We start from the raw sequence: 72,089 nt of genomic DNA, 5'->3' as shown, positions 1-72,089 counted from the left end.
GACACGCAGGCTCAGCGGCCATGGCTCACAGGCCTAGCCGCTCCGCGGCATGTGGGATCTTCCTGGACCGGGGCACGAACCCGTGTCCCCTGCATCGACAGGCAGACTCTTAACCACTGCGCCACCAGGGAAGCCCTATCAGATGTTTTGATGTAATGAACTGGATTGTTTATTCAACTGGTCCTCTTGATTTTGGTTGTAGAAGCCCAGCTTGGAAACAGTCAAAGGAAAGTGAAATAACTGAGGGTGTCCATGGTCTGAGTATTTACACGTTTAATTTTTATGACTACAGTCCTTCACTTGAAAATCAGCATGAATCCATTCTCTTATCTGAAGTTGTGCTTATAAAATTTTCACTTCATAGCATTTATTCTCGTTTAGTGAAACTTCTTTCTGAAAGTCACCAGTATTTCCGTTTTCATCAGAAAATTACACTCACAAAATGACACAGGATAGATTCTGCTCACAGAATTATAGAAATACCCTTACATTTTATTGATTTTTTATATATCCACTCAATGCCAAGACATATGCCCTAGTCAATCAGAAATGCACGTCTAATTGCTCAATTAGCACTGTTCATCTTATAATATTGTGTAAGGGGTTAATGAAACAAGGAAATTATCTTTAGTTTCTCCTTAATACTTTGAGAAGATCTGGAAATGAGAGTTAGATTCTACTTCTAATTTGGAGGCAGAGTGGGAAAACTTAAGTAAATGGAAAAATTCAGATTAAAACTACCACTTAATTTCTTTAAAAACTATTCACTTCACCCTAAAAATAGAATTGTTTTAATGTTAAAATAAAAATACAATCTTTATAACACCCTTTTATAAGACAATTTATTTATGACTAAATTATTAGACAATTATTTTTTCAAGTGACTTCCATAAGTGAAATTACTTGAAGCTTTATTATTATTTATGACCTCTCAAACAGACTAGAAAACCTAAAGAATGTCATAATAGTTTTCTATTCAATCCCTAACCACAGTTTGATGGAAACTTTAAAATGGAAAATAGAGCACTTAGAATCTATTTATTTTAGAATTATAATTCAGGCTAAGAAAAAGAGTGGGTTCAATGTCAGTCATTAAATGTAAGAGAGCAATATGAATGCTTCTCTCTTAAATTAGAAGTATGTTTTATTCTGATCCAATAGAAAAATACTACATATAAAATACTTTCAGGGCAAACCTCCAATATCCACATACATCCCAACAAATAACATATATTCCAACAAATAACATCATTTCTTTCCATGTAACTAAGACTATAGTGGCAAGACCAAAAGATGTATATATGAGAATAAAACAAATACTAAAACCAGAAGTAGGAAAATTTATTTTTATAAGATAGAAAAATAGCATTATGTATCGAAAAAACAGAGCTCCTGAAACACTTCCACCAATGATTCTAAAAGCTAGCTAGACAAAATAACATAGAATATATTTTTTGAATGCAAATTTCTCCACATACATTTTGAATTTGGTTTTGTGAGGAAAATACTACAGATAATTAAGTTATTTCTGTTACATTTAATATATACTAGAGCTATCATTTAGCCATCTAAGTTAACCATTAATAAAGGCCAAATTATCAATTAATTACCAACACAGCATTATAATTATACATATGTATTATAATTATACAAATGCATAATACACATTTTTCACTAAAGCTTTGCTTCTTAATCTAGAAGTTAAATACCTATGGCCTTGAATGGTTAAATATAGTGACAAATTCAAGGACACTTTTATGTTTATTTAACAAGACAAAAATGTGTGAATATACATGGAACTGCATAAATTTTTAGTCACTGATGTATTTTACTGATACATGTAGAAGGTAACTCACTAACTTAAGAACATCAGCTGTTATGATACCTATTAAGTTTTTACTATGAAGGAAAAAAGGTCATGTATTATCACCTTGAAATAACATGAATCAAAACTTTTTCATAAATCAAAACATATATCAAAACTTTAAAACTATAATCTCTAATTTTTAATTAAAAAAAGATTTTGCATTTATATTTCCAAACCTTCAGGCAAAACTAAATCTGGTCTCACCCTTTCTTTCAATTCTTTTTTTTGCGGGGGGGTGGGCCAGAGCACAAGGTAGTGTGGGCACTTTTGCTGGGCATTTTCTTTTTTGTTTTTTTGTTTGACGGCACCATGCAGCTTGTGGGGTCTTAGTTCCCCAGCCAAGGATTGAACCCAGGCCCCCAGCAGTGGAAACGTGGAGTCTTAACCACTGGACTGCCAGGGAATTCCCCTTTCTTTCAATTCTTTCTCGCTACCTAGTTACTCCTTCCATGTATCTGTAAGAAAACTAGAGTCCTTATGTTCCACAAACCCATCACACTAGTGCTCATTCCATTCTGCTGCCTCAAAAATCTGTTGTTCCCTTCACTGCCTAGAGAAATTCCCCTCTATCATTCAACACTTACCTCCGATAACTTCTCTTCTATAAAGTTTTCTTTAGTTCCCCTATATTATGGGTTGGCTCTCCTGCGCTGCCAGAAATTTTTAATTTGTGCTTCTTTCCTAAGTTACATTGAATGTTCCTTAAGATGAGGATCTTTCTTAATCCGTTCTGAGCATAGCACAGAACCTGAGGTAGGCCCTTAACAAATATCTTTGAAAAGGGGGGAGGAGGAAAGAAGAAGATATAAAGAAAAAAGAAAGTAGTTAATAACTAATAATAACTCTACCTTTTTTGGGAAAACTATTGGAAGCACAAATTCTAACTGTGTGGTTAGAACTCTATAAACTATCATCAACATAAATCAGATATTAGAATACTTTCAAATATAGTATTTAAATATCTGATACCTGAGAAGGTACATAGGCGTTGCATAAAAATCTGCCTTTATTACTGCTAATCTTTAGGAAAATAAAAGTTCAGTTATTATTAAATGATAATATCAGTGAGATTTAGTTTGGTTTTAAGAAAACTTGTATCATTAGAGTGAATAGCTTCCTAATGAAAGAATAAACAAAGCTTATAGGGAAGGAAAGAAAATCATATGGTTATCAAGGAAGGATTTTAAAGCAAAATCCAACATTTATTTGGGCAACTGTTTCCCAGTAATAAACTGCTACTCACTAATGGGGTCAAAGATACTAGATGGCTCTCCAGAGGCCCTTTTCTATTCAAAGGGCTTTCAAAATAAAGTGGGGGCGGAATAAGAGGCTAGGGAACTGTTCCTTCATGCACCAAATGCATTCTCAGAGTACTAACATCTGTTTCAGTTTACATACTTTAAGTATGACTTTACACATGGAAATTAAACTTAGGCAACATGCCTAAGAAGCCTGTCTGCAAAAGAACTACACATACCATTAACAGCTGGAATTTGATTAGGTCCACATTCTACATAACATAATAATCTGTGAGCCACCAATGACCCCCATCTCAAAACCCAAATGTCAAAGAACAGTTTCTAATGCTCATGAAATTTTTAGAGTATAGAGGGATAAGACAGTGAAGGAAGAGGAATCTAATTCCAAAACAATATATAGGAGTTCTAGAACTTAAAGACATCTTTTGTGAAAACAGACAAGTAAAGATGCAAAGATCCGAAAACAATATATAGGAGTTCTAGAACTTAAAGACATCTTTTATAAAAACAGACAAAATGCAAAGATTCCACAACAATATATAGGAGTTCTAGAACTTAAAGACATCTTTTGTAAAAACAGACAAGTAAAGATGCAAAGATTCCACAACAATATATAGGAGTTCTAGAACTTAAAGACATCTTTTGTGAAAACAGACAAGTAAAGATGCAAAGATCCGAAAACAGTATATAGGAGTTCTAGAACTTAAAGACATCTTTTATAAAAACAGACAAGATGCAAAGATTCCACAACAATATATAGGAGTTCTAGAACTTAAAGACATCTTTTGTAAAAACAGACAAGTAAAGATGCAAAGATTCCACAACAATATATAGGAGTTCTAGAACTTAAAGACATCTTTTGTAAAAACAGACAAGTAAAGATGCAAAGATCTTTTTGAATGTTTCTATACTAAGAAATGCTCATTCCATAACACTCTAAGTTTAATTATTAGTTAGATATTAAAAAATATTTTTCAATGTGCTAATAATGATAATTATAATTTCTAGTAGACTGAAGTACACTATAACACAAAACCTTCAAAAATAATGATGCACCTTTGGTGCCACCATGTGGTATATCTGTATTTTTGCAGTCGTAGTTTTTTTTAAATAATAGTTTTCATACCTAGTTCTGAAGTCGTCATCATCAGCTCAGATCTCTGGCATGCAAATACTATTAAATACTTTAGGAATATAGGGTCTGTTCCCAGATAATTTACATACTAATAAATTATCAACCAGGAAATGGTAATTAGGAACCCACAATGCAGGAAACATTGCATTATGATACCTTGAAGACCAATATACCATCTTGCCCTCAAAGAGCATACGTCTGTAAACACGAAAACACAGACAAATCAAGTATTAACAGGAGACAACTCAAGATATTAGACAATTAAATCGCAATAAGTGGTAAAGAAAAGTTTAAGTGCTCTGACTGGAAACTAGGAAGATAAATGAGAATGTTCATGGACGAGAACTGAGAAGGTTTGAAGCTCTTGGAAAGGATTTAGATATTCAGAATGAAAAGAAGAGGGCATTTCAGGTAGAAGCAACGTTAAATAAAGGTAAAGATCTAGAATCGTCATGGAATGCTTGGAGGACCACACCCACAGTGAGGTTCACAGAGGTGAGACAAATAAGCTAGATTAGAAAAAGTTAGGACAATTTGTGTCAGTCCTTCATGGCCAGATCCAGATTTTAGCCTATAGGTCATAGGGAATCATGCTTTTATTTCCCACTGTAGATATAATCCCTCTGCCACGTGAATGTCTATGAGTTTATACAAAAATAATTTACTGCCCAAATTGAGAATAATCTAACAGCTCAGATCCTTTAATCCCTCACTCTGAGTAGGTAATTTGAGGTTACAGAGCCCTTAAATCAAAGTCAACCAGTAAATCACCCCAGAGGGAAAAAATTAATAAATAAATATTTAAAAGGAGGATGACTGGGCCCAAGGAGATGTGAAACCTTCTTCCTAATATTTTACTGAGATCTGTTCTGAGAGGATGGGTGTGCATTGCAGGGGAGGAAAAGAATTTTAACAAAGAAGAAAGGAGAAGAAATTTAGGCTCCTAGGCCCCTTTCAAAGCAGAGTGTAATGTAGTGTGTATTGGGGAGGACCAGAGGCAGGTAAAGGGATGAAGGACTAGCACAATTGCTAGGTGACACTTAGATGTCCAGGTAAAAATACAAACTCCAGCACTGGGTCACTTTGATTCAAATTGTTGATGTAAAAATCAAAAGAAAAAATAGAAAATGTATTGTGGGTCATATATTATTGGATACTACACTGATTTGTTCTTTAAAACACAATTACAGAGCAACATGAAGAGTAAAAGATCTCCAGGCAGGGAGATTCAAATAATGGTTCCTGAATCTTCACATGTGAGAAATCACGGGGAAAACTTGGGGTCTTTGTTTATGCTGGCCATTCTGCCTGGAATGTCCTTTTCAGAATCTCTTTACATGGCTTACTTCTATTCATCCTTTAAGAATTAGGTGAATCATCACCTCCTTCAAAAATGCAGGCCAGGGCTTCCCTGGTGGCGCAGTGGTTGAGAGTCCGCCTGCCGATGCAGGGGACACAGGTTCGTGCCCCGGTCTGGGAGGATCCCACATGCCGTGGAGCGGCTGTGCCCGTGAGCCATGGCCACTGAGCCTGCGCGTCCGGAGCCTGTGCTCCGCAACGGGAGAGGCCACAACAGTGAGAGGCCCGTGTACCGCAAAAAAAAAAAAAAAAAAAAAAAAAAAAAAAATGCAGGCCAGGTTAGGGGGCCTTCTGTAAACCCACATCACCATGTATACACCTAACATTTGCACTTGATTACACCATAACATAATCATCACTTTTGTGTCCATATTCCTCAATATAAGATCCTCTCTTATGTACCATGTACCATGTCTTAACACATCTTTATATCCCCAGGAACCAGGACATTGTCTTATAGTAACTATTCAATGTTTGTTGAATTAGGAAGCAAAATGTGTTATTAAAAAGATAAAATTACACACCTATCAGAATGGCCAAAATCCAGAACACTGACAACAAAAAATTCTGGCAAGGATGTGAAGTAACAGGAATTCTCATACATTGCTGGCAGGGTTGCAAATTAGTACAGCCCCTTTCAAAACAATTTGGAGGTTTCTTACAAAACTAAACATACTCTTACCATACAATCCAGTAATAGCACTCCCTGGTATTTACCCAAAGCAGTTGAAAACTTAACATCTACACAGAAGCCTATACATGGATGTAATAGCACCTTTATTCATAACTGCCAAAACTTCAATGCAAACAAGATGTCACATCCTCATCAAGTGAATGAATAAATAAACTGTGGTATATCCAGATAATGGAATATTATTATTCAGCACTAAAAAGAAATGAGCTATCATGCTATGAAAAGACATGAAGGAAACTTATACAAATATCACCAAGTGAAAGAAGCCAATCTGAAAAGGCTAGATACTGTATGATTGCAACTATATAACACCCTAGAAAAGACAAAACTAGGGATGGAGACAAAAAGAAAATCAGTGGTTTCCAGGAGTGGGAGTTGAGGAGGAAAGATAAATAGGCAGAGCACAGAGGATTTTTAGGGCAGTGAAAATATTCTGTATGATATTATAATGCTGGATACATGTCATTATATGTTTGTTCAAGCCCATAGAATGTACAACACTAAGAGTGAACCCTTAGGTAAGCTAGGACCTTGCGTGATTATGATGTGGCAGTGTAGGTTCATCCTTGGTATCTTCCCATCTACACTGTGAGAACCTGGCAGGGTTCCTGGAGATAAAACATATGAAAGTGTGGGGACACTCATGCAGCTAGGCCCCCTTGGAATTTTTAACTATCAAAGTTGTCCACACTGAGCCTCCAATAATTTGTCAATTATAGCTTAAGTTTTCTTTCCCAAGTACTGCTACAGCAATGGCACTCTGCTCTTGGGCATCTGCTCTGATATGCTGTGATTCTATCTGCCTTCCTCCAATTTGGGGAGGAGGGGCAGTGCTTTTCCTTGTGACCTCAATTATTTGATGGATCTAAGAAGAATTGTTAATTTTCACTTGTTTTTTTTCTTTCTTTTTTCTTGTTGTGAGTGTGAGAGTAATGATTTCCAAGTTCCATACAAGCTAGGCCAGAATTGTGACTACTGTGATAGACCAGAAGGGACCCTATATGACTTTTGACACTAGACCACAAGATACTCTCTGAGGAATGTCAGCCACCATGTAAAAATTCCAATTACCCTGAGACTGCTATGTCAGAGACGCCAGGTTTAGGTGCCCTGGTTGATAACCCCAGGTAAGCTTGCAGCAAACAGTCAGCATTGACTTCCAACCATAAGTGTGCCATTTTGGATGTCCAGTCAAGTCAAGCCTTTAGATGACTGCAGTCCAGCCAACATGAAAAATCCCATACAACCATCTCAACTGACACAGAAAAGTCACTTGACAAAATACAACATCGTTTCATGATTAAAACACTCAGAAAACTAGGAAGGGAATTTCCTCAACATGATAAAGGGGACATATGAAAAATTCACAGTTAACATCATACTTAATAGTGAAAGATTGAACACTCTCCTCCCAAGATCAGGAATAAGACGAGGATGCCTGCTTTTACCAGTGCTATTCACCATTGTACTGGAAGTTCTACCCAGATGAATGAGGCAAAAAAAAAAAAAAAAGGAAAAGAAATAAATAAAAGGCTTCCAAATTGGAAAAGAAGAAGTAGTATCTATTCACAGATGACATGATCTGACATATAAAAAATCCTAAAGAATACAAAACAGAAAACTATTAGAGCTAGTAAATGAATTCAGCAAAGTTGCAGGATACAAGATCAACACACAAAGATCAGTTTTTTATCTATACGCTAATAATTGTGGGGATGGGGGGAGAAGTAAATACTTAATGGTAAACGATTTCCTTTGGGGTGATGAAAATGTCCTGGAACTAGATAGCGTGGTGGTTGCACAACATTGTGAATGTACTAAATGTCACTAATAAAAAAATTTGTTATGTGGTTTTCACCACAATTAAAAAAACAAAAACAAAAAACTGATGCCCAGGTTACACTGCACACCAATTACATCAGAATTTCTGAAGATAGGACCGGACCAGGTTTCATTATTTTCTAAAGCACACCAGGTGGTTCCTATGTGTAGCTAAAGTTAACTACATCTTTATATATATTAAGGAGAATTTAGTAAAAGGTTGGTATGAATAGCTAGAATATCCTTGGGGATATAACTAGCATAAAATATTTATTAAGGCCAGGTACTTAAAAGTATAGTGTTTTGTATGAGTTGATTTTTATGTTGGTAGGACTTGCGAGTCTACTTAATGGCTTATTTTGCACAGTTGTCATTAAATTGTGGAACTCTTTAGCTTTATGAAGCTATTCCTTATTGCCTAGCCTCTCAGATTGAAATCTGAGAGTTCAATAACAATTTTTAATTTTTGAGATATCATTTTAATAATCTGAGAAAAAATTACCACAAAAAACCCCCGTAAGTTCTCTTTTGCAGTGTTACTCCCCAATTATATTACACCCTCAATCTGTACAAAATAAAATAATACTATCCATGTTTCCAGTCTTCACAAACACCCTCCTTCTCCCTTCCTAGCTTACCAGAAGCCTTACCAATAATAAAATAATCAATTAACATATATTTTTACTAAATGTATATCTACATACATTTTATGCATTCCTGACATACCTTTCTCTTAATTTTTTCGATATTTTTAGGCAATTCAGTGCATCTGTGAGATTTTTCAAATTGTCACAAACCTCCAAAAAATTTTCCAACATATTTATTGAAAAACATCTGCATATAAGTGGACCCACAGTTCAAACCTATGTTGTTCAAGAGTCAACTGTATAAAACTCTTCATATAAAACACAGGAGAATATTTTCATAAACTTGGAATACATAAAGTATTTTAGATACAATAACAAAAACACAATCCATAAAAGAAAAAAAGTGATAGCTGTACTTCATCAAAATTTAAAACTTCAGTTCTGTGAAAGACACTATTAGAAGAATGAAAAGACAAGCCAGAATCTGGGAGAAAATATTTATAATTCACATATATGACAAAGGAATTGTGTCCAAAATATATAAAGAAATCTCCAACTCAACAATAAGAAAACAACCAACCAATAAAACAATGGATAAAATATTTGAAGACATTGCACCAAAGAAGATATACAGATAGGAAATGAACACATGAAAAGATGCCCAACACCATTAGTCATTAGTGAAATAAAAATTAAAACAATGAAATCCCACTATAAACTTATTACAGTGGCTAAAATTAAAAATACTGACAACACCAAGTGCTGACAAGGATGTGAAGCAACTAAAACTTTCAAAATTTACTGATTAGAATGCAAAATGGTACAAAACTGGAAAAACAGTCTGGCAGTCTCTTAAAAATTTAAACATATTATTTGACCCAGCAATCCCACTTATTGGTATTTATCCTAGAGAAATGAAAACTTACGTTCACACAAAAACCTACAAATTACTGTTTAAACAGTATTATTCATAAGTTCCAAAACTGGGGAAAAAAACTAAACATCCTTCAACAAATAAACAAATTGCAGAATATCCATATAATAGAATACCACCCAGCAATAAAAACGAGATAACCGCTGATCTATACAACATGAATTTCGAATACATTATGCTAAGTGAAAGAAGCTAGATTCAAAAGGTTACATACTATATAATACCATTTATACAACTTTCTGGAAAAGGCAAACTATAGGGACAGAGAACAGATTAGTAGTTGCCCAGTGTGATAGTTAATTTTATGTGTCAACTTAACTGGGTCACAGGGTGCCCAGATATTTGGCTAACCATTATTTCTAGGTTTGTCTGTAAAGGTATTTTCGGATGAGATTAGCATTGGAATCTGTGGACTCAATAAGGACTCAATAAAGCAAATTGTTCTCCCCAGTGTGGGTGGGCATCATTCGGGGCCCATTAATAGCCTAAGTAGAACAAAAGGAAGAGGAATAGAGAATTCGTTGCTTCTCTACCTGACTGCCCAGCTGGTACGACATTCTTCTCCTGTATTTAGACTGGATTTACACCATCAGCTCCCCTGGTTCTCAGGCCTTCAGACTCAGACTTAATGACACCATCGGCTTTCCAGGATGTCCAACTTGCAAACTGCACATTGTAGGACTTTTCAGCCTCCATAATTGAGTGCACCAATTCCTTTTAATAAACAAACAAATAAATAAATTCTATTGGTTATGTTTTTCTGGAGAACCGTGACTAATACAGATTTTGGTCCCAAGAAAGGGGTGCTGCTGTAACTAACAAATACCTTAAAATATGGAAGCAGCCTTGGAACCGGATAAAGGTAGAGGCTGGAAAAGTTTTAAAGTGTGTGCTAGGAAAAGTCAGTACTTTCACGAAGGGACTTTTAAAGATGATTCTGGTGAGGATGCAGAAAGAAAAGAGGAGAGCTGAAGAGAACCGAAGACCTGTCAAAGATGCTCAACTCAATAAATGAACCAAACTTCCCTTGCTCTCTTCTATGAAATGCCTAGGGAAGTATCTGATACCATGTACAGAGAATATCTAGCCACCTCTATCACCCTCAGTATTCTATTACTTCTTTCCAGTCCTCCAAACACTTTAGAAAATTTTGCTTTTATTTTAGTGTTTGCAGGCCAATCAACAAAGACTGTTGTATGATATATGAAGGCCAGTATATGAAAAGAAATATTAGACTTAAGAAGCAGAATTCATTATACTTAACAATTCTTGAAAAAGTGACTCCACATTACACTCTTAATTTTAAACAGTGAACTCCCCACCCTTGCTATCTTTCAATTGTTGTTCATTGATGCAGTATTTATAGGCAACTTCATTTGCCTTACACCATTTCATCAGTCCTTTTCCCTCCTGATTTCTTCTTAAGAAATCATACTCTCTTATAATACTCCCTCTTCTTATGGATTTTCCCAAAACTTTAAATAGTTCCCTTTTTTTGGCTGCCATTAGTTATTCCTCTTGGTTTTCCCAGTAACACATATCTCTATTCCACAAAACACACCCTCAAAATAAAAAATGCAAATATCCTTTAACCCCACAATACCTATTCTAGGAATCTCTCCTACAGCAATACTGTCACAAATTTATGTGTCCTGTAGCACTATGTGCCACTTTTTAAAAAATGGAAATGACTAATAAATGTCCACCTTTGAGAGTATGACTTAATCAATTATGGCACATATGAAATACTATTCAGTTATCAAAAAGGAGATAAAAATCTGTGTATGCTGCAGTGAAAGCATATAGAGAGGTGAAAAAAGAATACGTGGTGCCTTGCATTGCACTGCAGAATAATGTTAAGGTGTATGTATGCCTAGAAAAATATCAGGAAGCATATACACCAAACTTTTAATGGTGGAGAGATACTCATAGGGTATAGGATCTACCGAGACCATTCTATTTCTGCATTGAATTATTTTATATCAAATTTGTATTAACATTGAATTGTTAAAATATCATCTTTTAACCTACACGACCTTAACAAATATATATTCATCAGGTTAAGCCTAAACCTCCTCAGAGAAAACTATCCTCTCTTATATTACTGTTTTATTTTCTTCGGCACACAATCTGTGATCATCTCGTTTGTTAAACATTTTTGTCTCTCTCCCATAGAAGGTAACAAGGCAGCGGTCACGTCTGTCTTGCATTGTGTCTCACATATAGAAGGCTCTCAATAATTATTTGCCTCCAGAAACACTGAAGGGATGTGGTAATTTTCTACACAATCAAGGCAGATCTCCTGTTCTTGTTAAAGTTAAGCTGTCACTGGCTCTTTACCCTTAGGAGTGTTACAGAGCCAGCACAGAGGGAATTGGTGGAAGGAAGGAAGGAAGGGAGGGAGGAAGATAAGCACCCCCTGATATACAGGGGCCACGAAAATGATACACATAAGTTTATAAAAAGGAATGGAGATGGAGGCATAAACTTTCTCAGAGTTCAGGGCTTCGGTCGACTAATTGCGGAAGCTAAAACCACGGCAACACGCACAAAACAGTAGCAAACCAGGGAGCAGCGGCCCTGGAACTTGGCCAGGGTAGAGTGCAATGCCAGATCGGCCAAGAAGGTCCAATGAACCAGGGAGAGAAATAGGAACCAGAATCCCGGAGTAAGAGCCAGGTGTCCAAAGGAAAAAGCAAACCTCTTGGAGCTGTGAAGATTCTGTAGGAACGTATGCTCTGCTCAGAAGAACAGAACAAAGTTACGGCTAACGAGAGGAGCTAACAGCTGTGCAAAAAAGAGAACGCTACCTTTCCAAACAAGAACTCAACTGCGCGACCAGGAATGCTGTTGGCGCAAAACGCTGGCGTCATCTCGCAGCTGCCGAATCAAAGTTAAGAGAAAGGTGAAGCCTGGCGGGGTATGGGAAAGGACTGGCGGTCATCTGACACACTTCGGGACACCTTTCCCTTCCGGCGTAAGAAACTTTAGAGTCAGATTAACAAGTCCGAAGAGAAATTTATCTTTTCCAAATAAAAGTTTAGAGGGATCTAATATAAATGCATTCTATGTTTCGCTTTTTCCTTTTTTTCACATGTCCTAATTTGACGTTGCCCAAACCAAAGATGGCCGCACAGGCGCTGGGTCTTACCATTGAGAACTACCATAGAGACTGAGGCCTAGAGGAGCCCTGCGAGGATGGGGTCTGTGGGCTGGGGCAAACGCCCTATCAACCGGCTTCCGTAGGGGAAGCTCGGGGCGGGGCCGGCGACAGCGAGTCTTTGCGCTTGCGCGAAGATGGTGGAGGAGGAGAGTCTCCGCGTGGTTCGCTGTGGCGGCAGCGAGTTGAACTTCAGGAGAGCGGTGTTCTCTGCGGATTCTAAGTAAGAGGCCACCACGCGTTGCCGGCCCACCTGAGGGGCATGAGTCCCCGGGGGATGGGGAGAAAGAACTGTCGGGCGCGTCTGGACAAATCAGCAGGCGGTTCTGGGCTCGGGGAAGGGGCGCGCGTGCGGGAGACCCAGGGCCAGCGGGAGGGAGCTGGTGCCCGTGTGCTGTAAGAGGACTCAGAAGCCCTTACTTCCGTAGCACCTCAGGCTGGGGCCCGCTTCCCCCGTCCCCAGACCTGCAGGTAGATTGAGGGGCCCCCGGGCGGACCCACGTGTCTAGAATCGGCTCGGCGTTGGGGCGGCTGGAAAATGGTCCGGGCACGGATTTGTACGCCACTGCTCTTGCAAGACCACGAGGAGTATCCGCTTTTCGGACCGAATCGTGACTTGGAATTGCTGTATGATTAAAGATTCTGATTTCTCCACACTTCTCTTCCCCCTAAAAAGGCATTTTGGCAACCTTTTTGGAGCTCTGCGTAAAAACTGACATTAGATTCTGTGTGGGATAAAAACACGCGTAAGCCCTGGTCCCCTTCCTCAGGAGCTCAGTGTAGCTGGAAAGCTTAACTAAACCCAGTTCATCCATTGTGTGCCCTTCGCAAGGTTCTTAATCTCTGCCTCAGTTGCCTCATCTATGAAAGGGGAATAATATTTAGTAATCCATCTCGTAGGGTTGTTGAGAGGATTAAATGCTTTAATACAACACAAAGCAAGTCAAACAGTGCCTAGCACTTAATGGCTCATTATACGTTAGCTGTCACCATCATTGCTCTATTGTCAACATCATCTAGAAGTGACACAATGTAAAAAAACGTTTTCAAGTCACTCGGGGATAGAGAGACACTTAGTAAAAACCCTTCTACCTTAGAAAAGTAGAGGTAGTATCTTATGAAAGTTTGTATGCCCGCAATGTCTTGCTTATGGGTGTATGGCAGATAGTTATTGAATGCATGCATGACTTGAAGGAGCTTTCGTAAACTGCCTTAGAGGCAAAAAAAAAATCCTTGGTCTTTACAATAAAGAGGGCTTTGTTGATACTTATCTTGTGAATCAGAGGAAGAAACTGAGGCTTCAAGAGATTGCCAAAGTTCTGCCACTTTGGACTTATATCCAGTTTCTTCCTCCAGCGTACTGTTTGTATATCTCATTCATTATACTGGAATCCATCGTATTTCACTTGATTAGTGAAAATTGATTAGTCCTACAATTCATTTTTAAGTATTTATCAGCTATGTATTTATAACAAGCTGCGATGACAAAAACTAAGATAATTCCAGGATTAATCCTACCTTCAAGAGCTTGCAGTGTAGTGAGGAAAAGAAGATAATCAGTAACAGATGTTTCATACAGTGGCACTTTGGGATCCCATAAGAAACAGAGTACTTCAAACTGGAAGGATGGAGAAGGTTGATGAGGAAGTGATGTTTAGGCTAGACGTAGATGGATGGATGGTATTTTGACTAGGGAATATGGATAGAAGGCATTCCAGATAGGGGGCACAGTATAAGCATGAGGACTGTGTACAGTTAGCTTGTAGGAATGGTATATGAAGAGAGCTAGTGGGAAATGAGGTTCTAAAGGGAACATAGAGTCAGTTCTTGGTTGTTTGGTCCAAAGAGAGTGTATTTTTTAATTCTGTACATAAGGTGTTGGTGGGGAGGGGAGGACGGGATAAAACTATACAGTATGTGGTGGAGAGACGAGAGGTGGCTAGGCTAGCATATTCAAGGTGCAGTGATGGCATAGAAGGAGGAGTTACACAGTGAAAGTTTCCCTTCAGCAGTAGGATCTTGCAAAACTAACAGGAGTTTGCCCCTTCCGTGATACTGGGGGGAGGGCAACCAGGCAAAGTGAGCAACTTGAAATTGGGGCGGGGGAGGAGTGTCATGTGCATAAGGTCAGTATACTTGCAGCATAGGCTGAAGGTAGGTGGTGGGAGAAGAGTCTAGAACATTTATAGACCAGGTATTAGAAGACTAATGCAGGCATCCAAGCAAGAAATGATTTTGGCCAGAATTAAGATAATAATGAAGATGAAGAGGAAAGACAGAGTTTTGGAGTGATTTAGCAATTAGGATTAACGAGGAGAAGATGTAGGGTTCACATGTGCCTGTTGAGTTTAAAGTACCTTTAAAACAACCAGGTGGGTGTAGCAGGTGTTTAGGCAGAAATTCAGGATGGGAACTTGGTCGAGATTTAGAGATACTTTTTTTTTCATATATATAGAAGCTAATAATTAAACCAGTTTTCTGGCAAATTAACAGGGTTATAATGAATTCACCAAGGACTTGAATATTATCTAAAAGCTGCCACAAGGGTTGGCTAACTTATACAAAGGGGAATAAAATAATTTTGTATTTTACCTCAAGGAGCTTATCAAAAAAGCTGAAATAGTAAATGAAACAACAGAATCGTGGCATTTTAACAGCTTTCTCTTGGTCACTAGGTCCTCTTAGAACTAGGACAAAACTCTACGCTGCCTACTTGAGTGCGTTATTATGAGAGGCAAGCAGGGAGGTGAGGTGTACGTGAAAGGACCTGGCATCCCCCTATCAAGTATTACTCCCAGTCCGGCACTGTTTGCGTCACACCCTATTGCCTCCCACAGTTAGATGGTGCTATGTATCATAGCAGTAGGTTACTAGGGTATAGAAAACTAAAACAATGGGTCATTCTTGCCTTTTACATTTCTAAATTATCACAGAATCGATGTCCCTGACTCTAGGTATTTTCCCCTGCAGATCGTTCTGGATACTGCTGCTGTTACATTACTGTAACTCTTATTCCTAGTCTTGCTCAGAACCCTGTAACAGGGTTCTGTTGCCTTCCTTAACTATAGCTCTTACGTCTGACTTTCAGGGCCTTCCCTGATCTAGCTCAACTCTGCTTATGGGGCTGTTTCCTGCTAGTGCCCATTATGCACACGTTGCTACTTACATAGGTACATTCCCTGCCTCTCGTAGGTACCATGTTGTTATTTCCCTACTGGTTTTTGTTGCTCTTCTTTTTGTTTCCCAGCCCTTAAATCATGCATCCTTCAGAACCTCATTTAAATCCTGATTCCTGCTTGAAAACATCCCTAATTTCTTACTTCACCACTTGATCAACAAAGATGATTTGAGTCCTGTGTGGCAGGCATTGTGATGGTGCTTTACATGCATCCCTGTCTGCACGGTTTAGGTATTGTTATCCTCATTTTACAGAACCATTTATTGAGTGTTTGTTGTATATGCCAGGCTTGCACTTGCATGCATTGTTTCATTTAATCCTTATAACCCTGCGAGTGGGGAACAGCGAGGTTTAGAAAGGTTAGGTAAATTCTTCAACATCATTCAGCCTTGTACATAGTAAACCTGGCATTCAAACCCATCTGTGTTTGACTTCTTAAAAGTGCCTCCTTTTCTACCACACCCTGTTTCTGTTATTATTTGAAGTAAGTAAACACACAGTTCCTCCCCTCAAGGAGGGGAAGTTCTCTCATAACACCGTGCAGAAAGTGTTGGGATAGAGTTAAGCCCCGCACCCTGCAGAAGCATGTTAGGACCGGTGCTGATCTGGAATAAGATGAGGGAAGGCTTCCAGTGGAAAGACCCCTGAGCTGAATCTTAAAGAAGCAGTCAGAAAGAAAGCGTTCTCAGTAGATAGCAGAATGTGCAGGTGTGGAGAGGTTTGCATTCAGTTAAAGTCTTTATTCCCTGCTGAGGAGCAAGGAGAGAGGAAATTACTTTCCACTGGGGAAGAATATCAGAATCAATTAGGGGGAGTTTTCTTGGCAAACAGCAGCACCCCTCACCCACCAACATCTCCAGGAAACACTGCCTAAAGGACTTGCTGATGCTAATGGGGAGCAGGATGGGAGAGCAAGGGGGTCGTTGGAGTTTTGAACCACTTAACCTACTGTTCAAGTGAAAAAGTATCTCCAGTCAGACTGGAGTCAAACATAGGAATTTGGATCATATCCTGAAGGCAGTGAGAAAACACTGAAGGATTTTAATTTAATTTTATCTTTATTTAAGGAAGTAATATGGTCAAGTTTGTAAACTTAGTCTGGTATGAGTATGAAAGGTTGAATCAAAGGGCCACACCTGGAGGCTGTAGGAAGCCCTTAAGAGTGGTCCAGACAGGAGGTGGTAAGAAGTAGGGTGCTCGTGGGGATGGAGAGGAGGGTCCAGCCAAAGGGGAATCCATATACCTCGGTTGCTTTGATGCTTGTACTTGGTTGCTCTTATAAACAGTTGAACACAACCATGGCCCCTGGTTACAGCACTTATAAGGTGCATCCTGATTTTAGAGAGGTGAACATGTGAAAATCAAGTGTCTTAAAAATGATAAAATAGGGTAGTAGCAACCCCAGCCAGCATCAGATTTACCCTTTGATTATTTTGTAATAATTTTTTTACTGGTTCATTTTATCTAAATAGTTTATAAAACCTTTGAAGATCAGGCATGTTCTGTTTGACAAACTGGATTGGACATTGAAAATCAAAGATAAATAGGGCCTCTGCCCTATAGGAGCATATGGCCGGATAAGGGGGATGGATATTTACATAAATGAGACATTTCAACACAGTTTGAAAGTACCCAGATCAAATCATGCCTTGGGTGCTTTGGGAGCACAGAGAAGAGGTCCAGCCTAAGGATTCTGTGGTTTGTACATTCTATGGTATATGAGAAAGTACATGTTAGACACATACGCTGTCAGATGTAATAGGCACAGAGCAAACATTTTTTATTTGATGCTAGAAGATTTGCAGTTCTGAGCTTTGTTTTATGGTTATATCTATTATGAAAAAAGTTAAACAGATATTACCCCATGTTAACCACAGTTAATAATTTAGTAGCCTCTGATATATGGAAGAAAGCCACAAATCCAGAAAAGCAAAGTCAGCTTTTTGGGAGTAAGAAAAAGAACTGTCATAAAGTCTTTATACTTTGCTATCTAAGAGAACTCACTGACTAGAGAGAATATTTGACTTCATATTTGTAGGCTGGTGTCTGTGCAATGAATGATGGAGAGTTGGAGGACAGGGGAAGACGCTGCTCTTAGCAGAACCACCACAGAATAATAGCTGATAGTGAAGGCGTAGCACAGTGTCTGCATCCATTAGTGAACAGGCAGCTTGGTTAGGTTGGCTGTTTTTGCAGGATGATTCCATACAGCCTCTGCCCCTGGAACAGGTCAGAGGTATGACTTTGGCATCATTGATCTACTTTCAGAATTCATGAACTAAACGACCTCAGATGTCCCCATAGGCTTAAGCAGCACAATTTGAATATACAGTTCTTAAACTATTATTTTCAAATAATAGTTGCATGTTATAGCTTTGTTTTTTGTTTTGTTTTTCATGGACAATAAAAAGATTATGCTGTCTATACGGTATGTGAATCTTATTTTTCTCTCTTATTTCCAGGTATGTCTTCTGTGTCTCTGGAGACTTTATTAAAGTCTATAGCACAGCTACAGAAGAATGTGTACATATATTGCAAGGGCACAGAAATCTGGTGACTGGAATCCAGCTCAACCCCAAGAACCATCTACAGGTGTTAATCTACAGTCAAATATTTTAATATTGGCTTTATTGTTGCCAGAAAAATTTGAATTGAATTTGGCTGAGAAGCTTTCTAGGTGATGGTCAGGGAAATATCTATTTTGATTTTATGATTTAGTATAGTTTTCACTTATTTTTAATTATTAAAATAGGGTCACAGCCTGGAACTACATTGTACGTGGTGTATTCTGTGAACCATTTGTTCACAGGATGCTAATAGGTGTTACTTGAAAGAAGGGGTTCTTGTCTGTATAGTTTCTGAAACTCAGGATTTGGCACAGTTAAATGAATTTCTTGATTATAGGTCTTCTCAAGTCCTGTATATGCATGGTGAATATCCAGAAGGGGTATATAGTCTTGGGTGTTTCTCAAATTTATTTGACCTCTGAACTCCTTGGTTTCTGGAATGCATCTTTTTTTTTTTTTTTTTATAAAGAGTGATTATAATTTTATTATGTATTTATTTATTTGGTTGTGCCGGGTCTTAGTTGCAGCACGTGGGCTCCTTAGTTGCGGCTCACTGGCTCCTTAGTTGTGGCACGTGAACCCTTAGTTGCAGCATGCATGTGGGATCTAGTTCCCTGACCAGGGATTGAACCCGGGCCCCCTGCCTTGGGAGCACAGAGTCTTAACCACTGCACCACCAGGGAAGTCCCTCTGGAATGCATCTTTGAGGTATTGATTTTTTAGATTGATTTCTTTAGAGACGAGGCTCTTTAGTGTTAATGCAGATGTCACCGAATCTTAGGGCCAGTATCTAGACAAGAAGGGATTCTTTAGTCAGTGGATCAACCAGTTAATTTCAGGACAAACTTGGGGATCTAGTGGAGTCTGGACCTTCCCACTCTCCCCACAAAACAGCCCTTGCTTTTCAGAAATCAACAATAAAATTGTCGTTTTAATTTGTTCTTACGTGTCAGCAAAGCTGCTAGAGAGTTATCTCAAAAATACTTGCTCTAGGGCTTCCCTGGTGGCGCAGTAGTTGAGAGTCCGCCTGCCGATGCAGGGGACACGGGTTCATGCCCCGGTCCGGGAAGATCCCACATGCTGCGGAGCAGCTGGGCCCGTGAGCCATGGCCACAGAGCCTGCGCGTCCGGAGCCTGTGCTCCACAATGGGAAAGGCCACAACAGTGAGAGGCCCGCGTACTGCAAAAAAAAAAAAAAAAAAAACTTGCTCTAGTTTTTGATCAAGTTTCCCTCTTCTAGATTAGTCTCAGCCAACTTGACAGTTACTGCTTGATTTAAGAATGGATTTGCATTGCCATTCACTGTGTTGTCATAAAAGAAGTAGGGTATAAAGTAACACTAACACTGATCTTTTCTTTCTAAAATTAAATGAACTACTCTTGAAAATCATAGTTAAGTAGCTCTTCTGCACGGTTCAAGCACACATTTTGTCCTTGCTGTCCTCTGAGGACTTGAGAAAAGAGGTTATGGTTATGTGTACCATTTGAATGTTTTTTGTAGCAGAAAAGAAAATTAAAATTGGAATTTGTGAAGTCTGTATTACCAAGTTTAATAACAGGCTTGGTTGAGGTGAAGGGGCGGGTGCCAGAGATTCTGTGGACTCTGAACTCACAGTATTTGTGTATAACCATTGTCTTATAGAGATTTCTGTTTTCCTTGTTATATTTTACTGATCTGTGTTCATGATTCCTATTATATGTAGTAATGCTGGTGTATATTTTCTACCTAATATAATTCTTTTGCTTGAATAGATAATATTTTCCTACTCCATCATTTTTATTCAATTCTGTAATTCCATGTCCTCCCTGGAAGAAATCTTAAAATTGCCACTTTTTTTTAAATTGAAGTAGAGTTGATTCACAATATTATATTAGTTTCAGGTGTACAGTATAGTGATTCTTCAGTAGTGGAGATTAAACTCCATTTAAAGTTATTACAAAATAATGGCTATATTTACATGCACTGTACAATATATCCATGTTGCTTATCTATTTTATACATAGTAGTTTGTATCTCTTAATCCTGTACCCCTATCTTACTTCTCCCCCTTTTCTCTAGCCACTGGTATCCTCTAGTTTGTTTTCGGTATCTGTGAGTCTGTTTCTGTTTTGTTATATATATTCATTTGTTTTATTTTTTAGATTCCACATATAAGTGATAACATACAGTGTTTGTCTTTCTTTTTGTCTTATTTCACTAAGCATAATACTCCTAGGTCCATCCATATTGTTGCAAATGACAGAATTTTATTCTTTTTTATGGCTGAGTATATATATCACATCACATCTTCTTTATCCCTTCATCTGTTGGTGGACACTTAGGTTGCTTACGTGTCTTGGCTGTTGTAAATAACGCTACTGTGAACATTGAGGTACATGTATCTTTTCAAATTACTATTTTTATTTTTTCAGATATATACATAGGAGTTGAATTGCTGGATCACATTGTAGTTCTGTTTTTAGTTTTTTTAGGAACCTCCGTACTGTTTTCCAGTAGTGGGTGCACCAGCAGTGTACAAGGGTTCCCTTTTCACCACATCCTCGCCAACATTTGTTATTTGTAGAATTTTCGATGATAACCCTTCTGACAGGTGTGAGGTGATATCTAATTGTGATTTTGATTTGCATTTCTCTAATAGTGATGTTGAGCATCTTTTCATGTGCCTGTTAGCCGTCTGTATATCTTCTTTGGAAAAATGTTCAGATCTCCTGCCTATTTTTTAATCAGGCTGTTTATCTTTTTTTTCTTTGGGTTGTTTATCTTTCTGATGTCGAGTTGTATGGGTTGTTTATGTATTTTAGAAATTAATCCCTTATCAGTCATAGCATTTGCAAATATTTTCTTCCATTCAGTATGTTGTCTTTCTGTTTTGTCTATGGTTTCCTACCTGTACACAGCTTTTAAGTTTAATTAGGTCCCGTATGTTTATTTTTGCTTTTATTTCTTTTGCCTTAGGAGACAGATCAAAAAATATGTATTGCTATGATTGACATCAAAGGGTGTTCTGCCTGTCATCTCTTCTAGGAGTTTTATGGTTTTCAGTCTGACATTTATATCTTTAGTCCATTTTGAGTTTATTTTTGTATATGGTGTGAGGAAATGTTCTAACCTCAATCTTATATATGTAGCTGTCCAGTTTTTCCAGCACCACTTATGGAAGAGACTGTCTTTTCTCCTATGACTGTCTTGCCTCCTTTTTTGTATATTAATTGTCCATAAGTATGTGGATTTATTTCTGGGCTCTCTATTCTGTTCCATTGATCTGTGTTGTGTTTTTGTGCCAGTATAATCCTGTTTTGATTACTATAACTTTGTAGTATAGTCTGAAGTAAGGGAGCATGATACCTCCAGCTTTGTTCTTTTTTCTCAAGATTGCTTTCATAATTTGGGGTCTTTTGTGGTTCCATACAAGTTTTGAGATTATTTGTCCCAGTTCTGTTGAAAATGTCATGGGTATTTTGATAGGGATTGCATTAAATCTGTAGATTGCTTTGAGTAGTCTGGACATTTTAACAATATTAATTCTTCCAATCCAGGAACATGGGATATCTTTCCATTTCATTGTATCATCTTTGGTTTTCTTCTCAGTGTTTCATAGTTTTCAGAGTATAGATCTTACACTTCCTTGGTTAAGTTTATTTGGGTATTTTATTCTTTTTGATGTGATTTTAAATGGGATTGTTTTTTCTTCTGTTTCTGGTAGTTCATTATTAGTGTACAGAAAAGCAACAGATTTCTGTATATTAATCTTGTATCCTGCAACTTTACTGAATTCACTTATTAGTTCTAATAGTTTTTCAGTGGAGACTTTTAGGGTTTTCTGTTTGGGTTCATCTTGTTTGGGACCCTCTGTGCTTCCAGTACCTGGATATCTGTTTCCTTCTTCAGGATTGGGACATTTTCAGCCATAATTTCATCAAATACATTTTAGACCCCATTCTCTCTCTCTTCTCCTTCTGGGTCCCCTATAACGTGCCCTGTATTGTGAATGTTGGTACTCTTGATGTTATCCCAGAGATCTCTGAGCTGTTCTTTCTTTCTTTTTCTTTCTCTCCTTCCTTCTTTCCTTCTTTCTTTCCTTCTTTCTTTTCTCTTTTTGTTCTTCTGTTTGGGTGATTTCCATTATTCTCTCTTCCAGATTACTTGTGCATTGTTATCACTTAGTCTGCTGTTAATTCCTTCTAGTGTGTTTTTCATTCCAGTTATTGTATTCTTCGGTTCTGAGTGGGTATTTTTGTGGGTTTTTTCTTCTAGTTCCTTGTTTAAATTCTCACTATGTTCATCTATTCTTTTCCCTAATTCAGTTAGCATTCTTATTACTAATGATTTGAATTCTTTATCTGGTAGATTGTTTACTTCTGTTTCATTAATTTTTTCAGGGGTTTTCTTTTGCTCTTTCTTTTGAGACCAGTTCCTCTGTCTTCTCATTTTACTTAACTTTCTCTGTCTCTATGAATTTAGGTGAACTGGTTACTTATCCCAGTCTTGAAGGGGTATCCTTATGTGTGAGCATCCCTATGCAGTCTGCATGTGCTCAGTGCCTTTGGTAAGAGAGCTGGCTTTGACATGAACTACAAGTCACATCTTTCCTCGGGGTGTGCTGGCAGCTGTCACCTTGGTTAGAGGTGGGGCTAGAGATGGAGGTGCTAGGTTGCTTCTGTGTTCCACAGCCAAGCTCTCTCCTCAGTCACGGCAGGCCTCTCTCCAATGTGGAGCTGCGTCATGAAGTAAGCAGGGCTGGAGCGTGTACTGGAGCGGTCACAGGAAACCAGGCAGCCACTAAGGCAGTCTTCAATCTACCCTCTTCCTCAGGAGCAAGCCCACATGTGTGCTCTCCTCTTGAGTGGAATCCAGGCTTCCCACTGCCCTACTGTTAGTCCCAGCGACACTTCAGCCAAGGGAACTTGTCTTCCCTGTGTGAGACCCTAGGACTGGAACACCCAGTATGTGACTCAAACGGCTCACTCACTCTGCAGGGCAGATCTCTGCCCATGCTCCTTTGTCTTCCTTCCCAGTGGAACAGGTCCCAACCTGATTGCTTCTTTTCCCTGCCTACCTCATTCCATGTGGATCTTTCTTACAGCCTTGGTTGTATAGGACTCTTTCTGACAGTTTCCAGTTAGTTTTCAGTGAGAATTGTTCCACATGTAGATGTATTTTTTTTTTTTAAATTTTTTATTTTCGCGGTATGCGGGCCTCTCACTGCTGTGGCCTCTCCCTTTGTGGAGCACAGGCTCCAGACGCGCAGGCTCAGCAGCCATGGCTCACGGGCCCAGCCGCTCCGCGGCACGTGGGATCTTCCTGGACCGGGGTATGAACTCGTGTCCCCTGCATCGGCAGGCAGACTCTCAACCACTGCGCCACCAGGGAAGCCCTAGATGTACTTTTTTTTTTTTTTTTTTTTTTTTTTTTTTGGCGGTAGGCGGGCCTCTCACTGTTGTGGCCTCTCCCCTTGCGGAGCACAGGCTCCGGAGCACAGGCTCAGTGGCCATGGCTCACGGGCCTAGCCGCTCTGCGTCATGTGGGATCTTCCCAGACCGGGGCACGAACCCGTGTCCCCTGCATCGGCAGGCGGACTCTCAACCACTGCGCCACCAGGGAAGCCCCCTAGATGTATTTTTGATGTGTTCGTGGTGGGAGGTGAATTCCATGTCCTCCTACTCTACCATCTTTCTTTCAAAAAACTCAAAATTTTAAATAAAGTGTTTTCACAGTAACAGCAACGAAAAACTCCAGTGTGACTTTAGTAAAACTCAGTCTGCTGGGACAAAAATAAAAACATGCTACAAAGGCATTCTGTTGGTACCAACGTATGGCCCACAGACCAGTGCCACAAACCGTTGGTTACAGGTCTACAATGAGATAAGTATAGAAATTGAGTGTCTAAAACTTTAGGGCACTTTGACATTGCCACAGCATCCAAGTACATAATAACTTAAGTTGTATTTTACAAAAATATTGGTCCGTGATGGGTTGGAAATTTTCTTTTTAAAAAGGACATTCTCAGATCATTTGAGAGACACTCCTTTGATACTAATGTAGGATAAAAGCAGTTCTGCTGATAAAGGACTGGGCTCTGGGAAAATAGCAACAAGCTCTCAAGTGCCTTTCATAACTCAGTACCTTACCATCTCCCTCTTGAAGATAGAGGGTTGACTTTTTTCTTTATTTTAATTAAACCTTGAAATTGACAGGTCTGCTTTCTACAAAGAGCTGTGATAAGATTTTTTTATTTTGCAAAAACAATATAAATAAATGATTTCACCTCTTTAAAGCTGATAATGAATTAATGAACAGGCAATGCCTTCTGTATCAGCAGTTAAGTTACTTGATATCTTAATGTAGTTCTTTTTTTTTTAATCAGTTTTGTACTATTTTTACCCTTCTAGCTGTATTCATGTTCCTTTGACGGCACGATTAAACTGTGGGACTATATAGATGGCATTTTGATAAAGGTACGTGGATTGAGCTTCCATTTTCATTATGTGAAGAGGAATGGCAACATAATTTAATGACATATTATTTATTGAATACTTCCATAAGGCCCAACCTTTTAGATAGCCTTCCTAAACAAATCATAAAATTCACTCACCATAAAAGAAATGATAAATTTGACTATATAACATTTTAAACTTTTTTAACCAAAAAATGAGCAATGAAACTGAAAGAAAATATTTACAAGAGCTATTATCCCTAATATACAAAAAATTACCAAAAACCAATAAGGAAAAACTAATGACCCAATGGGAAAAAAATTGGTATAAAGTAAGAATATGTAATACACAGAAAAGAAATAACAAATAGCCAATAAACATGAAAAGATGCTTAACCTTGTTAATAATTAAATGTAAATTAGTACATAACACAGCATTTTTCCCAGTCACTTTATCCATTTTGCAGATTGAAAAAAAATATAGCAGTAAAGTGTAGAGAAATAGACACTTTTGTACACAGTCAATGAGAATGAAACTGAAAATGAATAAATACCTTTTGCTCCAGCAATTTCACCTTTAGGAATCTCTTGTTGAAATAATGGCAGCTATATGTAGTTCTTAAAACATTGTTCATGGTAGAAAAAAAAATTGAATATAATCTTGAGGTCAGTTAAAATTTGATAGTCATTCAATAGAATACTGTAAAACCATTGATAAGAAACAGGTAGATCTATATATATTAACTTAAAAGGTTATTCAACAAATATGTATTGAGTGTCTCCGTAGGCCGGGTTTTCTTCTGATGTTGGCAATACAGCAGTGAGCAAAATGTATTAAAAAAAATCCCTGCCTGTTATGGAACTTAGGGGGGTGCACAGAATGAACAATATGGTGTTTTTTATCTTTCAGACTTTCATAGTTGGATGTAAACTTCATGCCCTCTTTACTCTTGCCTGTGCTGAGGATTCTGTCTTTGTTATAATAAATAAAGAAAAACCAGGTATAGTATAATTAATTGTTTTATACATATATAGCATCGAGTGGCTCTTTACATTTTACAGTGTCTCAAATTTAACATTTTGGTTTTAGTCTGAAGTTTTTGGAGTTGGCTTTTAAATTGGTTTCATCACTATTGCATTCATTTTGGGGAGGCTTTGTATTATTTCTGAAATATTGTTGAGGGAATGATTACTTAATAAATGGCTGTGATAGTGGACAGCATAACTCCAATTTTAAAGCTGTTTTGAGCTATATGTGTCTTCCTACTGACCTTAAATCTGTCATTCTTAAGCATCACTATTACTTTACCCATCACTGAACACCCATTCGTTGATCTTGAATCTGGAGGAAATGGTATAGAAAACAGGTGATTAGGAACTAATAGTGTGGCTAAATTATTATTATATTTTCATTATCATTGGAACATTATTCCATTGAAACTGCCATGTTTCAGAGCATTTAAGGATTTCTAGAATATCTTCAGTGGTTACAAATAATTGTCCTTTAGCAGTAAATTTAATACATTTAACATTGACATGAAGGATATATCCAAAGAATTTTTCTAATCTCAGACTTCAAGAATGCCAGTCCCCCCTGTGTTGTCCTCCTTAAAATAGAGTTGTATTCAGAATTCAAAGTACAGGCCAGCTTTAAACTGGTTACTGGGCAGTCAGCTATATTGGCTCACAGCTCATTAGCTAAGTGAATCCTTTGGGGGAGGGGGGTGGGGGGGCGTTGGCTTGGTTTTTGTTGGGGGTTCTGGTAGTGGTTTTTTGTTTGTTTGGATTTCGGGGAGTTTTGTTGTTTGTTTGTTTTGCTAAACCAGATTTACAGATTGTTATATCATGGACTTTTAAGTAAGTTGAGAATAGTTAAAACTGTGAAGCCAAATCTTTCTTAGCTAAAAGTCATTTGGTGCCAACTCTGTTAATGAGTAATATTTTTATCTGTCAAAAATGTGACATGAAAGAATAAAAGCTGTAAGTTTAGTTTTCTGATGTAGCCCATAAACCATCTCTAAGGGACATTCCAAAAAATGTTTTGGAAATGGCAGTGTATTTCTTAAAATAATTAAGTTGCCTTACCAGATGACTATTTTAAAGTAACACTTTTCAATATTTAGGTTCTGTTCTGTATATAAAAATGTGAATTCTTTTTTTTTTTTAGGGAGTTTTTTATTTTTTGTAAATTTATTTCTTTTTGGCTGCATTGGGTCTTTTATTTTTTTAACGTTTGGCTGTGTTGGGTCTTTGTTGCTGTGCACAGGCTTTCTCTGTTTGCAGTGAGAGGGGGCTACTCTTTGTTGTGGTGCATGGGCTCTAGGCGCACGGGCTTCAGAAGTTGTGGCACACAGGCTCAGTAGTTGTGGCTCACGGGCTCTAGAGCGCAGGCTCAGTAGTTGTGGCACACGGGCTTAGTTGCTCTGCAGCATGTAGGATCTTCCTGGACCAGGGCTCGAACCCATATCCCCTGCATTAGCAGGTGGATTCTTAACCACTGCACCACCAGGGAAGCCCTGTGAATTCTTAATGTCTGCCTAAATGCTTACTAAAAATTCATGTTTCTAAACTCCCTGACTGACAATTGATTCACTAGGTCTGAGATTTGGTTTAGGAATCTGCATTTTTTTGTGTCTCCCCAGGTGGTTCTGCTCATCACTCTAGTTTGGTAGCCACTCCCCATACGCACTGCATGATTTGTCAGTTGGAGGGGTAGTTGCCAATACCAGTAATGAAAGTTTTTATCCGTATCAGTAGGACAAGTGATTTCTTAACACTGACTACACATTACAGTCACTCCAAGGAACTTAAAATGTAAGATTCTCTGTGGTGGGGCCTGTCTGTTTATTTAAGTATTCCCCCAGTTGAGTCTAATGTGCAAGCCAGTATAGAAAACTGTAGATCTAAAGTAAGGCTCACTCAGATCTAAAGTCATTAGCCTTTTGGAGTTAACTGGAAACCTCAAATGCTGTAATGTCATCTGAATTCTGTTCGTGGTGGAATCTAGTGTTACTCTTCAGTACTTGGCACATCGTGGGCACTCAGCCTGTGAAAACCTAGTTACTATCGAAAAATGTGAACAAGGCTTAAAAAAGATTCCCTGTGACTGGCATCTCAAAATATATATTAACATATCCTTCTTTATTTGTTTCATCTTTGTTCCACAGTCCAAAACCAGAGTCTCTGATAGAAATTTGTATAAATCATATTGAAATATGCTTCTCTGGTTCAAAAACAAATGAACCTTTTATTTACACGTTATCTTATATGGTGTCATTTCTTGACTGTAATTAATTTATTCACCAGCTAATTAAACATATACCATGTACCAAATACCGTTCTGGTTGCAGAGAACTGAACAGACATTAAGCTTACTAGATCAGTCATATAATACAGTAAGATGACAGGTGTTCTAGAGAAAAATAAAGCAGGGGACGGGAATAGGCAACACTGGAAGAATACATATTAAATAAGTGATCAGGGGAGGTCCTGGGAGAAAGAAGAATACGCTGTGCGGCTGTGTTGGAGAAGCATATTCTAGAGCATTCCTGCCGTGTTTGAGGAATAGCAGGGAGGATGGATTGGAGTGAGCCAAAGTAAAATGGATAATGTAGAGCATTGTACGCGATTAGAAGGACTCTGACTTTTACTCTGAATAGACAAAAAACCATTGAAGGTTTTTGAGCAAAACAGGGACATGATCTGACTTAGTAGTAATAGAACACTGGCTTCTGTGTTGAGAAGAGACTGAAGGGGACCAAGGGTGGGCGTAGGAAGAGCTGTTAAGAGATCACTATTCCTAACACTTAGGATATGAAGCAGGATCATGGCTTTAGGCAAGGTGGTAGCGGCAGAGGTGGTGAGAATTTATTGAATCTTGGATGTCTTTTGAAGATAGAGCCAGCAGAGTTTGCTGCTGGTTTGATGTGGGGCATGAGAGAGAAGTCAAAGGTGACTCAGGGATTAAGTCTGAGCAACTAGGTACATTGTGGTGCCATTTCCTCCAGTGGGCAATGTGGGGGAAGATTAAGTTCAGAAAGGAAAATAAGAGTTCAGAATTCAGGCATGTAAAGTTTGAGATGACTGAAAAGCCTAGAAGAATTGAGTTCAGAGTATATAATAAGCAGGCTGGAAAACAAAAAATGGTAGATCAGTGTATTACAGTGTATTATAAAGTCTAGGAGGATAAGGAAATAGCATAGTGAAATATAGCTATTTCCCCTTAAGGAGAAATTTTTTAAATGGAATGCAAAGAGAAGAGCATGCCAGTTCTACAGAAAAGGAGATTTATTCTGTGAATGTGTGGCAAGCCCATAGCATTTCTGAAAGCTCTCAGATGGTTTGTTGCTTTTGGCTGCTCAGTTCAACAATGTATCATATTCCATCTCCATCTTAAAGCTCATCTCAGTACTTTGGGGGTTTTTTTGTTTCTTTTTTTTCATCTCAGTACTTTGGAAAGCAGTATGCACCAGTAAAACAAATTGTTTTATATTTCTACATATATGAAGCGTGTGTGTGTGTGTGTGTATGAGTTGTGGAATTAGCCCTCCAGTTAAAACTTGTATATTCAAATGAAGAGTACAACTTGTTCAGATAGCCTAGAATTATGATCTTAGCATCAAATTAACTTTGGAGTACTAATTAACAGTTTTATATGAACAAATGCACATCTTCACTTTCTCTAGAGAAGCTTTATATTAATATAGCTGCCTTTGGCTAGATGTATTTCAGCTGGTTTCAGTGAAACTACCAAAATCATCAAGTCAGGAAATAGACGCTAAGGAGCTCTCCTTTGTTTTGGATTATATAAACCAGTCACCCAAGTGCATTGCCTTTGGAAATGAGGTAAAATTTGCTTTGTTGGTTTTCTTTTTTGTACATAAAATCTCTTTCCTGCAGTCTTTCCTCTGAGAATTTTATGTTATAGTGATTTAATATTGCCTTGAGTTACAATATTTTTGTTAGTAACTAAGAAATCTGTCTTACTACTTTAGCATGTGTTTGTAGTATAGATTTTTTTAGGACTACCCTAATTTTGTAGATTGTGTCTTTTTGCTCTTGTAAACTCTATAATTGTCCCCCCAAAAATCAATGTTTTGGCATTTGTACTGTACTTCTTAGCCTGTACCATGTAGAAGCCACTTAAATGCTTTGATTATAGATATGTGTCTTTTGAAAATATGACCTCCATGTCTATAAATAACATGCCCTTATAGAAAATTTTGAAATTATAGAAAAATATAGTGAAGAAGTTAAATCTCACCAGTGGTAATATTTGAGGAATTTTTTCTAGACTTTTTCCTAAATGTATAAAATAACTTTTCTCAAATTGAATAATTATCTGAGGGTTTCATCCTTTTTTCTTCACTTAACACTGCAGCATGAGTGTGTACTTAAATATTCATCAGAAATAGTGACTGTATGATGTTCATACCATGACTTATTTAGCCATCCCTTGTTAATAATCACATAAGTTATTAAAATCAAGTACCATCAAAAGCCCCTATATATCATTGTGGTAGCATGTTTCTTTAGTCTTAAGTTTTGTAGCATTATTTTGGCTTTGTTCTGAAAAGGTTTAATTTCTTAGAGTAGAGAAAACACTTGAACATTATAAACATCATTATTCTTTAGCATCATAGTCATCAGTTAAATACAAATTAAAACCACAGTGAGACACCACTTCACGTCCACTAGAACAGATAAAATTAAAGAATGACAGTACTGAGTGGTGGAAAGATATGGGGCAAAGTTAAACATATGCCTTTACTTACTTTACTGTGACCCAGCAGTTCCGCTCCTAGGTAGAGAAATGAAAACACGACCACAGAATGACATGCAAAAGAATAATTAATACTCATAATAGCTCCAAAATGGAAATAACCCAAGTGTTCATCAGTAAGAGAGTAAACAATTTATGATACATATGCATTCACTGGGATGCTGCTTCACAATAAAAAGGAACTAATGATACACATAAGAGCGTGGGTGAATCTCAAAAAGGTGATCTTGAGCTACAGTCCAGACATGAAATCTATTTACCATTCTGGTTGTATTCTGTTATAGAAAAGGCAGAGAAGTAAGCTACAGTGACAGAAATCAATAGTTGCTGACAGGGGTGGGAGCACTGGGAGAATGACTGGAGAGAGGAACAACGGAGCATTCCTGAGGCGAAGAAAATGTCCTAAATCTTGATTGTGATGGTAGTTACATGGTTATACACATGTCAAACATTGCATTCTGTGGTGTATAAATTATGCCTTAATAGAAAAATTTAATCATTATACTTAGAGAGTCTAGTTTTAGGATTTAAGACCTACTTTCATCTTTTAATTTTCTATGATTATTGTAAATGTAGGAGTATCCTTTCCATAGTTAAACTGTAATATGGGTTGGCCAAAGAGTTCATTTGGGTTTTTCTGTGACATCTTACAGAAAAACCCAAATGAACTCTTTGGCCAACCCAGTATATCATTGCATACTAATATACTCTCCGTCTGCAAAAAATTTATTGTTCCCATGTTAACTTTCATGATAATATTTCTTCTTAAAGGGTGTTGACTATTTTTGTGAATGTTATCTTCTCTTTGAAATACCAGGGAGAGTATGTTGCTGCAGTACGGGACTTTTACTTGTCTGTTTATTTTTTCAAAAAGAAAACAACATCAAGGTAAGAATTCCTTTTTGATAGCTTTATTTTATTTACTCAAGAGTTCATTATAATTTTATTTGTCCTTATACCTGTGACCCAAAGCTGTTTCATGTTACAGGTAATTGTGAAACCACAAGATGAGGTAGAGTTTTTAACCCACAGTGGGTTAAAATCGTTAGTCACAAAATCCTAGGGAGCTTTTCCCCTCAAAACCACTTTCACGCTTAGATTCTGCTGTGTATACTTGCCGTCAAAATTGGATGTGGTTTGAAAAGTTTTCCCTAGGTGATCCACATTGTCATTTTATGGCTGTAGGAATGAATATAGGCTTTGCTATAACCTGGGTTTAAAATGAGTCAAGTTAGGGCTTCCCTGGTGGCGCAGTGGTTGAGAGTCCGCCTGCCGATGCAGGGGACACGGGTTCGTGCCCCGGTCCGGGAAGATCCCACATGCCGCGGAGCGGCTGGGCCCGTGAGCCATGGCCGCTGAGCCTGTGCGTCCGGAGCCTGTGCTCCGCAACGGGAGAGGCCACAACGGTGAGAGGCCTGCGTACTGCAAAAAAAAAAAAAAAAAAAAAAAAGAGTCAAATTAGTCCATTGAACCTCACTGCACTTCAAATTAACATGTAGTTTAAATGGCGATAATTTCTACCTAATAGAGTTGTAAGGATGAATGAGGTAATGTATTTAAAGAAACTAGTGCTAAGCATGAGTAGTCACTCTTCACATGACACTGTCCCCTCTCCCCTTTTACCCTGCCAAGATTAACATTTGTTTTCCTTTGCAGTATAAGGATCCTGACATCTTTGGACACATTAGCCAGTTGTCTCAGATACAATTTTTCAGGCTTGTCCATACTTCATGCTAAAAACTTAGCTTTAACAAGAAATTCAAACAAACTTTTCCCAGGCAGAAAACCATAAAAAGAACTGTCTGTTCTCTATTTCACTCTCGGTGGCCTCCATAGACAAGTTATTATGGTAGAATGTTATTCACATGAAGTTTATATTGTGTATTAATACATGTTTACAAAACAAAATTCTTGATTCTTGGTCATGATTTTTCTTAAAAATCGTGCATTTATGTTCAGTGAATTCTGAGAGCTCACCAGTTTGGGTTGATAAGGGTGGGACCTCCATTTTGCCGTACTACATCATTTACCAAGCCTTTCATAATCAAGGGAAAATATTTTTCTTCTAGGTTTACTTTATCATCATCAAGAAATAAGAAACATGCTAAGAACAATTTTACATGTGTAGCGTGTCACCCGAAGGAAGACTGCATAGCAACTGGTCACAGGGATGGCAAAATCCGTCTTTGGTCAGTTAACTCTTGAAGAGCTTGGCAATCATTTATTTATTTTAGATTAGTCCTGCAGAAAAGGGGTATACCTGGGTGCAGGGAAAGGATAGAACTGAAAAGCGACAGCTGATAGTAGAGATGATGCTTTCTTGGCATCCTCCCTTTCTTTTATTACTGTGCTCTTCATTGCATAGACTTACTATTTTAGGACTTCAATCCTTGTCCCTAGGAGTAAATCCATTTTGTCCTTAATCATTTAATTGAAGAGAACTTTTTGTCAGCCTTTAAGTAAAAAGGAGAGAGTAACAATGAATATTGAACTAGTAGAATACTATGATGGCCTATTGTTTGCAGAAGTGACTGGTTTAGAAATAGAAAGTACTTTTTGCACATTAAGACCAGTAAACTTGATAAACATATGCCTTTGGCCAAATTAAGAATTTTGGTTTTCTCCAATAGGAGAAATTTTGATGATGAAAAGAAATACACATACACATGTTTACATTGGCACCATGATTTGGTTATGGATTTGGCTTTTTCAGCGACAGGTAAGTACAAGTTTAAGACTTAAAATGAATTTTTAAAGTATGTGAACCAAGTATTTTAATTCACTGTACTTATAGTTTGAAAGATTTAGAATTGCATGGGCCAAATGAATTTTTTTAAGCACATGTATATCACCCCTGTGTTTTGGGCTTTGCTCAGCACAATGCCACATGCTTAAGTTTTCAAAGCTCTTCAGAGTATCAAAGAGTACACCTGTCATAAAGTCTCTTGTTAATATAAACCTATTTAAATTATATTCCTTTTCCTTTTTCAATGTATGTGCACATAGCTAAGTGCTTGTTGTCCATAAGTATAGCTACAGTATATCAGGAGCAAATGACTCTGCTGATGCTTTATATCCATTATCTCATTTAATCCTTGACTCTGAAAACAGGCATCATATTCTCATTTTACAGATGATGGAAGTGAAATTTGTAGTTGAGAACTAACTTGCCTAAGGTCACATGTCTCGTAAGTGGGATTTGGACCTAGGTCTAATTCGAAAGTTTGTTTTTAACTGTAAGATTGCCACATTCACTCTTTTAAGTTAATTCAGATCTTTGTTCCATTTAAGCTGCATGAGAGTGGCTATAATGCGTAAAAATACCTCCTTGGAAATAGGATGACCTTCAAGAGAAATTTGGAGAAGTACATTTTGTCTTTGGTTACCGTTAGCATCCTCACACGTATGTGGTGAAAATTATGTCAGTACATTTTGACTGGTCCTTAAGGGGGTGGGGGAAGGGAGGTGCTAGATGCTCCAGAAGTTTACGTGCCTGGAGAAAGTGGTTCTTCTTCCTGTACGTCTTCCCAGAGACTGGCAGGACAAGTCTTAGTACCATTTGCTCTAGATTCCTACAGGCTTACTTGGGTTTAACTCAGTGGAGCCTCAGGAAGCAGGAGGCATCTTCAGCCTACTTGTGCTTTTGATTTTGGGGATCAGTGACTGGTATATGGGGGTGGGACCCAACCTGACACACTTAGAGTAGTACAACAGGAGTACAGCTGTGACATATGGGAACGAAGAACAGAAGACTGAAGAGGGTGTTAACCCTATGGATAAAAGACATCGGCTACTCTTATCTTCACCCTCCTCCCCACCAAAAATACAAATGAGTATGTTTGTGGCATTGTGTGTACATATGTCTGTAATGTTTCAGGCAGTGTTGTTATTTTCTCCTGACCTAAGGTGGTTTCTTCTGCCCTTCCTCATCAGTTTCTTTTTCTCTGCTGTGGCCCCTGCCCAAAGGCCAAGACCCGTTGATGTATATTGTCACTGTGACTTTTCTCTATTTTGTTCCCTTACCTATCTTGTCCACCTCCTCTCACACTAGTTATTAGTCACAGCTTTCTGTGATGGCCTTACTTATTACCCTTAAGTCCTGGGACATTCAGGATTGGCCTTCTCAGGTGGGGTTTGGGGAACAAGGAGTAGTTAGATTAGTTGGCACTCAAAAAAGAGAATACCAAGTGCCTCCACTGTGAGCCGTGGCTTTCATATAGGAAGTACTGCAGATCATCTTGGCTATTAGAGAGTTGAATTCTTGATGTTATTTTTTAAATCATGTGAGTATTTGTGAGAAGTAATATAGTACATGGTTGTCAGTGAATGTGTAGGTATGAGAGAGTTAATAGAAGAAAATTAGTTGTCTGTGTAAATGAATGACAAATTATAGGGTTTTTGAGAACTGTTTATAAGTTAAGGCAAATGTTAACAGTATAAACTGTTTGGGCTCTGCTTTGAACGCAATCATGCTGTCTGTGAGCATCTAATTTATTACTTACTTCTTTCTGATTCTTAAGCCTTTCTTATTTCAGTGCTCTAGGACCTCAAGTTAATGTTGGATAAAAGTGGTATTGGTGTTCCCAACACGGGGGGGAAAGTTTTCAGTGTTTTACCACTAAAATATTTGCTATAGATTATCTGTAAGTATTCTTGATGAAATTTTAAAGGTCTCATCAATTCCTAGGTTACTGAGAGTTTTTATTATGGGTCTAGAATTCTATCTTTTACTTTTTCTGCATCTGTTAAGATACTGATGATCTATTTCCCTTTTTTCTGTAAGTAGAGTTCATTACATTGGTTTATTTTTCAAATGTTAAAATAACCTCATATGCTTACAATAAATTTTACCCTGCAGTGATGTCTTAACTTTTTAATATATCATTGGATTCAGCTTGCTGATACTTCATTTGGTAGTTTTCATCTGTTATGAAATTGGCTTGTACTTTTCTTAATGATGTGCTAGTTTTGGTGCAGAATTATGCTGGTCTCCAAAACAAATTGGGAAGTGTACTCTCTTTTTTGTTACCTGGAAGAGTGTAAAACTGGTTTATTTCTTCCTTAAATGTTTGGAAAAGTTTACTCGTGAAGCCAGCTGGGCCTAGAGGATGTTTGTTTCATCCAGTTTTTCTAGTTATTGGCAGAAGAATTTGTCAGCAACAAAGTAGTCACATGTTACTGGAAAGGAAAAATCCCTGAACCAGTGATCTTTAAATCTTTTGGCTTGCAAGTATATTAAAAGATATAAAGACACTTGTTTGCATGTTTTTTTAAATAGTTTATTTCTCTAACATAGGAAAAATCAAAACATCGATTATATCTTCCTGTTTTTTTCCCCCAAACACTGTCCTTTTCATTTCTTTGTGTGGATGAGAAGGCAGCAGTCTGCTGAGTGGTGGCCGTGAGTCTGTCCTCGTAGAGTGGCGAGAGGCAGCAGAGAAGAATAAGGAGTTCCTCCCGCGTTTAGGAGCTACTATTGAACATATCTCAGTGTCTCCAGCAGGGGATCTCTTCTCTACTTCACACTCCGATAACAGTAAGTCCCAATTTGTTGTCATGAGGAAATACAGTTTGTGTAATGTCTTAAATTAGGTAGCATCTGTAGGGGATGGAAAATAAGAGACCTCAAACTAAGAGCAGCATAGGATTTAACGAGCATTTTTTTCTCTTCCATTTCTCCTCTTTCCTCCACCCCTCTTGCCCCAAGATGCCACCTGAATACAACATTTCCAGAGTTGTTTTTATGAAAGTGTAGGGCTAAGTGTATTTGGTTATTGTTGTGCCACTTACACTTAAAAATCTTTTCATGTGGAATGATTGGGGGAATAAAGGAGGTTTTTACAATATAATGGCATTCTCGAAAGAATGCTCTGAGGTTTTCCTTTGGTACAGCCATTGTCTCGGTGTGGGAGTCCTGTGGATTCTGACAGAAATGGAGCAGTCTTTTGATTCCTCCCCAGCAGTTGGTCATCCTGTTACACCTCAGCTTGGATGTAAATCCCGTGCCCATTGTCTCCTTTCCCTTCAAAAGAGAGCATAACTGAGCAATCCATCAGTGCAGTGACTCATTTCAAAGTAAACAACCCTCTCTTTTGGGGCATATAAGTTTCTGTATTAACACTTCTAATGTATTCATAGTCACAGCAGAAAACTTAGAGACTCCAACAGAAAAAGCCCTCATTCCTACCCCTAGTTTTTCTGTTCAATCACAAAATATATTCCTAATTTTCAGTAACAGTCCAAGAAATTGAACATACTCAATTGTTTTGTATTCTGGTATATTTCAGAATGATATAAATTCACCTTTTTTTTTTTTTTAAACCTTGAAGGTTTGACCTATTTATGTTTAGATGTTTGTTTGTTTATTTATTTATTTATTTATTTTACCCACAGAGATTATAATCATTCACCGAAACCTTGAGGCGTCCGCAGTAATTCAAGGCCTAGTGAAAGGTATCGCAGATCTCAGTGGATGTGGAATTGTGTACATTTTTAAAAGTGAATATTTGTCTGATTTCAGCTATTGTTCATCACTTCTTTTGCAGACAGAAATATCTTAACCGGTTTGATGATTGACCCAAGAACTAAAGCTTTGGTTTTGAATGGGAAACCTGGCCACTTGCAGTTTTATTCTCTCCAAAGTGATAAACAGTTATACAATGTAAGATTTTTGATCTGTTAACTAGCCTTAAAACTAATGAAATATCTTTATAGCACCACTGGGGTCAAGTAACTTATTGTATAGCTTCTAAAACAAGATCCTGTGCCTATGTTATTTGAACACAGTATTATCAGTTGTTTATAGCATGATTCTATTGAGGCCACCATTGCAGATGAAGTCTGCATGTAAGCCAGTTGGCACTGTTGCGTGCGCTCTGTCTATTCTATTCTGTTCAAGACTACACTCTAAATTAACGGTCGCACACATCTGTGCCTTTGAGTCATAAGGATAGGCAGTGAGCATACGGATTAACAATACAGACCTGTCTCTGCTTTGTGGTGAAACAGTATCATATGTACATGCTGAAGATAAAATCTTCAGTGTAGATTAAAGAGGAACACTTCCTATAATCCTGGTAAATGCAATCCAGAATTTCCACTTTTTCTTTAGTGCCCCACAGTACCCTTTACAGATTTCTGTCACAGCCACTGTAACACTTTATCTCTTTCTCTCCAACACCTTTAAACCTCTCACAAAAAGGAAATTTATTGATCTTTGTACATTTCTAGTACAGTGCCTGGAAATAGTAGGCACTTAATACATTTTTAGTAAATCGATGAGGACACAATAAAAGAAACAATTATAAAGAAAATGCTGGCCTATTTACAATGTTGTGCTTTTTTCACTTCTTAAAAATTGTAGGTTTCATTTTTGCTCTCCTTGTTTCTAGTGGTGTGGAATCTAGTTTTGAGATTTTATGTAAAGCTGTTTGTTCTTAGACACAAAAGAAAAGCATTACTGTAACCTAAAGTTCTGCTGTATCATATAAATGGAGCACAGTCGTTACTAAAATTTAAGGTCACTGAAGAATCATCACCACCAAGTTGGTATTATACAATATGCTCCATGTTTTCAGTGGCAATTTCGATGTCTGTAAGTAATGATTAGTTCATTTTTCTCTTTACCTAAAAATCTGTTACTGTAGATTCCAGAAGGTATCTATGATGTGGTTAATTGCCATTCCCTGAATGCTTTAACATGTATGTATTTACATTAATAAGAATTTTGGATTTTTTTTAACCCATCAGTTAGATATTATACAGCAAGAATATATCAATGATTACGGTCTGACCCAAATTGAGCTAACAAAGGCTGCATTTGGCTGCTATGGTAATTGGCTTGCAACGGTGGAACAACGTCAAGAAAAGGAAACTGAGCTTGAATTGCAAATGAAACTGTGGACATATAATAAGAAAACACAAGGGTAATACTACCTATATAGACATTAATTTCAGAGCAGGAAATTATTTGACTTTCTAGTTTCAATTGTTGGTCTTTACGATGTTTCATTTTGATAAATTTATATTAAGAGAAATGAAGGAGGTGTTATTCCTCTAATAAAGCCTTTATGCTTTCTGCTCTGAGAAAGCATTGGTGTTCTCCAAATTATGAGTCACCTCATTGCATAAATAAGGAAACATGGAGAAGTGACACCTCCAAGAACACATACCTACTTCCAGGCAAATCCAGGATTAGAATGCAAAGGTCTTAGTGCCTTAGCTCTTTTATTAGTGTTATATTACCTTCTTTGGGAAAATGGCAGTGGTAGGTGGTAGAGGTGTGGTGTGGTGTAGACTTGATTAGATAAGGAGCCCACTAGTTTCCCATACCATGGCTGTAATAGCAATTTATCAAGTCCTTGTCAAGAACTGGGCTTAGTGCTTTCATGCCCATTGCCTTGTGAATCTTCACAAGATAATCTTTCATTCACAGCAGTGTCCTGTCGAACCAGAAACAAGCTTTGAGAGGTAGTTTGGGTGACTTTAAATATTAAGTATTGACCAGGGCAGTGAAATAGGTAATGTTCTTTCTGTACCGTCTTGCCACAAATAAGGGCTTTCATAGCCATTTCCTTTTTTGCTTATTTTCAAAAGAGTGAGGTATCTGTGTTCTACACAATTTCCCTGCAGTTTAGTATAGTAGCCTTTCAAGTATCATTTTTTGATGACCCCTATTTTATACTCATTCTGTACCAGTAAGCTGACACTGTTTATAATCACCTCTGTTATGTACGTTACACGAGGCCAGAGGTAATGTGTTAGAACTCTTTGCATCCTGTGGCCATCAGTGACAGAACACTCAATTGTTTGTCATGCTAGGTGATAATATATCAGTTGCTCATTCTTAAAGATGCTATTGTAAAATGTGCAATATATAAGGAATTCTTAATACTCATATGATAGTATATCATATTGCCCTGGTATAAAAATAAATTGGTTTCCTTCCTACTAGGTTTGTTCTCAATACAAAGGTTAACATGCCACATGAAGACCACATCACAGCTCTCTGTTTCTGTAAGGCAGAAAAATCTGAAAACCCCACCTTGGTTACAGCAAGTAAAGATGGTCACTTCAAAGTGTGGATATTAACAGATGATTCTGATATATACAGTAAGTTACTTAAATATAGTATGTCTATATGTAGTGCACAGTTTTAAGAATTGATATATTTATCTCTCATGAATTGTATCCATTCTGGGAGGACATTTTCTACTTTGTATTCTATAGGATATTGCCCAATTTCAAAAGATTTGAGAGATTACATTTTTACATGCCTTTTCTCCCAAATCTTTACTTATTTTATGACATTCTTGATTAATCGTGTGCTAATTATTCCAATCTGTGAGGGTACAGTAAAAAGGGCTTTTGCAGTAGTCCCTTTACTGTTCCACTCGAAGAAGGTCAGGGTCTCTTGGAAGGGACACAAATTTCAAATCAGTCAATGATTTGTAACTAAAATTTTGGAGAGGAGGTCTTTTGTTGTGTTTCCTTGTTTCTTAATCCATATTTCTTATAAATTCCCTAAAATATTATCTGGCATTTGTACTATTTCTATGGTCTGTATTTTCACAGAAAAAGCTGTTGGCTGGACCTGTGACTTTGTGGGTAGTTATCACAAATACCAAGCAACTAACTGCTGTTTCTCCGAAGATGGCTCTTTACTAGCAGTTAGTTTTGAGGAAATAGTTACAATATGGGATTCGGAGACATGGGAACTTAAATGTACATTTTGTCAACGAGCTGGGAAAATAAGGTAGGTAAATAATTGGGGGAGTATGAAGTACTGGGTTTGTTTCTTTTTTTTTTAATTCAAACAAGTCTTTCCACATAAACTTTAGTAATTAACGTATGCTTTCTCCAGAGGTATCCTGTGGGTCAGTGGTGCCAGCAGCTAACCAAAATACTGGGAAGCTAAGCTAAGCTAAGCTACTGGGTTTATGAACCATGTGCATTACTTTTCATGGATGTACTACACAATAATAGAAGCTATATATAAGCCTCAGTAGATCCAAACAATGTTTATTTTCTCTGTATTTTCATAAAAGCGATGTTATGCTCAAACTTCACTGTTTGTAATAATGGCAAGGGAATGTAACAGTAGTATCTTCCATTTTATTTCCGGTAACTTGGGCATTTGAGGACAGAATGGGAAATGGCTGTTTCTAATTCCCCACATGTCTAATTCTGAATTTACTTTGTAAAACTTTCTTCAGAATTCATATTGCAGATTTTCCTCTTGAGACAAAGAAGCATAAAAAAGAGTTTTTGTTAAATAACTTGGTACGTTTCACATACATTTTCTCTATATGTGTCAATTATTGTACCGTACAGCATATTAGAGAAAAGAATTGGTCATCAGATCTGTTTTCCTAAAGAAACAAAATAGCTAAATAAACCTTTCCTGTTGTGCTCCTTACCCGCTTTCCTGCAGAATAATTATGAACAAAAACATACATGTCTATCTAAAAATTTGCATTGCACGAAGCTAGTACTGTACAGGAAGTCTGCAGTCCTTTGTAACTACATGTGCTAGAACTGACTGTTGTTAACTTCCTTGTTTTAATCTAGGCACCTTTGCTTTGGGAGATTGACTTGTTCCAAGTATCTTCTTGGTGCCACTGAAAATGGCATTCTGTGCTGTTGGAATCTGCTCAGTTGTGCATGTAAGATATTTTTTGCTATAAAGTGATGACAAAGCACATAGGAAGTGGACATTAACTAATCTTCGGCATTTTAGGACTTCTGGATGATATCTTCATATCTTTACCCAGAAAATATATAATTTTTTACGTGGTACATTGTACCACCAAACTTTGGAGTGCTATGCCAGTAATAATAGACTTTGATTACAGTTGACCCTTGAACGATGCAGGCATTAGGGTCGCCGACCCTCTGCGCAGTCAAAAATTCACTTATAACTTAGAGAGTCAGCCCTCTGTGGAGTCAGCCAACCTTGGATTGAGCAGTTATTGGTAGTACTTGCTATTTTAAAATCCACATGCATGTGGACCCTCACAGTTCAAATCCATGTTATTCAAGGGTCAACTGTATTTATAAACTGCCTAATTGTCAGCAAATCATCTTCCATTATCCTCACCTTTTTCCACTGTCTTCAGTGTATGATTTTGTTGCCCTCCATATTATCCATCCTCATAACAATTTGAGGAAGGTTTCTGATAGTTCATAATGCATAGTAACCTGCAGTGTTCCTGACAGCATTAAATTTGAATGTAGCCTATCACAGTCCTCCTAACAAATGTGAACTTTGTGGCATTTTACTCATTCAGGTATATGTTTGGAAGACATTGTGGTTACTTTGTAATAATGTGTGTGATAACATTTTTTTAAATATTCTCTACAGTGATTCTGGTTAACATTTTGCCCACATTTAGCAGTAGTGGAAAAGCACCAGACAGAAGTTGCACTGTAATAACCATTTCATAGCATGTGGAAGAAGTATCAATACTTTGGTTTTCTGCTTCTTGCCCCTCGTTTTAGTGCAGACTTCCACAGATTATGTCAGTGTGTTCTCCATGTATTATCTGGAATGGTAAAATCCCACTTCCTAAAAATAATAGAATTGATTGTCCCAATAAATATTGAGTACCTAGTTTAAATAACAAGCTTAAGAAAGCTTTTGGTAAATCTCTTCTTAGAAGTGAATCACTTTTTTTCCCCCAGTGGAGTGGAGTGCAAAATTAAATGTGAGAGTTATGGAACCTGATCCCAATTCAGAGAATATTGCTGCAGTCTCTCAGTCTTCCGTGGGTTCAGACTGTAAGTACAAACCATTCTTTGACAGAAGAAGTCTATCACCTAAATTTTCTCTTTTAACACCTTTAATATAATATGATTTACACTTGCCTTCAAATCAGATGTCCATTTGAAGCCATTTGCCTGACCACTGCCCTTCCTTTCTTGAGTTCCAGCTCCAGCACATCCCTCATTTTTCAACATGTCATTTGCTACTCAGCCTTCAAAATCCAAGAGAGATTTTGCCCCTTTGAAGCATTCCTAAATCCCCCAAGGCGATTTTATCATTCCTCTATGATCTTGAAGCTCTTTCTACAGATCTCTATTCTAGTGCTTAAGACAAAATACTGCCACAGTATTTTGGTGTCTGTTTTCTGCAGTTGACCCTGCTCTCAGAAACAGAAATTTTTGTTTCTGTTTTTCATCTTCAAAGCCCTCATTCCTAACCGGCTTGGCACATAGTAAGCATCAAGTAGCTATTTGTTGACCCAAAGCCTAAAATAATCATGACCTGATCAATTTCCTCAGTGGGGTAAGTCCCAGGATGAGTGTGGTGTGCCAATCTGAGGCTGAAACTAACCTTTGCAGGCAAAATGTTGTCTGTTTGGTTTTTTTTTCTCTAGTGTTTGTGTTTAGACCTAGCGAGCCAAGGCCATTGTATATTCAAAAAAATATCTCCAGAGAGGAAGTCCAGTGGGGAGTGTTTGTTCCACGAGATGTCCCTGAATCATTCACCTCAGAAGCTTACCAGTGGCTGAACAGATCGCAGTTTTACTTCCTAACAAAATCACAGGTAACCATCCACCTCAGAAAAGGCGGTCATTTTGTATGTGTGATTTTCAGTTGCTTTAATATTTGAGAGTAATAGCCCAGGGCAAGTGGAATAGTTTTATTAAAGGGTTACTCCTTCTCTCCCCTCCCACTGCCCTGCCAAATCGTCTCATGTGCTCTGTACAGTCATATTACTGGTGGGAGTATATTAGCCCACACCTTTGGGGCTAAGTATTGCTTGCATTCATTCACTCCGTGACACCAAAAAAGATATGACCTAGAAGATAACTAGAATACTTTAAATTGTATTTATTAGAATGGCTCTTTTTTAATTTTAGTATTTGATTTACCATAAAGAAATCAGTGGCTTAAGTTTGACCCATCAGTTGAATTTTATTTCATTACCAATTCTTAAAAATGATCTTTGAGGACAATCTTACAACTGTCACAGCAGTTATTAAATACGTTTTAAATCTTTTATTACTTTTCTGTGAGCAGATATATTTATATCAAGATGAAAAGTCAACATCATTTTCTAACTTTAACATTTAGATTTGCACTCTACAGTTTATATTTTGCATCATTAATTGACCTCTCTTTTCAGAGTTTATTGACATTCAGTACACAGTCTCCAGAAGAGAAGCTCACACCAACAAGCAAACAGGTATGTTCCGGTCACTCGTGGTGCAGATCGTGCACATTGCCTCCCTGCAAAGATAAGGTTCTCTTTTAGAGCTCAGCTATGAGAAAAATGTTTTACCTGCCCTAAAGTGGAATTCAAATTACATACTTAGAAACTACTTGCTTCGTTTGATGTCAGAGTGCTCTTTGAAAATGTAGTCTCAGTTTGTAGTATCAGTAACATATGCTTGTGATTTAAAGAATCAAATAGTTCTACAAGACTTCTTGGGGAAAACTTGAACATCACCACCACTGCCATTACCCACAAAGATACTCTCAACTCTTTGAGTTGAAGTTTTTATTTACCTCCATATCTCTAAGAAACATGTTTATATTGCTAATTCTGGATTTTTCAGATCTAGGTATTATTTGTTAACTCTGATCTATTGAAGTTGAAGTTTCTTTCATACCACTCCCGCCATATACATTACATACCCCCGCATATTTTCTGTCCCCTAATTTTTCCAGTATAGATAAATCTTAAATTGGTCAGGTCACTGTTCATCCTTAAACATGTAAACACAATTCATAGCTGAGCCACCTAGTAATAAACAGGTTGTTTTTCCTTTTGTGACCAGCTTCTTTTCTCTGGAGTTAATGATTGCCTTCTTTTTTCATTTGCTCAGTTTCCTATTTACTTCTCACCTAATTCACCCCTAAACTCTACCCTATAACTCCTCTCTCATTATTTTCAGACATATTAGGTATTCTTTGGAGTTCTGAAGAAATATTTTCAAGAGCCTCTGACCTGCTTCTTTCGAACTGATTGCCCTGTAAACGTGCTGCACAGTAATCATCTTAGGATCTACATTTGCCACCATTCTGGGGGTTTATTCACATCTACTGTAATAGATCCTGTAGTTTTTCTCCTTCTTTGGTCACTCCTTTGCTTTGGTAAAGCACATCCTATTGGTGCATGGGAAGTAAATTTAAGACATTGCATGTTTGGACATGCTTTTATTCTCTCCCATTGGATTGGTTGGTTGGGTAGAGTTCTAGATTGAAAATCATTTTGTCTTAGAACTTTGAAGATACTGTCTTATACTTTATCTGTATCCTGACTTGTTTATTTCTCTCTGGAAATACATTGAATTCGTTTAACATTTTTTTGTTGATGATTACTATATGTTCTAGACATTTGGGATATATCAGTGAGCAAAAGAGTGAAGTCTATAAACTAGTGGTGTTTATAGTCTAACAGGAAGGCACAGATAATAAACATCAAGTAAGTGAAATGTATAGTATTTTAGAAGGCAATAAGAATTATGGAAGGAGGAATGGTGGGAAAGGGAGTGTGGAGTGCAGTTTGCCTTTTTAAATAAAGCAGTCAAAACAGGCTTTAATGAAAAGACTGACTTTTCCTCTGAGTTAAATGTAAAGCCCCCTTTGAGGGTTTTAATCAAAAAACTGTCTAAGGAGAAGAATTAATTCTTTCTTTGCCTTCATTTTCTCTAGAACTGCTATTTACGGCTGGACCTTCTAGAATGGTGCTAATATTCTTATTTTTTCTCCTGTTTTCTTCCTGTTGTCTGAGAGGTTTCCTCCTCTTTTCATCTGATCCTCTATTTTTTTTCTCTCTCTTAACATGGTTCATTTCCATTAGGTTTTTATTTCCAGTCTGTTTTGGAGATTTTCATCAAAGTCTCATGACTCTTGGCTGTCTGCTCTTATTTAAAGGTGAGCAAAATCACCATTTGGAGGTTTTCTACCTAGGTGGAACTTGACCTCTGGCCTCCACTATCTGCCTGAGCTATTATGAGAAAATCTCCAAAATCATTATTTTTAGGACTTTTTCTCTTAGATTGGTCAAATTGTCCAGATAAAATTCTTCCAAATTCTTGCCTAAAAGATGTCAACCTGGCTGCCAGTGTTCTGAGAAGCACCCTCTATGGAACACAACTGCCTTCAGCTGTGAGGGCACCTCCACGCCGCCACACACCAAGCCATCCTTTCTAAAGACACACTTTATTTTGCTCTTCAAGGAACATACTGTCAGCCCTCTGCTGGGGCTGAGGAGGAGATCTGGAAACCTGAATGCTCTCTAAATAGACCTTCAACCAGGCTAACTGGTTTCTTTCTTTTTTTTTTTTTTAGCCTTTTACAGAGGAGGTACTGTTACTATTAGTACCAATTCTTGAGTGTTTGCGGGATTCTGCAGTATAAATTGGGATGCTTTTAGCTTTCTTCACCACCAGCTTAGAATCCTGCTTTCTCAGGTCTACTAAGTTAGCTACCACCATTCAAACTGCTTTTCACTTTCCACATCACACAGTGTCTTTATTACTCTGGATTTATGCTCTTTTGAAAACCTGTTTGCTGCCGTTTTTGTAGGATTGGGGGACTAAGTAGTGGTGGATGCACATTTTGTTCTGTCACCGAAGTGTCTGCTGTTAGCTTTTCCCATAGTAAATTGACTGCCCTCAGTTGCTTTACCTGTGAACTGAAAGAATCATACTAGATAATTTCTATAGTTCCCTCCATCGGACATGTTATGACTGTGATACTTCTTATTGCCTCAAAGGCAGTTCCTCCTTTTTAGTGAAGTAATTTATTTCCCTTTGTCTTAAATCCTTACAGCTATTAGCAGAAGAAACTCTTCCAACAACCCCATTTTATTTCATATTGGGAAAGCACAGGCAGCAACAGCAGGATGACAAGTTAAATGAAGCTTTGGAGAATGAACTGGTACAACTACCCTTAACGGAAAACATACCTGCAATTAGTGAGGTAAGTAATTATTAATTACTTATTAGTGTGAAACATAAGTTTATTATAATATTAATAGTGTAAATTAATTGCTTATACCGATATGAAATGGGTTAAACACAATAAAGTTCCTTAAGTTAGAGTTTATTTATACAGTCAATCTGTAACAACTAATTTTTAAATAATCATTTATACGTTGTGCAATTTTTTTTGAATTTTTGGATTTTATTTATTTTTTTATATAGCAGGTTCTTATTAGTTATCTATTTTATGCATATTAGTGTATACATGTCAATCCCAATCTCCCAGTTAATCCCACCACCACCACCACCACCCTCTGCCACTTTCCCCCCTTGGTTTCCCTACCTTTGTTCTCTACATCTGTGTCTCTATTTCTGCCCTGCAAACTGGTTCATCTGTACCATTCCTCTAGGTTCCACATACATGTGTTAATATACGATATTTGTTTTTCTCTTTCTGACTTACTCACTCTGTATGACAGTCTCTAGGTCTATCCACATCTCTACAAATGATCCAATTTTGTTTCTTTTTATGGCTGAGTAATGTTCCGTTGTATATTTGTACCACATCTTCTTTATCTATTCGTCTGTCGATGGGCATTTAGGTTACTTCCATGACCTGGCTTTTGTAAATAGTGCTGCAATGCACATTGGGGTGCATGTGTCATTTTGAATTACGGTTTTCTCTGGGTATATACCCAGTAGTGGGATTGCTGGGTCATATGGTAGTTCAATGTTTAGTTTTTGAAGGAACCTCCATGCTGTTCTCCATAGTGGCTGTATCAATTTACATTCCCACCAACAGTGCAAGAGGGTTCCCTTTTCTCCACACACTCTCGAGCATTTGTTGTTTGTAGATTTTCTTATGATGCCCATTCTAACTGGTGTGAGGTGATACCTCATTGTACTTTTGATTTGCATTTCTCTAATAATGAGTGATGTTGAGCAGCCTTTCATGTGCTTCTTGGCCATCTGTATGTCTTCTTTGGAGAAATGTTTATTTAGGTCTTCAGCCCATTTTTTGCATTGGGTTGTTGTTTTTTTAATATTGAGCTGCCTGAGCTGTTTATATATTTTGGAGATTAATCCTTTGTCCATTGATTACTTTGCAAATATTTTCTCCCATTCTGAGGGTTGTCTTTTTGTCTTGTTTGTAGTTTCCTTTGCTTTGCAAAAGCTTGTAAGTTTCATTAGGTCCCATTTGTTTATTTTTGTTTTTATTTCCATTACTCTAGGAGGTGGATCAAAAACGGTCTTGCTGTGATTTGTGTCAAAGAGTGTTCTTCCTATGTTTTCCTCTAAGAGTTTTATAGTGTCCGGTCTTACATTAAGGTCTCTAATCCATTTTGAGTTTATTTTTGTGTATGGTGTTAGGGAGTGTTCTAATTTCATTCTTTTACATGTAGCTGTCCAGTTTTCCCAGCACCACTTATTGAAGAGACTGTCTTTTCTCTATTGTATATCCTTGCCTCCTGTGTCATAGATTAGTTGACCATGGGTGCGTGGGTTTATCTCTGGGCTTTCTATCCTGTTCCATTGATCTGTATTTCTGTTTTTGTGCCAGTACCATATTGTCTTGATTACTATAGCTTTGTAGTGTAGTCTGAAGTCAGGGAGTCTGATTCCTCCAGCTCCATTATTTTCCCTCAAGACTGCTTTGGCTATTCGGGGTCTTTTGTGTCTCCATACAAATTTTCATATATTTTGTTCTAGTTCTATAAAAAAAATGCCACTGGTAATTTTATAGGGATTGCATTGAATCTGTAGATTGCTTTGGGTAGTATAGTCATTTTCACAATACTGATTCTTCCAATCCAAGAACATGGTATATCTCTCCATCTGTTTGTGTCATCTTTGATTTGTTTCATCAGTGTCTTACAGTTTTCTGAGTACAGGTCTTTTACCTCCTTAGGTAGGTTTATTCCTAGGTATTTTATTCTTTTTGTTGCAATGGTAAATGGGATTGTTTCCTTAATTTCTCTTTCTGATCTTTCATTATTGGTGTATAGGAATGCAAGAGATTTCTGTGCATTAATTTTGTATCCTGCAACTTTACCAGATTCATTGATTAGCTCTAGTACTTTTCTGGCGGTATCTTTAAGATTCTCTATGTATAGTATCATGTCATCTACAGACAGTGACAGTTTTACTTCTTCTTTTCCAGTTTCGATTCATTTTATTTCTTTTTCTTCTCTGATTGCCATGGCGAGGACTTCCAAAACTATGTTGAATAATAGTGGTGAGAGTGGACATCCTTGTCTTGTCCCTGATCTTAGAAGAAATGCTTTCAGTTTTTCACCCTTGAGAATGATGTTTGCTGTGGGTTTGTCGTATATGGCCTTTATTATGTTGAGGTAGGTTCCCTCTATGCCCACTTTCTGGAGAGTTTTTATCATAAATGGGTGTTGAATTTTGTCAAAAGCTTTTTCTGCATCTATTGAGATGATCATATGGTTTTTCTTCTTCAGTTTGTTAATATGGTATATCACATTGGTTGATTTGCATATATTGAAGAATCCTTGCATCCCTGGAATAAATCCCACTTGATCATGCTGTATGATCCTTTTAATGTGTTGTTGGATTGTGTTTGCTAGTATTTTGTTGAGGAGTTTTGCATCTATATTCATCAGTGATATTGGTCTGTAATTTTCTTTTTTTGTATTATCTTTGGTTTTGGTATCAGGGTGATGGTGGCCTCATAGAATGAGTTTGGGAGTGTTCCTTCCTCCACAATTTTTTGGAAGAGTTTGAGAAGGATGTGTGTTAGCTCCTCTCTAAATGTTTGATAGAATTCACCTGTGAAGCCATCTGGTCCTGGACTTTTGTTTGTTGGAAGATTTTTAATCACAGTTTCAATTTTATTACTTGTGATTGGTCTGTTCATATTTTCTATTTCTTCCTGATTCAGTCTTGGAAGGTTATACCTTTCTAGGAATTTGTCCATTTCTTCCAGGTTGTCCGTTTTATTGGCATAGACTTGCTTGTAGTAGTCTCTTATGATGCTTTGTATTCCTGCGGTGTTCGTTGTAATTTCTCCTTTTTCATTTCTAATTTTATTGAGTCCTCTCCCTGTTTTACTTTTTCTTTCCTTTTTTTTTTTTTTTTTTTTGTCAGCTTTGCTTGTGGTTCAAGAGATTCTGCAGAGGACAGTCACTGTGGCCAGTGACAACAGTGATGCTGTGTGTGTATGCGAGTATAAGCATCCCTCAGAACATGGGCTGCCATACTTGACTGCATGTTGGAATCTCACAAGGAGTTTTTAAAAATAAGGAAAAAAAAATTTTTTTTAAAAAGCCTAGGCTGCACTCTAGACCAATCAAATCAGAATCCCTGGGGTGGGGCCCATCAATTGGTATTTTTAAAAACTCCCTTTTTTTCTTGATGAGTCTGGCTAAAGGTTTATCAATTTTGTTTATCTTCTCAAAGAACCAGCTTCTAGTTTTATTGAGCTCTGCTATTGTTTTCTTTGTTTCTATTTCATTTATTTCCGCTCTGATCTTTATGATTTATTAGCTTCTGCTAACTTTGGGTTTTGTTTGTTCTTCTTTCTCTGGTTCCTTTAGGTGTAAGGTTAGATTGTTTATTTGAGATTCTTCTTGTTTCTTGAGGTAGGCTTGTATTGCTATAAACTTCCCTCTTAGAACTGCTTTTGCTGCACCTCATAGGTTTTGGATTGTCATGTTTTCATTGTCATTTGTCTCCAGGTATTTTTTAATTTCCTCTTTGATTTCTTCAGTGTTCTCTTGGTAACGTATTGTTTAGCCTCCATGTGTTTGCGTTTTTTACGTCTTTTTGCCTGTATTGATTTCTAATCTCATAGTGTTGTGGTCGGAAAAGATGCTTGATATGATTTCAGTTTTCTTAAATTTACTGGGGCTTGATTTGTGACCCAAGATGTAATCTATCCTGGAGAATGTTCCGTGTGCACTTGAGAAGAAAGTGTAATCTGCTGTTTTTGGATGGAATGTCCTATAAATTTCAATTAAATCTCTCTGGTCTATTGTGTCATTTAAAGCTGTGTTTCCTTATTAATTTTCTGTCTGGATGATCTGTCCATTGCTGTAAGTGAGGTGTTACAATCCCCCACTATTATTGTGTTACTGTCGATTTCCTCTTTTATAGCCGTTAGCAGTTGCCTTCTGTATTGAGGTGCTCCTATGTTGGGTGCATATATAATTGTTATATCTTCTTCTTGAATTGATCCCTTGGTCATTATGTAGTGTCCTTCTTTGTTGTAACATTCTTTATTTTAAAGTTTATTTTATCTGATATGAGTATTGCTACTCCAGCTTTCTTGTGATTTCCATTTGCATGGAATATCTTTTTCCAACCCCTCACTTTCAGTCTGTATGTGTCCCTAGGTCTGAAGTGGGTCTCTTGTAGACAGCATATATATGGGTCTTTTTTTTTATCCATTCAGCAAGCCTGTGTCTTTTGGTTGGAGCATTTAATCCATTCACGTTTAAGGTAATTACCGATATGTATGTTCCTGTGACCATTTAATTGTTACGGGTTTGTTTCTGTAGGTCCTTTTCTTCTCTTGTGTTTCCCACTTAGAGAAGTTCCTTTAGCATTTGTTGTAGAGCTGGTTTGGTGGTGCTGAATTCTCTTAGCTTTTGGTTGTCTGTAAAGCCTTTGATTTCTCCATTGAATCTGAATGAGATGCTTGCTAGGTAGAGTAGTCTTGGTTGTAGGCTCTTCCCTTTCATCACTTTAAATATATTATGCCACTCCCTTCTGTCTTGTAGAGTTTCTGCTGAGAAATCAGCTGTTAACCTTATGGGAGTTCCCTTGTATGTTGTCATTTTTCCCTTGTTGCTTTCAGTAATTTTTCTTTGTCTTTAACTTTTGTCAATTTGATTACTATGTGTCTTGGCATGTTTCTCCTTGGGTTTATCCTTCCTGGGACTCTCTGCGCTTCCTGGACTTGGGTGGCTATTTCCTTTCCCATGTTAGGGAAATTTTCAACTCTGATCTCTTCAAATATTTTCTTGCGTCCTTTCTCTCTCTCTTCTCCTTCTGGGACCCCTATAATGGGAATGTTGTTGCGTTTAATGTTGTCCCAGAGGTCTCTTAGGCTGTCTTCATTTCTTTTCATTCTTTCTTCTTTATTCTATTCCCTGGTAGTGAATTCCACCACTCTGTCTTCCGGGTCACTTATCCGTTCTTCTGCCTCAGTTATTCTGCTATTGATTCCTTCTAGTGTATTTTTCATTTCAGTTATTGTATTGTTCATCTGTTTGTTTGTTCTTTAATTCTTCTAGGTGTTTGCTCTTTAGGTTTTCTAGGTCTTTGCTAAACATTTCTTGCATCTTCTCCATCTTTGCCTCCATTCTTTTTCTGAGGTCCTTGATCATATTCACTGTCATTATTCTGAATTCTTTTTCTGGAAGGTTGCCTATCTCCACTTCATTTAGTTGCTTTTCTGGAGTTTTATCTTGTTCCTTCATCTGGTACAAAGTCCTGTGTCTTTTAATTTTGTCTGTCTTTCTATGAATGTGGTTTTTGTTTCACAGGCTGCAGAATTGTAGTTCTTGCTTCTGCTGTCTGCCCTCTGGTGGATGAGGCTATCTAAGAGGCTTGTGCGCAAGCTTCCTGCTGGGAGGGAGTGATGGTGGGTGGAGCTCAGTAAAACTTTAATCTGCTTGTTGGTTGTTTGGCCTGAGGCGACCCAGCACTGGAGCCTACCCAGGCTCTTTGGTGGGGCTAATGGCAGACTCTGGGAGGGCTCACACCAAGGAGTACTTCCCAGAATTTCTGCTGCCAGTGTCCTTGTCCCCACGGTGAGCCACAGCCACCCCCCACCTCTGTAGGAGACCCTCCAACACTAGCAGATAGGCCTGGTTCAGTCTCCAGTGGGTTAGGAGACTAACCACTGCTCCTTCTCCTGGGTCCTGATGCACACACTACTTTGTGTGTGCCCTCCAAGAGTGGAGTCTCTTTTTCCCCCAGTTCTGTGGAAGTTCTGCAGTCAAATCCCACTAGCCTTCAAAGTCTGATTCTCTAGGAATTCCTCCTCCTGTTGCCAGACCCCCAGGTTGGGAAGCCTGACATGGGGCTCAGAACCTTCTCCAGTGGGTGGACTTCTGTGGTATAAGTATTCTCCAGTTTGTGAGTCATCCACCCAACAGTTACTGGATTTAATTTTACTGTGATTGCATCCTTCCTACCTTCTCATTGTGGCTTCTCCTTTGTCTTTGGATGTGGGGTATCTTTTTTGGTGAGTTCCAGTGTCTTCCTGTCAATGATTGTTCAGCAGTTAGTTGTGATTCTGGTGCTCTCGCAAGAGGGAGTGAGCGCACATCCTTCTACTCCACCACCTTGAACCAATCTATATACTGTGCAACTTTAATTCCCAAACTAAGTGACCTAAAACTTAAAATTTCTGATTATTGTAGCCTGACATGGGTTTGGGGGAGGCGTTATTTGCATAAAAGTAGGGAGTTCTTTTTTTAAATCTATTTTTTAATTATTAATTTTATTTATTTATTTATTTATTTATTTATTTATTTATTTATTGGTTGCGTTGGGTCTTCGTTGTTGCACGCGTGCTTTCTCTAGTTGCGGCGAGCGGGGGCCACTCTTCATTGCAGTGTGCAGACTTCTCATTGAGGTGGCTTCTCTTGTTTCAGAGCACAGGCTCTAGGTGCACGGGCTTCAGTAGTTGTGGCACGCGGGCTCAGTAGTTGTGGTGCATGGGCTTAGTTGCTCTGTGGCATGTGGGATCTTCCCAGACCAGGGCTCAAACCCATGTCCCCCTGCATTGGCAGGCAGATTCTTAACCACTGCACCATCAGGGAGCCCCAAAAGTAGGGAGTTCTTTGGTTTGGTTTTTCTGTGGGGAGAGCCTACTGTTGATGAAAGCCTTGGCATTTCAGCTTTTTAAATGAAACCCTGTTTTTCTGTTTTACTGTAGCTTCTTCACACTCCAGCCCATGTACTGCCATCTGCTTCTTTCCTGTGCTCCATGTTTGTAAATTCATTGCTGCTGTCTAAGGAGACCAAGAGGTAAGGCAGTTCATAAGCTATGTTTAGATACTCTGTTTTGAGAAACAGGATGGTTTGTGTTATCCTTGATTAGAATATTCTTTCCCTGTGTTTCTCCTTATTTCAGCTCTGACCTATAGTTAAAGGATATAGGATTACTAAGTCAAATAAATAAAATTCATTGAAACTAAATATCAGAGATCTTTCATGGTAATGTTTTAAGGGTTTCAAAATTTCATGTTTTATAAATTTACCTGTTCTTTTATAATAATTCATTTTTAAAGTGTATTCAATAAAAAGAATTTTCATTTATTTTGTTTATGATTTTTTTTCGTAGATACCTTAAATTGGAAAGTTATTGTTTAGAAATATTTTTAATAGTAATTGTTGTATTTTATTCTGTTATTGTTAAAGTGCTGAAGAAATTCCTGATGATGTCAATATGGAAGAAGAAAAAGAAAGTGTTGATTCAGATGAAGAAAATAATTTCACTGAAGAGGTCCAGGATACAAATAACACAGATTTTGGAAAAGACATAATACATCAGTTGTCAAAATCTGAAGAAAAGGAACTGAGAAAATTTAGGAAAGTAGACTACAGCTGGATAAGTGCTCTTTAAGCCTTGGAGAATAGGGGAGGGTTTTATATTTTGTTTTTGTGGTTTTTTTGTTTTGTTTTGTGGTTGTTTTTTTGTTTGTTTTTATTGTATGTTGACATTCCAAAATTCTATTTTAATGTTATTTCTGTTCATAAAATGTTAAATATTAACAGGCTCTACTTTTTAAATGACTGGTAATATGAAGCTATATTTGCATCATGTTTTAGTTGCTATATATACATCATCTCATTTCACTTATCAGCCCTATAGAGTAGCTAGATATTTTCTTCACAGGTGCTATAGCAGAGCTGGGACTTGAATTTTTACAGCATAAGTCCCCCTGTCTGCAGTTCGGAGATAGATAGATATAAGAAGTTAAAAGGTTTTGTTGATGATGTTAAGTTCAAAATTCATTTGGTGGCCAAATATGACCTGAACTGATATGAGGTTCTCTGTAGTCTTGTTTGATCCCTCTTAGAGTATTTCTCATAGAGAAGTTTAGAGAAATGATTTGATTATGGTGGTATTTCACAGACCCCACTCAGGATTTTATATAATATGAGCTGCCTGAAATCTGAAAAATTCTACATTCACATCATCTGGTCCCATATCTTTCGGGTAAGGTCTTGTCTACTATACTTGTAAATACAGTTTTCATGACAGCCTTGGCAGATAAGAAGAGCTGGTGTTACTCTGTCAGTGTTATGCCTGTGTATACTGAGTCAAATAACAACTACTTTTTAACCACAGTCCCATTGCTAGTAGAAAAGAATGCAAGATTCCTGTATTACCTTAAAGTAGTGAAATTTCTACATTTTAACCACTTAGCATTTAGAGTTTTCCAGTTCCATGATATACTTCCATAAGATTTATATTTAAAAAGTTAATGCAGGGCTTCTCTGGTGGCGCAGTGGTTGAGAGTCCGCCTGCCGATGCAGGGGACATGGGCTCGTGCCCCGGTCCGGGAGGATCCCACATGCCACGGAGCGGCTGGGCCCGTGGGCCATGGCCGCTGGGCCTGCGCGTCCGGAGCCTGTGCTCCGCAAAGGGAGAGGCCACAACAGTGAGAGGCCCACGTACCGCAAAAAAAAAAAAGTAATGCAAAAACAAGTGTACACATCACAAAAGCACATCTCAGGGAATGTTCACAAAATTGCTGTAAGTGGCTTTTTAAGTATGTCTGAGTCAGTATCCAAGTAAGATCTGTACATTTCATTTAAATAGCTAGATTGAGAAATAAATAACTCACAAACTATGCAATTCACCCATTTAAAGTGCACAGGTCAGCGGTTTTTAGTATATTCAGAGCTGCACACCATCACCACAGTCAATTTTAGAACATTTTCGTCACCCCATTACCAGTCACTCCCCATTACTCCCAGCCTGCCCCACCCCACACCGTAGGCAACCTAATATTTCTGTCTCTGTAAATTTGCCTAGTCTGCATATTGCATAAAAATAGAATCATATACTATGTGGGCTTTGTGACTGGTTTCTTTTCACTTAGCATTCATTCTGCAGCATGTATCAGTACTTCATTTCTTTTCATTATTTTCATTTCACCTAATTATATACCTAGGAGCAGAACTACCGAGTCACTTGGTAACTCTATGTTTAACTTCTTGAAGAATCACAAAACTGTTTTACAAATCAGCTTCACCATTTTACATTATTTACATTATGTGGGATATAAATTGTTCCACAGTCTGATCCATTAAATTTAGGTCCCTTTGCAGGGTTAGTTTTTGAGGCCAGTGTTTGAGGTTCCTGGGAGGACTCTTTAGCTGTCTCTTTTCCTGGTTCTTTTTGGTAAATTAGCTGGCATATGGATTAGCTTGTTGCTCTCATGGAGCTACTAGCTTCCCCTTAATTGCTTACCACCAAAATCTCCGTTGTTTTCAAAAATACCTTAGGCTTGAACTTCACTCTATTTCACATAATGTCAGAACTCTCTATTCTTGTGGACTGTCTCTTGCCCCTGGGCAAAATCTCTCACCCACTGCTCCAAAAAGGAGGGGTAGGGGGGTTAAGGCACAGTGGACCCTCTCAGAGTGTCAGAGAGACACCTCTGCTTCACAAACTGGAGAAAATAGCCTCTGGTCTTTGTATCTCCTGACTTGGAACCTCTGCCCTAACCAGCTGGGGCAAGGACAGCCAGGTGACCAGTGTTCTCAGCCTGGGGAGTGGGGCTGACATAAGTTACTTAAATGTGGAGCTTTTTAAGATGATGATTCCATAATCTGAATCATTGCTTTATAAGTGTGGGTTTTTCTGAGGAGTTGATCTCTAACACTAGAACATGACAACCTTATTATTCTAATTTTTTCTCCAATACTAAAAAAGTAAAAATTTTTCCAAAGACAACTATACAGATAAAAGGGTAATAGCCACTCTGTTCCTTCAAATCTGAACTTCTGTCCAGCAGATCTGTACTGCCATCCCTCAGTTTCTTTCCCACAGAAAACTGGTCCCATCACAGTAAGCAAACCCATAAAGATTATTCACCTTCTAGCCTCCCTTATTTATCTGACTTACCTGTCAAGGCACAGACTCACTACTTGCTCTCACCATTGCAGCCTGTACTTCTGGACACAGACAATCTCAGCCTTACTGCAGGTGGACCACATGTTAACCACCTACCATGTCTGCGTATCCATGTCAGATATTTACCCCAGTTTGACAGATGAGGAAAACTGGATCCATAGAGAGCGAGTAATTGGTATCTAAGTCACTGGGTTCTCAAGAAGTGGGGCTGAGACAGGAGCCCCTCCCTCTCCCATCAAATACCAAGTCCTGTGCTGTTTATAGAATAGCACATTGTCTCCCAGACACTTAAAACAACTAGTTAGCATTACGAAGGCACCTATAACTGGGGAGGAATTGTGATTAAAAAGAAAAAAATTTTTTTAAATGAACAGCCCAGGTTTAGAGCTGGTCTCAGCTGCAGACAAGCGCTAGCTAGCTCTGTGACCTGGCTAAAGTCCTATAATCTGTCTGAGCTTCAGCCCCCTCATCTGTAAAATGAAGTGCTCCCTCCCTATGTTAATGGTTTTGACTGTCTGACTAGTACTGTTATGTTCCAAAATAGGAAAAGTATATGAAATTTGGATACTGTATGAGATTGTGCACTTGATTATATGCAGAATTTTAATGAAAAATCTAGGATATTAAATGGCTGCATATTAATTAATTAGAATAGGCTCATTGTTAATGTGCTGAAGCAATTCCTCTTTGGTTTTTTTCCCTTATCACAGACTAGCACTTAGTATAGAAATTATAGAATATGTTGTAATGTGTATAATGTGTCTTAAATAATTTCAGGTCTGTGTACCATGACTATAATGGAGCCTTTCAAAGAAATCTATTAGGTTAAACATAACCATTTGGTTAAAGTTATTTAAGTCTTGTAAAATGGCACTGATTTTTCTGTGAGGCTGCTTTATCTGAACTAGGAAATTGTGCTTTCCTCTGTCAGCTTCTTGTGTGCTTCTTGATAGCCGTGAAAATGGCAAAATTATCTTACAACATCAAAGTGAAGGTTCTGTATCACCACACAATCCTAAATGAAATGATAGGGCCCCAGGAAGGATATATGATCCCAGGAAGATTATTTATCATTGAGATTAAAGAGAAATAGAAATGGAAGTAACTGGGATTTGATAGTATACCATGCAGGGGGGAATGTGAATGGAATACAAGCCACCAGAGAGATGCAGATGCAATGATTACATTGTTCAAATTACTTTCGTTTTTCTAAAAGCATGAGCAAAACCACAATCTGAGTTACAGTTCATCTAAGCTGCATAATTAGAATGATCTCTTCTAGCTCTGATACTCCGACCACAAAACCAAGATGCCAGACTGGTGTATTATAGCCCCCACTCCCACCTCATGCCCCAAAACACCAAGGATCTGGTCTCGCAAGTACTAATTTGTGGTACCTGTATGTAAACATGTAAAGATACATCTATCTTAGTTTCCCATCTTCAGGCATGACATATCTCTGGCTTGGAAACTCCTTTGGAGATCAGAGCACTTAGTTCACAAAAGAAAAAACCAGACATGAAAGCACACCAGTTCCTCCCATGGTTGTGTTGAGTTCTGATAATCCTTGTTCAGTGGTTGCCTATTTTAACGGAAGGATGAAAGAAGTGCCCTGAAAACAAGCACTTTAAATGCAAATATTGATGTTATATTCTAGACCACATAGGAAGGCAAATTTAAACTTCTTGTTCTCTCAGAAATGCCTGTCTGCAGTTGTAAAATTTGAGTCCCTTAGCCCAGCTTTATTTGGTGAGCAGTGTTTCATACCAGAAAGACCACTGGTCTAGGAGCCAGAAGACCACTAATTCCAACTCTGCCTCTTACTGGGTTTGTGCTTGTATTAATTTTATTTGAGGCCTTAATTTTTTTATCTCTAAAATAAGAGGGCTGTGTTTCCTTAGATGGTCCTCCAAAGCCCATTCTTGACCCTCAAATTGTGATTTTCCAAAATGCCCAGAATTCTATTAGCCCTACTCAAAAAACATATGTGGGGCTTTGCTACTTCACAGCTTCCACTGGTGCTGGAGAGAAGAGGAAACAATAGTTTAACAAGATTTCGTTTCCAGGGACTTCCCTGGTGGTGCAGTGGTTAAGAATCCGCCTGCCAATGCAGGGGACACGGGTTCAAGCCCTGGTCCGGGAAGATCCCACATGCCACGGAGCAACTAAGCCCATGTGCCACAACTACTGAGCCTGAGCTCTAGAGCCCGCAAGCCACAGCTACTGAGCCCATGCACTGCAGCTACTGAAGCCCGCACTTCTAGAGCCCATGCTCTGCAACAAGAGAAGCCACCACAATGAGAAGCCCGCGCACTGCAACGAAGAGTAGACCCCACTCGCCACAACTAGAGAAAGCCTGCGCCCAGCAACGAAGACCCAACGCTGCCAAAAATAAATAATTAAAAAGAAAAAAAGAGATTTCATCTCTGAATAAGAGATCTGCACCTACTTATTCTCGAGATACCCTTGGCCTAAATCTGCAGACTTTACCCAAGAGAACAGATTAGAATCAGATCTCCTCATCAGCACCTTCCCCAGAAAATACAAAAAAAAGCCAAAAAAAAAAAAAAAACCAAATGGAATGAAGGAACAAGCAGGCTGTGTGACACACAAGAGGCACTCACATTTGTTGAATGAAACCATAAAGAAAGTAAGAGGAAATAGGTTTACACTTACAGGTTTTTACTTAAATTCAAAGTCAAGGTGAAATAAAGAGCCAAAGATGCCCTATTTAATCAAATCTATTTCCCAGGCTCAAAGTACTCCCAGAAACCACTGAGGAGTTAGATATTCTGCAACATGAGCAGCACAGTCCATGAATTTTAGTCAGGAGGTAGAGTAGCATAAGAACATTGAATGTCCCAGTCTTAGAATATAGCGCTTCACGGGATATTTAAGGCATTCTCCACTCCCCACGTCCCTCAGCACCAGGATAGGATGAGGTCGGCTTTCTGTCCCACACTGACTTCACAAGGATGCTGTTTCATCCTTGTGTAGGAGTACGTCTTTGAGTTTCTTATTCCCTCCCTCATGGTTTTTATCCCATTTTTTTTCTGGTCTGCTTGGGACCTGCTCCAGCAATCATCCCCTCCAACTCTTCTATCTTTAATTTTCACTTTCCCCTTTCTGCTTGACGTAGGAACATGCTGACACTTGGTATTGTCAACTCTTAAAATCACACAGCTTATGCTTTGCGTTGTATTATGAATCTCAATGTTGGCATTATCTTTCTTTCACCCCACTTGGCATTTTTGCATTTACCTCCTTTTGTTGTTAAATCACGTGTATCTCTATAAGCTACTTTAAATCCTTTTGGACATAGTCCTGAATCTAAGGGCATGCAAATATTCATATTCATATGTTCTAATAGGTATCATAACCAGCCTTTCATCCTGTATCTAGCAAAGTCAGTTCCAAATGAAAGAACTCAATGAGCAAATGAATGTCTTAGGTAACATGCAATTAGAACAAATAAAAGTGAGATTTTTGTTTTAAGACTGTCCCTCGTTCTACAAAAATTGTTGTGGGTTCCAAGATCTCAATCTGATCTCTGGTAACCTGATCTTCCTAGTGACCAATTCCGAAACAACCACCTTTCTCAGGCAGACGGGAAGGTAGTGTATGTGTGGCTGCAAACCACTCTCAACAAGCAGAGGACAGTGAGTGTAACCTGGATCTCAGACTACCCTAGTCTCCTCTCTGAGGCTTCAATCATCTCACAACCTCACAGGGTTATTAAGAACATTAAATACAATTATGTATGATAAAGCCCTTCATAGAAATATAAATTTTTGTATAAAAGTTAAGCAAACTAGTTGGTAAATTTAGCCACCCTACCTAAAATGTATCCCCTTGAACAGCAAAAGGATTTCAGTTTCACTTGGAGGATGAATTACAGCAAGAATAAATCTAACATGAGGTTAACACTTGACATGTATATTGCCACACATATCTGTTTTTCAAATCTATTCCTTCAAGAAAAAAAAAAGTGCAAAGTATAAGCTCTAGAATGAAAAGATCTGATCAGTAACAGAAACCAGCCCTCTTGATTCCTGAACTACATGTAGTACAGAGTAAGGTAGAATTTTGAGATGAATCCAATTTATGTCATGGAGGTGTAGCTCAACTGTCAGCACATCCCCAGTTCACTGAGTAACCATCCCATTCATTCTTTATAAAACATATTCAAGATGCAAAGCAGAATCACAGCAGGCCTATAGGACCTCAGTGCATTATGACTTACTGAAAAGCTTATTGTCTACAGTGCCACTTATGTGGTACTCCTACAAGAAACTGTTTAACCTAAATCCAATCATGAGAAAACAAGTCCACATTGAGAGATTCTGCAGAACAACTGAACCCAGGACTCAAAAATAGCAGAGCCTTTTAAAGAAAATAAGCTAGGGAACTACTACAGATTAAAGGAGACTAAAAGAGTCATAAATAAACGCAATGTGTGCTCCTTGGTTGAATCCTGAATTAGAAAAAAGTCTATAAAGGACATTTTTGGGACACCTGGGGAAATTTGAATGTACACAAATTTTAGATACAGGATTATATCAATGTTACATTTCCTGAAAGTGGTAAGTGAATTGTAGTCATGTAGCCATGCCCTTGTTCTTGGGAAATAGGTGATGAAATATTTAGGCGTGAAGTGTGATGTAAAACATTTAAAATTCACAGATAATATTAAGTAGTTCGGGGGAAAAAAAGTGTGTATGTGATAGGTAGATAGAGGCAAATCTAGGTAAAGAATATATGTATACTCGATGTACTCTTCTTGCCAACTTTCCATAGGTTGAAAGATTTCAAAATGAAAATACAAAAAAATCAAAAAATTATATAAAAAATTCTACTGCTATTTTTATGTTGCAGGACCAAATCTTTGCAGCCCTGTCCGGCTATCTTTAGCTTGTCTCCAGAACTACTCAGATTCTTCATCTGATAAGTCTCCTTATGAGTTCATTCTTTCCTCCTGGAGTTTTACTACCCTCAACTTTCCCACCATTTCCTCTTAAGCAATGTATCTAGCATCGGCTGTGATAACACCACTCTTTGCTTATTCACCTTACTCTCTGCTCCTTTGGCCTCCTTTGCATTTATCTTGCTCTCCTATTCTATTGCCTTAGGACCAGTTGTCATCCTCCAAGTTGAGTTTTGAGATCTTTACCATTTCCATTTTTCCTGCATTAAGGGCACTAAGCACTCCCGCTCAAATTGTTCTCCTTATGTGACTTAATCTGTCCTGCATTTCTGCCCTATCTTCAGTCCCATAACTTCTTTGGAACTCCTGCTGCTAACTGAATATGCCTAAGTCCATTCCACTCTATCCCTCTGATGTATCCAAACTGTAACACTCCTCTCATCCCCTCAATTCATAACCTTGATAGAAATATCCTATTGACTATATAAGCCAACCTAAAGGAAATACTGAACACTACAAAATATACTGATATGTTCACATCACTTAAATTAGTGTGGGGATATGATTGGCTATGGAAACTAAACTACCCAGGGAGTACATCTTTATTGGTGTGTCCAATAATTGGGAATATCTTGAACCAAGGACAATAAATTGCTATTTTACATTTTGCCTTTGTCCTCTAACATTTCCAACTTTCAATGGGAAATTCAGCCACCCTGAATATCCCTACATCTTTTGAAAGATCTCTATCAGGAGTAAGCTGTATGCCCATCACTATAGACCTGTATTTCCCATTCAAGATGTTATAGAATCTTCCCCCAAGTAGCTCTTTTAGGGCAAAGAAAGTGTAGCTCAACCCTCAGTTCAGTCACAGTGGCTCTGCTGTCTCCATCTGTCCCTATACCTTCAATGCCTCCATCCTATTCCCGCCAAAAGATTAAAAAATCAGGATGTTTTTCACTGTCCATGGCTTTGTGTTTAATAAACAATTGGCAGTGACAGATAAAAAATCACTTAAACTTCCATGAACATGTTTCCTCATCAGTGAGGCAGGAGGAGGCTGTCATCTCTGAGGTACCTTCTAGCCCTGAGACTCCCTGATTGCAAGAGTGCTACACAATATCTTTTGCAATTAAGATGGTAATGCTTTTATAGCAATAATTCATTGCTGAATATACCAACAGACTAATGGTGTGCAGAATTCTCTATACAATTAAAAAGAATCATGAGTCAACAAATACACCTCCATACAAGCCAGAGAGACACCAACCCTGGTCCTGCCCTCCCAGGGCTCTAGTCCAGATGTGTGTGTATGTGTGTGTTGGCAGAGTTGGGAGGGGCAGGATGCAGAATGGTAGAGGGAGAATCAACCATAAAGCATCTTATCGCATAGATAATTCCACCTCTCTTAGGGACCCCAGAGATGTAATAATAACAGGAATGCCCAACATTTATTTAGGGCTCACCATGCTCCATTTAATCCACACCTTAGGATGTAGTTACATGTTAAAATGCAGTCTTATTATCTCTAATTTACAGAGTAGGACACTAAGATCCAGGAAGGTGAGGTGAATTGCCCAAGGTCACAGCACTAGTTAAGTGGCAGAGTGGATATTCAAGCCCATTTGGCTCTAGGACCTGCTCCCTTAGCCACTACAGTTCCCAAAGCCAGCGAGCAGTTTCCTCACCATAACCCCAGGGCCTTCTGGAAATTTAGCACCCCCAGTCTGGAGTGTCTTCCCTCCCATGAGTCTGGGTTGGAGCTGAGGTCTCTGCCCCTCCTCACTGACTGTGTGGCGGTCTAGTGATCCCCACTTCTACCCCCATCCCCATCCACTGGAGGCTCTTCGATCTCCTCACCATAGCCTCAGCTGATTGGCAAACCCTGGGCATCAATCGTCCTAATGTTGCTCAGCTGGGTGAATGCCTGGATCCTGCCCCTGTGGAAAGTGACCACCTGCCTCAGCAACAGGATCACTGCCAACCCAACTGGTGTGAGAGGGGCTGTGGATGTCCTGTGTGGTCCAGAGCAGGAGTCAGAGGCAGCACAAGGCTGCCCACATCCCTTTGCATCACAGTCTTCCTTGTAGCTCTGCTGAACCTGCTTGTCTACATTGCTGGGCCCGGGGAAAACACCTTTGTGAAGACAAGGAGCCCATGGTCCTCCTGGTACTCAACTCTGGGATTATCTTTTTCTTCCCAGTCCTGACCCTAATCCACATCTGCTGAACAGCCCGCATCATCATCCCCGACACTGACAAGCACCTAGGCTGGTCTGCCTCAGCCTCTGGCTGGATAAAGGTGGGGAGGCTGATGGGCTCTAAGTGCAGCTCTGAGGGCTCCAGGGCTCCAGCCCTTACATGGTACTTTGCTCTGCCTGTGCCTCATCTGGTACCTCTTTGGGAGCCTCTGAGTATCCCCACTAAGAATTGCCTCTGAGGAGAATGGGAGAGTGAAGGCTCTTTTAACAATGGAGACTTCCCCTCTTAAACTGGAGTCATCGAAGTGATGCTTGTCAGCTTTGGGGTTGGTTTTATATTTATTTTCTTGCTTTTTGGTGGGTTTTGTTTTTTCTGGGTTTTTTTTTTTTTTAATCCATTGAATGATTGAACCAAGAAAATGACTCAGACTCCTACCCTGGACTCTGTTGCTGGTGTTCTCACCTTTGGATGATGGAGCCAGAAATGATGCTTTGAAGTTTCTGGATCATCATCCCTCCTCCAAGGCCTGGAAATGGAGCTCCTGGTCACATCCCCACCTTGGAGGTAAAGCTGGAGATGTGGACCTACCATAAAAGGCTGCTTTCTGTCCTGGCTCTTCCTGACAAAACAGTCTCTCTCTGAGAGGACCTGCTGCTGTTGGGGGCGGAGCCTCCCTGGACCTGAAGGGACACATACCCGCTTTCCTCTCAACCTCTGGAACACCCCACCTCCACCTAGGATAACTCCTAGAACTTCAGCAGATAAGTTACCACAGAAGCCTCACCTCCAAGACTTCTGACCTCTGGTTCCTGTGTCCCCTTCAGTCTGTCACAATGTGCCCTCTGGGACTGGGGACTTCTGGCCCTCCCCAAGTCCCGGCTGTGCTTTAGTCCCTCTACCCTTTGACTTCTTACTCACTGTAAGTTTCTGCTTATGCCCTGCCCCGTACTCATAAGTTTTTCCCTAAACAAAATGAGTAACTGTATGTGTGTGTGTGTGTGTGTGTGTGTGTGTGTGTGTGTGTGTGTGTGTGTGTGTGTGTGTGTGTTAAAGAGGGAGAATTAGGAGAGGCAACTACAGTTCAGGGGGCATCTTGACCATCAGTGGCCTTGGTTAAAACTTGGCAGATAAGTTTACAATTATGGCAAAACCATTGAAGATTTTTATATTTATCTTTATTAATTTTATCCTAAATATGCACATGAGGTATTCTGGATCAGAAATAGATTTTGTGTTCATTACCTTACAGTAAATAAGAAGCATACTGGCCCCCCTAGGGTACTGCAATGAGAGCCAGGTCAAGTGTCTTACACAGGTAGCTGGATACTCCATAGGGGTGTGATGACAAAAAGTGATTTTTCTCTGCTTATAAGGAGGAAGGGAAGCAGCTGTCCCCCTCCCTTCCTGAAATAGTCTCCTTAGACATATCTCTGAGTCCTTTCTCCTCATGTGAATAAAATAACTCCAGGAGCCAGATAACCCCATGTACCTCAGTTTTTATGACCTAGAGATGTCTCCAAGGTCTGGGCTTCATACCAAAGGAGATAGCACTGCCATTGGTCATCCTGGCACCCTGGGGCTTAACCTAGGGACCTAGTTTGTGTTGTAACCATTTGGCTCTTTCAGGGACATGAGAGAAATTGTATTGTCACTTCAGATCAAAGCAATTACCCAGACAAGTGGATACAGATCTAATTCTCATAGTATGTAAAAAGTGTTGGGAGGCTTGGGTTTTTTACCAGAGCACGAGGAAATCCAAGGAAATTTTATTTCCCTGTAAACACCCACAGTGTTCTAAAACCAAGGAATGCCTAGAAATTTCTGGTGTCCATACAACTGACTTTATTCAAGAAGTTTTTGAATACATACTTTGTGAAAATGTGAGTAAGATGTAGTTCCTGTCCCTAAGTTGCAATGATGCATGTGGTCAATTTGTTATAGGCCAATGGGACTTGAAACTACTGCTTATACAGTTTCACAGCAGACCCACCAACATCACTATATAGGCAGGCTTACTGTTAAATAGCAAGAAAAGATTCTAACCAGATGTTTTGCCTCAGATCAACCACATGAAAATTGCTGCCTCACTGTCACTGCACACAGCTGTCCTGAAGAGGTGTACTATTAATAGAAACTTACCTATCCAGACCCCTCTGCAGTTCACAAAATGCAACGCCCATAGAATTGATCTCCATAAAATTTAGAAGAGTGATTAGTATAGCCCAGAAGTGACTTACCCAAAGTCATATGATTAATAAACAGTAGAATTCAAATTCTGATTCAGATCTTTGATTACAAAACCTGAATCCTTTTCACTAAGTGAATTCTATATAATTCTATGTAAGCACTCAATATTTATAATATTATAATGTTAATTATTGCGATAGTTGCTGTATATCTCACTCAAGTTCTGAGGACATGAAAGTGTTAAAAATTCTTAAACGAGACCAGTTTAAGAAACTGTATAAGAATACATTGAAGTCCTACTTGTTACCATACAGCATAAATCAAATACTGGGAAATGGCAGCAGTAAGTGGGCTAATAGAGTATGTGATAATCTAAGATGACATCACTTTTTTTTTAATCCCTCTCCCCGCACCACCGGCAATTCCTGGCAACCACTGATCTTTTTACTCTCTATGTAGTTTTGACTTTTCCAGAATGTCATAGAGTTGGAATCACACATTATATAGCCTTTTCTGACTGTCTTCTTCCACTTAGTAATACGCATTTAAGGTTCCTCCATGCATTTTCATGGCTTGATAGTTCATTCCTTTTTAGCACTGAATAATATGCTACTAATAATAATATGCTAATATTATTACTAATTACTACTTACTAATATTACTAATAATAATATGCTAATAATGTCTTGATATACCACAGTTTATTTATCCATTCACCTACTTAAAGGCATCTTGGTTGCTTCCAGATTTGGCAATTGTGAATAAAGCTGCTGTAAACATCTGTGCAGGTTTCTCTGTGAGGTTTCAGCTTTTGTGGGTAAATACCAAGGAGTGTGATTGCTGGATTATATTGTAAGAGTATGTTTTAGTTCTGTAAGAAACCACCAAACTGACTTCCAAAGTGTCTGTACCATTTTGCATTCCCACCAGTAAATTCCACATCCTTGCCAACATTTAAAGCTGTCAGTATTCTGGATTTTGGCCATTCTAATAGGAGTGAAGTGGTATCTCATTGTTTTAATCACATTTCCTTGATGACTTATGGTGTGAAGCATCTTTTCATATGCTTACTTGCCACCTGTAGATCTTCTCGGTGAGGTGTCTGTTAAGGCCTTTGGCTCATTTTTCAGTCAAAGTATTTTCTTATTGTTGAGTTTTAAGAGTTCTTTCACATTTTGGTTAACCATCCTTTATCAGATGTCTTTTATAAATATTCTCTCCCAGCCTTCTCATTCTCTTAACACTGTCTTTCCCAGAGGAGTTTTTAATTTTAATGACGTACAATTTATCAGTTCTTTCTTTCATAGATTGTGCCTTTGGTGTTTTTTGGGGTTTTTTAAATTTTATTTTATTTTTCCTGGCCATGCCACATGCGCAGCATGCAGGATCTTAGTTCCCTGACCAGGGATTGAACCCGTGCCCCCTGCAGTGGAAGTGCAGAGTCTTAACCACTGGACTGCCAGGGAAGTCCCGTGCCTTTGGTGTTGTATCTAAAAAGTTATTGCTATACCCAAGGTCACCTATATTTTCTCCCATATTATCTTTTAGGAGGTTTGTAGTTTTGCATTTTACATTTAGGTCTGTGATCCATTTTCAGTTAATTTTTGCAAAGGGTGTTAGGTCTATGTTTGGATTCAATTTTTTTGCATATGGGTATTCAGTTGTCCCAAAATCATTAGTTGAAAAGACTATCTTTGTGCCATTGTATTGCCTTTGCTTTTTTGTCAAAGATCAGTTGACTATGTTTATATAGGTCTATTTCTTGGCTTTCTTTTCTGTTCCACTGATCTATTTGTCTGTTGTTTTGCCAATACACTGTCTTGATTATTGTAGCTTTATGTAAGTCTTGAAGTCAGGTAGAGCCTGTCCTCTAACATTGCTCTCCTTCAATGTTGTGTTGGCTATTCTGGGTCTTTTGCATCTCCATACAAAATTTAGAATGTGTATGCCAATATCCACAAAATAACTTACTGGGATTTTGATTGTCATTGCATTGAATCTAATATCAAATTGGGAAGAATTGACATCATCACAATATTGAGTCTTCCTATCCCTGAACATGGAATATCTCTCCATTTATTTAGTTCTTTGATTTTGTTCATCAGAATTTTGTAGTTTTCTTCATAGGGATCTTGCACATATTCTGTTACATTATACCCAAGTATTTCATTTTTTTGATACTAATATAAATGGTATTATGTACATTTGAAATTTAATTTCAAATTTCACTTGTTCATTGATGGTATATAGGAAAATGACTGACTTTTGTATATTAACCTTGGATCCTGCAACCTTGCTATAATAACTTATTAGTTCCAAGAGTTTTTTGTTCATTCTCTCAGATTTGCTACATAGGTGATTATGTCATCTGTGAACAAACACAGTTATATTTCTTCCTTCCCAATCTGTATATCTTTTATTTCTTTTTCTTATCTTCTTGCATCCACTAGAACTTCCAGTATGATGCTGAAAAGGAGTGATGAGAAGGGACAGCCTTACCTTGTATCTGATCTTAGTGGGAAAGCATCAAGTTTCTCACCATGAAGTACGATGTCAGCTGTAGTATTGTTGTTGTTGTTCTTGTTTGGTAGATATTCTTTATCAAGTTGGGGAATGTCTCCCTATTCATAGTTTACTGAGTGTTTTTATCATGAATGAATATTGGATTTTATCATGAATGAGTATAGTTTTCCATCTATTGTTATGGTCACTAGATTGTTCTCTTTTAGCCTCTTGATGTGATGGATTATATTAGTTGATTTTCAAATGTTGAACCAGTCTTGCATACCTGGGACAAATTCTGCTTGATGGTGGTATATAATATTTTTATATACTTGGGCCTCTGTATCCATGGGTTCCATATCTATGGATTCAAACAACCATGGGATCAAAAATATTTGAAAAAAATTTCCAGATAGTTCCAAAAAGCAAAACTTGAATTTTCTGTGCACCAGCAACTATTTACTTAGCATTTGCCTTGTATTTACAACTATTTACATGGTATTTACATTGTATTAGGTATTATAAGTAATCTAGAGATGATTTACAGTATACAAAAAGATACACATAGGTTATATGCAAATGCTACAGAATGTTATATAAGGGACTTGAACATCTACAGGTTTTGGTACCTGCAGTGGGTCCTGAAACCAATCCCTGGTGCATACTGTGGCAAAACTGTATGTTATTGAATTTGACTTGCTTTTATTATTTTTTTTTCTGAGGACTTGTACATCCATGTTCATGACAGACATTAATCTGTAGATTTCTTTTCCTGTAATGTCTTTGTCTGATTTGGTATTGCGGTGATCCTGACCTCACAGAATAAATTAGGAAGTATTCCCTCTGTTTCTCTCCTCTGAAAGAGATTGTAAAGAACTGATATAATTTCTTCCTTAAATATTTGGTAGAATTCACCAATTGACTCATTTGAGCTTTGTGTTTTCTATTTTGGAAGGTTGTTAATTACTGATTCACTTTCTTTAACAGATATCGATCTATTCAGATTGTGTATTTCTTCTTGCATGAATTTTAGCAGAATATGTCTTTCAAAGAATTGGTCTCAGGGCTTCCCTGGTGGCGCAGTGGTTAAGAATCCGCCTGCCAATGCAGGGGACACGGGTTTGAGCCCTGGTCCAGGAAGATCCCACATGCCGTGGAGCAACTAAGCCCATGCACCACAACTACCGAGCCTGCACACTAGAGCCCATGAGCCACAACTACTGAGACCACGTGCCACAACTACTGAAGCCCGTGAACCTAGAGCCCATGCTCCGCAACAAGCCACCACAGTGAGAAGCCTGCGCACCACAACGAAGAGTAGCCCCCACTTGCCACAACTAGAGACAGCCCAGCAATGAACACCCAATGCAGCCAAAGATTAAATAAATAAATAAATTTTAAAAAATAAGAACTGGTCCCTTTCATCTGGGTTATCAAATTTATGGGCATAGAGTTGTCCACAGCATTCCTTGATTGTCCTTTTAATGTCCATGGGATGTATAGTGATGTCCCCTCTTTCATTTCTGATATTAGTAATTTGTGTGCTCTTTTTTTTCTTAGCCTGGCTAGACGCTTATCAATTTTATTCATATTTTCAAAGAAACAGCTTTTGGTTTTACTGATTTTCTCTATTGATGTCCTGTTTTCAATTTCATTTATTTTTGCTCTAATTTTTTTTTACTTCTATTGAGATATAATTGACATACCACAGCACTGTATAAGTTTAAGGTGTACTGCATAATGATTCGACTTACACACATCATGAAATGACACACATCATGAAACAATTATCACAATAAGTTTAGTAAACATCCATCATCTCATATAGATACAAAACTATAGAAATCAAAAAACAGTTTTTTCCTTGAGACGGGCACTCTTAGGATTTACTCTCAAACAACTTTCATATGTAACATACAGCAGTGTTATTTTATTATGTTGTACATTACATCCCTTGTACTTATTTATCTTACAACTAGAAGTTCATACCTTTTGACCACCTTCATCTAATTCTCCCTCCCACCCTCCCGTAACCACAAATCTGATCTCCCTTCCTATGAGTTTGTTTGTAATTTTTTTAATTTTAATTTTATTGGAGTATAGTTGCTTCATTTTTGAATAATAACTAAATGACAACACTATGTTAGTTCCTGGTATACAGTACAGTGATTCAGTATTTTTATACATTTCAAAATGATCACCACAATAAGTCTAGTTACCATCTGTCATCACACAAAGATATAATTATTGACTATATTCCCCACACTGTACATTTCATACCTATGACTAATTTATTTTGTAACTGGAAGTTTGTGCCTCTTAATCTCCCTCACCTATTTCTCTCATTTCCCAACTCCCTTCCCCTCTGGCAACCACCTGTTTGTTCTCTGTACCTATGACTCTTTCTGTTTTGTCATTTTTGTTTGTTTTGCTTTTTAGATTCCACATATAAGTGAAATCATACAGTATTTGTCTTTGTTCGACTTATTTCACTTAGTATATAATACACTTCGGGGTCCATCCATTTTGTTGCAAATGGTAAGATTTCATTCTATTTTATGGCTGAGTAATATTCCATTACTATATATATATATATATATATATATATATATATATATATAGTTGCTTCCATATCTTGGCTATTGTAAATAATGCTGCAATGAATAGAGGAGTGCATATATCTTTTCAAATTAGTGTTTTTGTTTTCTTCAGATAAATACCCAGGAGAGGAATTGCTGGATCATATGGTAGTTCTATTTTTAATATTTTGAGAAACCTCCCTACTGTTTTCCATAGTGGCTGCTTTTAGTTTCATTGATTTCTGCTCTCATTTTTATGATTTCTTTTCTTCTTCTTACTTTGGATTTAATTAACTCTTCTTTTTCTAGTTTCCTCAAGTAGAAACTTAGATTATTGATTGTAGAAATTTCTTCTTTTCTAATGTATGCATTCAATGCTATAAAATTTCCTCTAAACACTGCTTTCACTGTATCCCACATATTTTGATAAGTTGTGTTTTAATTTTCATTCAGTTGAAAGTATTTTTAAATTCTCTTGAGATATCTTCTTTGACTAATATGTTATTTAGAAGTGTGTTGCTTAATCACAGCATATTTTGGAACTTTTCAATTACCTTGCTTGTCTCGATTTCTAGTTAATTCCATTGCAGTCAAAGAGCAGACATTTCAATATTTCTATTCTCTTAAATTTGTTAAGGTGTGTTTTATTCCAGAATGTGGTCTCGGTGAATGTTCCTCTTGGTGAATGTTCCATGTGAGCTTGAGAAGAATATATATTTTACTGTTGTTGGATGAAGTGACCTGTTATTATATCCAGTTGATTGATGGTGTTGTTGAGTTCAGCTATGTCCTTACTAATTTTTCACCTGCTGGATCTGTCCATTCTGATAGAGGGGCACTGAAATCTCCAATTATGAT

General features: G+C 38.1%; 1 protein-coding gene across 1 annotated transcript; it reads left to right on the top strand.

Moving 5' to 3' along the window:
- Window positions 1-12,953: 12,953 nt before the first annotated feature.
- Window positions 12,954-54,469, top strand: WDR75 (WD repeat domain 75; the record flags this gene model as incomplete). Its single annotated transcript, XM_079709881.1, has 21 exons — window positions 12,954-13,039; window positions 18,457-18,586; window positions 24,952-25,017; window positions 25,906-25,996; window positions 29,716-29,840; window positions 31,595-31,665; window positions 32,847-32,966; window positions 33,408-33,500; window positions 36,159-36,313; window positions 37,171-37,230; window positions 37,323-37,438; window positions 38,527-38,702; window positions 39,731-39,888; window positions 40,351-40,531; window positions 41,347-41,441; window positions 42,460-42,555; window positions 43,155-43,324; window positions 43,907-43,966; window positions 46,561-46,710; window positions 53,626-53,717; window positions 54,111-54,469. 21 exons carry the CDS (start codon window positions 12,954-12,956, stop codon window positions 54,313-54,315), a joined length of 2,496 nt encoding a protein of 831 aa, XP_079566007.1. The 3' UTR covers window positions 54,316-54,469.
- Window positions 54,470-72,089: the final 17,620 nt, after the last annotated feature.

The sequence above is a fragment of the Hyperoodon ampullatus genome (genome assembly GCF_949752795.1).
Source record: "Hyperoodon ampullatus genome assembly, chromosome: 8".
Taxonomy (NCBI): domain Eukaryota; kingdom Metazoa; phylum Chordata; class Mammalia; order Artiodactyla; family Ziphiidae; genus Hyperoodon; species Hyperoodon ampullatus.
The sequence above is the reverse complement of the archived record's forward strand: the minus strand, read 5'-3'. Positions and strand labels throughout refer to the sequence as shown.